The sequence below is a fragment of the Ictidomys tridecemlineatus genome, chromosome 8 (assembly GCF_052094955.1).
Source record: "Ictidomys tridecemlineatus isolate mIctTri1 chromosome 8, mIctTri1.hap1, whole genome shotgun sequence".
Classification (NCBI taxonomy): domain Eukaryota; kingdom Metazoa; phylum Chordata; class Mammalia; order Rodentia; family Sciuridae; genus Ictidomys; species Ictidomys tridecemlineatus.
Genome location: NC_135484.1, coordinates 135,203,257 through 135,275,345, shown reverse-complemented (window position 1 = coordinate 135,275,345; position 72,089 = coordinate 135,203,257). Strand labels below are relative to the sequence as shown.

General features: G+C 42.8%; 1 protein-coding gene, 1 long non-coding RNA gene and 1 pseudogene across 4 annotated transcripts; 1 reads left to right on the top strand and 2 right to left on the bottom strand.

Moving 5' to 3' along the window:
- Positions 1-23,278: 23,278 nt before the first annotated feature.
- LOC101975105 (serpin B6-like) lies at positions 23,279-41,766 on the bottom strand (annotated as a pseudogene). The gene is made up of 4 exons (XR_013424563.1): positions 41,620-41,766; positions 40,982-41,095; positions 24,140-24,295; positions 23,279-23,821 (listed from the first exon to the last, which is right to left on the bottom strand). The product of XR_013424563.1 is annotated as a serpin B6-like (transcript).
- An 8,119-nt stretch (positions 41,767-49,885) lies between these two features.
- Positions 49,886-55,627, bottom strand: LOC144366315 (uncharacterized). The gene is made up of 2 exons (XR_013425332.1): positions 55,398-55,627; positions 49,886-53,547 (listed from the first exon to the last, which is right to left on the bottom strand). It is a non-coding gene; the product is annotated as an uncharacterized LOC144366315 (long non-coding RNA).
- A 119-nt stretch (positions 55,628-55,746) lies between these two features.
- Positions 55,747-71,167, top strand: LOC144366313 (ribosyldihydronicotinamide dehydrogenase [quinone]). Of its 2 annotated transcripts, XM_078020444.1 has the most exons (7): positions 55,749-55,937; positions 59,039-59,134; positions 61,128-61,292; positions 65,930-66,060; positions 67,504-67,617; positions 68,501-68,602; positions 70,773-71,167. In XM_078020444.1, the coding sequence occupies exons 2-7, from the start codon at positions 59,128-59,130 to the stop codon at positions 70,947-70,949; spliced, it is 696 nt and encodes a 231-aa protein (XP_077876570.1). In that variant the 5' UTR covers positions 55,749-55,937; positions 59,039-59,127; the 3' UTR covers positions 70,950-71,167. The 2 variants fall into 2 exon arrangements, with proteins under 2 accessions (XP_077876571.1, XP_077876570.1); XM_078020445.1 differs by lacking the exon at positions 67,504-67,617 and having other exon boundaries at positions 55,747-55,937.
- The last annotated feature ends 922 nt before the right edge of the window (positions 71,168-72,089 follow it).

Sequence of the window (72,089 nt, the reverse complement as noted above, 5' to 3'; positions counted from 1 at the left end):
TCTGAAGAGACACAGGGAGCTCAACCATTAGGAGAAATGAGCTATATGGAAAGGAGGCAGAGAAGAACCACTGTACTGAGGGTGTGTTCTCCTGCAGGGAATGCAAGACACATTTCTCCATGGTACATGTACTCACCAAGGTCTCCAGGCTGGGGAGCTCCCTTCTCCTCTCAGCCCAGACACCCAGAGTGTGAGCACAGAGCCTTGACCACACACAAGAACATCTCAAATAATGAAAAGATTACAAACTGTCAAGTAAATTCAAGGTGTATTAAATCACTAATCTAGACAATCTGGTGTCATGTTCCTGGTGACTTCAAAGCTCAGGGATTTCTCTAGGGGAACTGAAATAATTGAGCTGCATGAAATAACTACACAAGAGACAGAAATACCTTTTTCTTTGGGCGTTCTGGGATGGCTCCTCTGAACTTAGGGGTCCACAGAAAGAGGAAAGAGAGAGTTCACATGTGCTAACCCCTTTTATTGAGGAGAAGCCATTCAAATGAGGCAAGGGGTCAGGATTCAGGGGGCTGAGTCTAGTTTCAGGATGTCCACTGTCAGCAGGTTGACTGACATCTAGGTAGGCCACACCCAAGGGCAGAATAAGCAAGAGGACTCACAAAGGGCATTTTCATAGAACATTCTATCCCAAATAGGGGAAGGGGTAATATCACAAAGGAACAGGTGGGCGTAGCTCCATCCATGGGGCTGCAGGAAGGCACGCGCATACACAAAGACATATTTCCATTTTCTGAACCCTAAAGATTGGGGCTAATATCTTTGTTACCTAAGCAACCAGATCACAGGGTGACCAACAGTGCCACACCTACCAAAAGGGGAGGAAAACACTGGTCACATGCTATGTCGGCCTCCCACAATTCATATCCAGATACTGCTTGTGCCTGGCCATTTTCCTTGGCTGTAAAAATAACTGTACAACCCATTATTGGTTGTGTGATTTTCAGAGTTGATTTTTAAAAACTTGGGCAGCACCTAGACCTTGAAGATGACTGTAAGTAACTCACAGAAGCAAGGGTGCCAGAGTGAAGGATAAAACCACCTGGAGATCACACTTATAGTCAATTTTACTCCTTGTTTGTTAATTACAAAATCTGCATGGGGCTGGGGATGTGGCTCAAGCGATAGCACGCTCGCCTGGCATGCGTGCGGGTGGGTTGATCCTTAGGACCACATATAAACAAAGATGTTGTGTCCGCCAAAAACTGAAAAATAAATATTAAAAAATTCCTCTCTCTTCTCTCTCTCTCTCTCTCTCTCTCTCTCTCTCTCTCTCTCTCTCTCTCTCTCCTCTTATTCTCTCTTTCAAAAAAAATCTGCAGAGTTTAAATAAGCTCCCCTGTCCCATTAGAGGACAAGAACCCATGTTTTCCACCTGATTTACACAACCCAGATTATGGGGTTGGTTTGCTAAGGGCCTTTTAGCTGGGGAAGCCAGGGAGGTTCCATGCCCCATACAACCAGCTGTTTGCTGGATGACAGGGGATGAAGGGTGACCCTGAAAGCAAGGGTGAGAGCTGGTCAGCTGATAACCCTTAGTGGGCCTCACCAATGCCTCTCTGTCATGAAATGGGAAGGATGTCCAAATCTCGGCCTATGCCTCCCAGAAGTAAAGGAGTACTTCACCGGGGGTAAATGCATGACTAGGAGCTTCCTGAGATGGCTCTAGTCCAGGTCTCACCATTTCTGCCAGGAATCTGGACAACAGTTGGCTTTGTGAAACCTCATGATCCAGTAACAAAGCAGCTGCAGCCCAGGGGCACAGCAAGCCAGCCACAGTGATACCACAGAGGAACCAGAGGCAGTGCAATGGGAAGATGGATCAGGCAAGGTCAGTGAGAAAGAGATCAAATTATTCACACCACCTAGCTTGTGACACCCTCTCTCAGGTCATCAGTGTTGCCAGAAAGCAGAGAACCCACAGGGAGACAATGGAGCTCCATGGAGAGAAAACATCTGCACAAGCTTTGGCTCCATGCAGAGCAGAGCTGAGGCATAGGCAGGTGGTCAAGAGGTCAGGAAGAGAAGTAGGGATTCTCCCATGAAGCCTGGGAATTTGGAGTACAGGAAGTTCCCACAAGAGCGAATCAATCATTTGTAAAAACAATTTTTTTTGCATAAGTTGCTTATTGACATGGTTCAAATACAAATGGGGTTCCTCTTGGGCGAATACCAGCAGGTAGGTGGCAGCAGCAGCTCATGCAATCACCATGCTGCTGTTACTCATGCTGTGTCTGCACCTTAAGGACACAAAATATCCCAGGGTCACCCATCCAGAGTCCATGGTGGGAATGGTCCAAGGAGTTCCAGCCCTTCAATGGCTGAATATGCAATTTATGATACCAGCCCTCAAGTAACTTTTGACTAACTTACTTCATAAGTACTGAGTGAGAATTGCCATTGCCATCTCCAGCACACCCTGGGCATGAGACAGCCATGGGGAGACCACGAGGCTAGGTCAAGGTGGGACTGGCCATCCTGTGTCCCACATACCTGCCTTCTGAGGCTTTTCACCTCCTACCTCAGTCCCATATCTCCTTCCACTCATGCAGGGTGCCATATAAGATGGTTGCTCATCAAATCCGAATTTCTGAAAAACTACAAGAATGTTTTCTGGAAGAGGGTGCCCCATGAAATGTATGGGGGTTGTACATTTCATACGGTAAGGCTGCTGTTAGGACAATCTGGAGGGATAGGCTTGGAGTTCAACAGAGATGAACAGGACAACCAAATGTCCAGTTGTATTTTGGACACCCCAAAGCCGTCAGAGCTGTCATGTTACTCCAGCCTTGGCCAGCAGTCTAGATGTGGGCAGCTACCTTCCCTTGCCCATCTTCTGGGTGTCTGCCTTGATTCTGTCCAGGGATGGCAGTGTGGTGCTGAGGGTGCCTGGTGACTTACTGAGTCTGGCCGGGCAGCTTCTCAACTCCTATCCTCTACTTTTAGTTTCCACATTTTCAAGACATCTTATAATGTCTTTAGATCTAATAGGAAGTGATGGGGTTGATGGAAGATAGTCCCTGCTAGCGCTTATGGCCTAGATGTGACACAGTGCCTAGATGGTGACACATGGCACAGAACACACAGATAACTCCATGCAGAAGTCTGTTCAAAATTTTCTATTTCATTTCTGACCCCCACTGTTGACAGCCACAGACAAGTTGGGATGGCGCCTGGCATTTTGCCAGAAGGAGCGGTTGAGAGGTGATGCCAGGGAGCCATTAAGAGGATGATAATTAAGTTAAGCTGTATATAATTGCTGTGACTGGATGATGCTGAATTGAAACAGGCTGTGTATTCAGTTGTATATGGACCCCTGCTGTCCGGCAATAGGGCGACTCTTGCTGCCTCAGGTGCCCGCTACTTTTGAGTTCTCACTGAGTTCCAATTGAGTTTTCGCGGAGCCCGGTGGAGGGCTGAGAGAGTTCCCAGGGAGTGTGAGTGGAGTGCCAGTGAGAGTTCAGGCAATAAAGTAGTTTCTGTTTGAACCTACAAGTGCCTCGTGGTGGCTCAGTTATTTGTGCCCAGCCAGACTGTGGCACCCCACAGGGATTTTCCTACTGGGGTCCAGACAAGATTGTCCCCAGCCCTCTAGGCTGAGGCAGCTAGAGACTATAGACCAAGAAAGCATGTTCATCTAAGCAGGTGTGTGGAGCCTAGAGTGTCAGCACAGAGTAGGCCCCACAATGCACCAACTTACAGAGTAGACCATCAATCTACTCACATAGTGGGGAGATGGTTAAATAGGAAGTAGATGAGTAAATGTGGCTCCTCCTGAAGGCTCTGAGTGCCCATGACACTCCTTGTCCTGGTTTCTTCCCTCTGACATAGGTGAAGCAACCATTTCTCCTGGATCATCGCCCTCTTGCTGTGTTGCCCACTCTCAGCCCACATTGCAGTGCTCTTCTTGATCCCTGGCCTGTGGGCAATGGGGATGTTGTCTGGCTGATGCAGGACAATGGTGAGTACCCAGAGGCCAATGATGTTTAGCCCTGTGGCCCACTGGCCCAGCCCCCCAGGCACTGGCGATAAGCATGTAGCCACTGTCATGGTCACCAGTTCTCAGCCAGCCCCAGCATCAGTCAGTAGGCAGGGGCTTGAATGAGGGAAATGAGAGAGAGACCAGGCTGTGAATACTCTGCAACATGCTCTGGGGCTGAAGTATATTCTCTGAGTGTCTTGTGTTTTTGAGAAACCCAGAAAGAACTTATTTCAACATCTCCAAGAAGGTCTGAGAGAGTTCTAGAATTTTAATGAACATTGCAAATGAATAACCTAGAATATAAACTAACTTCTCAAAACTCATTAGAATTTACCCTTTCATTTCTTTTCTTTCTTTTCTGTTTTTTTTTTTGTTTCCAGGGATTTAATCCAAGGGCACTTAAGCACTGAGCCACATCCACAACCATTTTTTAAAATTTTTATTTTAAGACAGGGTCTCACTAGGTTGTTTACAGTATCTCTAAATTGCTGTGGCTATCTTTGAATCTGTGATCCTCCTGCTTCAGCCTCCTAAACTGCTGGTATTACAGGTGTGCACCACCACACCTGAAATGGGAATCTTCAGAAAAATTTATCTGCTAAAAATAAAGGAAATGTGGTAAATAGCCCTACAATAGTCTGTACAATTCCTCTGTAGATGTTTTACCTGATTGCAATAAGAATGTTTTCTTTCTCCCTGAAACACATGAATAATTACTCTAATTTCTTTCTTTATATTCACATAAAATTATTCTTGGCCAACAAAGTCTTTGTCAAAACTTGTTCATAGATACTGAAGAGCCAATGAATAACAAATACTAAAGTCCAATGAATGACTTGAATGAGGAACCCTGGGATAATAAATAGCTTCAGATGAAATTATTTCTGAAAATTTTACAGGCTGAGTACATTCTTTTTTCCAAAGACAAACATGTTGGAAAACACTCATTCTTATGTGTTTGGTAATTTCTTTTGGAGTGTCTGCTTAGAGTTATTTGCCTTATCCAGAAGTGGTGTTTCAATGCTGGATTCCTGATGCTGGCTTCACTAAGCTTCCTTGAATTTGTACTGCATGACATGGAATATCTCTTATATCTGCTCTGGTGCCCAGCTGTAATCCCAGCAACTTGGGAGGCTGAGGCAGAAGGATTGCAATTCGAAGGCCAGCCTCAGGAATTTAGCAAGACCCTGTCACAGGGCTTGGGTAGACCAAATTCCCCCATGCTGGTGGAAACTCCCCTCTGCTCAGAAATATCAAGAAATGAGGAGGTTCAGAAGGAGAGGGGAGAAGGCTGCAGGAGTGATTAGTATGTTTGTAAGTGATAAGAGGAGACAGATAAGGTAAGGCTCACAAAGTGGCCTCATGCACACTTAGAAGGATCTACAGTGACAGCTTGGGAGGGAAGGGTGGGCATTGTGAAGAAGGTAGAGTGGTAGAAGAAGGAGCAGCCAAGGCAGGGCTGGAACACTGACCAAGGGAACCTAGCTAGGTCCTCCTGAATCTTTCTATGTCTAGTGTCCCAGACACACCTGCCCCTCACTCCTGTCCCAGAGGGGATTCTAGCAGATCTCATCTCCATCTATCAAAAACATCACCACCAGGAACAGGAGGCTAAGTGATGTATTTTCATCTGGAAGCATTATTCAGAGTGCACAAGTTTGAAACAGCTGCCAAACAGATGGCACAGTCAGGTGACTTCAGCATTCACTCACATTTCTGGAGGCCAGAGTCTGACAGCAAGTATGGTCAGGACTGGAGCCCTCTGAGGCTTCTCTTTGAGCTTTCAGACTGCCTCCTTCTTTGTGTCTTCATAGTGGTCCCTCTGGAAGCCTGTGCCATGATTTCCTTAAATATAGGGATGCTGCTCACATCTGATTAGGGCCACTCAGTTGGCCTCATTTAACTTAATAATCCCTGCAAAAACCCTGACTCCAAATATGGACACACTCTGAGCTACTGGATTTAGGACTTCAAAATTAGGACTGAGAGGGTCTAGGAGTTAGCCCATCACACAGACCAGACTCACTCCTCTCCAAATATCAGGCCCCTGTGAGAAGATATGTGATTGCAACCTTGTGAAGACAGCTCAATAATACCAATCTAGTAAGGCCATTGTGACCTATACCAATCTGTGAGGAAAGTTTAATCAATATGTATCCTGTGAGGCCACCTTGTACCAATCCAGTAAGGCCACTCTAATCTATACCATCCTTTGAGGACTTTTTGATCAGCATTAGTCCTGTGAGGACAGTTCCACCCACAGTGGCCCCTTCACCAAGGCAATGGGGAAGGCTTAGACCTTGTGCCTATTGTATAAACTCTTCTGCTCTACATTCTCAGGATAACCCCAACATGTGTCCAATTCCTGTGTGACAATTAAGAATAAAAATGCTATTAGAAGTTAAATAAAAACACTTAAGACATTAAGAAAAAGAAAGTCTTAAGGAAAAACATCCTCCCCAAGATAATAATGAAAATCCCAGAGAGCAGCAGAGGTCTTGACTGCTGCTTCCCTTGGAAAAATCAGTCAGGATCACGGGCCTGCTAAGCTGCCCAGCAGCTCTTCAGATGGTCCCTAAATTCAGGAGCAGGTCTGGATCCACACCCTTGCTGGCTCTTGGCTGGTGGGGGGTGTTTTGCTTGGTCTTGGCTGGCTGGGGCTCCTTCCACAGGGAGTGCTCATCCCATGGTAGTGCCTCCCACCCAGCAGGTCTCCCTGACTTGCTGTCTCCCACAACATGTAATAATTCTCCTCTGCTCTTCCTTCACTCCTCTTCCCTCTATCTTCTTTCACCTCCTCTTTTCTCCTTCTCTATGCACTTCCCCATTCTTTCTTCCTTTTCCTCATCTTCCTCTATTTCATTCCTTCTCTCTTACCAAATAAAATAAGGGGAAGAATCCATTTTGCTGGATTTCTCTGACTGTGGACACCAGGCATCACCCTGGGATGGCTTCTACCAGTTCAGCTCTGGTTTACCTATTTTGATCTGTGGTTGGATCTTACAGGAGCTGTGCCAGCCACACTCAGGAAATTGCACTGAGAATAGCATTTGCTGTCACTGCTCTGTGCTATGGGAGCATCAAGAGAATGGCCTTCTACCTCTGTGCAGAGTGAGGCTTTCCAGCAGCTTTTACTTGTTCTCCTCCAAAGCTCTGAGACTGGTGAGGGTCCCAACCACCACTCTTTCAGGAAGTCCTGCTGTACCTCCCTGCTGCTGAAAGACTGCTGGCTTTAAGCCACTCAGGTGCAGTGTCCTTAGTCCAAGAGTGCCTGTTGGTAGTGGTTGAGGCCCCTCATGGCAGAGCCCTCCTCCACCTGCTTCACAAGACCTTGCCCAGCCATGATGTGAAACAGGCGTGAGTTGCACACCACTGTACTGAGGATCTGAGACTGGCCACGGGAGATCAGTCCTTCAGTTCTCTCAGGAGCCCCACCCAGGGTAAAAAGCTCTGGTCATGCTGCTGCTGTCAGGGTGGATACTCTGCTGCAGCCTGGCCCAGAAACCTGCTCCCCCAGATGGAGCCCACCCTTGTGAAGCTCTGTAGCCAATGCTTCCTGCTCTTTCCCTGAGTGTCATCATCACTGGCTACACACATCCCCACAGGGAAACCACAGTGTCTCAGGTGCCGCTGATGCTCATTCTTGCTGTCCCACCACAGTGAGGGCTCAGTCTGTGCAGCTGGGACAGTGGAGCAGCAGCTCACTGGACATTCAGGCCAGGAGCTAAGGGCAGGAACCCAGGGCACATGCATCCTCAGGGATGCAGGGTTTCTGCACCCCCTTGTGCCCTCAGCTTCCACTGCCTTCCATTTTCTCTGCCTCACCTCTCACCAGCCCAGAAGATGCTGCAAGGCTGATGTCATGAGGTTTGCATCATGAAAACCATCAAACACTGATTGTGTTATGTAATTAAAGTGGGATAACAAGTAGCCAGGGCACGTTCCACGTATGTTTTTCTCTGGGTCTTGAGAGAAAACTGATATGATTCTCTACTTTCCAGACAAGAGGTCTTGACATCAACTCTACAGACAGTGTGCCTTAACATGAGTGTGCCCTGGAGCCCTTGTAAAATACAGCCAGGTCTCTCAAGTTCCTGCCTCAGAAGTTCCACCACCCTCTCCCTGATGCTTCCCTTCAGGTTCCCACATTCTATCACAAGTACTCTCATCTGGGCTGTGTGCTCCTGACTCCACAGAGGCCACCCAGAGGAGCACCTGGACTATTGTGGAGCCAATGACTGCCTGCTGACCATATCACCCAACAACAATATCTACCACCCTTCCCAGGAGCTGATCTACACTCTTCTGTGCATCTGCACTGGAATGTGCCCTTGGCCCCAGGGCAGAGTCCTGAGTAAAGCAAAGCCCAGCCTCTTCCTACATTGAAGAGAAGCATCCATAGATCCCAAGCCAGCTGTATCCTTATAGTTCCCCTGCCCTGTGTAGACCTGTATGGTCTTGAGGGACTTCTCTTAGGAAAACATGTTCCATTGGCCAGGGTATTCAGTGGAGTAGCCATGACACCCGAATCTCCCCACATCCCCAGAGTCCCATGAAGTAGCCATCAGCCAATGTAGTTATTTGCATTCTAACTAATAAAAACCTAAAGTCTGTTTCTAAGTCTCCCTAGCCATGCTCCACATGCTCAATGGCCACTCAGGACTAGCAGCTACCATTAACAGATACTACCCAGGGGACCAGGGCATTGTGGACCAACATGCCCAAGTGACCCTGAAAGGTCAGTTTCTCTGGAAATTATTATTTCCTCTGAGCAAAGCATTTGACCCTAGTGGCACCAAAATGAGCTCTGTGGATCTCCATTGCTGTCACCAAACCACTGAGGGTGCATAGACTTTGAACATTCACAAATAAGTGCTTGCCAAGAAAAATTGTTAAAATGAATCTTATTCTCAGAGATACAACAAAATGAAAAAACTTATATGGAGAGATTTCTTCAAGAATTTATGTATATTCATAGATTCATTACTCATTTAAAGGGGATACATTGAAACGTTTCTAAAAACCATATTGAAAGGTGTTTAAATGTATCCTCTGTCACTCTTGAATTTTGGAAGTCCAAAAGGCCTTGGGATGTGTCCTTAAAGATCAAAGGTCTGAGGCTATTGTGAATGAGGTAGTTTTCATAATTTCTCTTTCAGAGGATTCATCACTGATGAATAGGAATGCATTTGATTTATGGGTATTGATCCTGCTGCTTTGCTGAATTCATTAACTAATTCTAGAAGTTTTCTGATGGAAGTTTTGGATCCTCTAAGTATAGAATCATGTCATTGGAAAAAATGATAGTTTGAGTACTTCTTTTCCTATTTGTATACCATTAATTTTTTTCATCTAATTGTTCTGGCTGGAGTTTCAAGGATTATGTTGAATACGTGTGGTAAAAGAGGGCATCATGTCTTGTTCCAGTTTTTAGAGGAAATGCTTCCAATTTTTCTCCATTTAAAATGATGTTGCCTTGGGTTTAGCATAGATAGATTTTACAATGTTGAAGCATGTTCCTACTATGCATATTTTTTCTGGTGTTTTGAACATGGAAGGTGCTGTATTTTGTCAAATGCTTCTTCTGCATTGTTATATGGTTCTTATCTTTAAGTTTATTGATGTGAAAAATCATGTTTATTGATTTCCATATATTGAACCAAACTTGCACCACTGGAATGAACCCCACTTGATCATGGTGCACTATTTTTTAATATGCTTTTGAATTTGATTTGCCAGAATTTTATTAAGAGTTTTTGCATTAATGTTCATCAGGGATATTGGTCTGAAATTTTCTTTCCTTGATGTGTCTCTGCCTGGTTTTGATATTAGAATGATACTAGGTTCATAGAATGAATTTGGAAGGGTTTCTTCCTTTTCTATTTCATGGAATAACTCGAGGAGCATTGGCATTGATTCTTCTTTGTAGGTCTTGGTGAACTCAACTATGAATGCATCTGGTCCTGGACTTTTCTTGGTTGGTAAGCTTTCAATGGAGACTTCTATTTCCTTCCTTGAAATTGATCTGTATAAATTGTGTATGTCCTCTTAACTCAGGTGAGTTGATCATATGCCTCTAGAAATTTGTCAGTGTGTTCAAGGTTTTCTATTTTACTGGAGTATGAATTTTCAAGATACTTACCAATTGTCTTTTGTATTTCAATAGTGTCTGATGTTATATTTCCTTTTTCATCATAAATTTTATCAATTTGAGTTTTCTCCCTCTTTCTTTTTATTAGGATGGCTAAGGGTTTTTCATTTTATTTATTTTTTCAAAGAATCAGCACTTTTATCAATTTTTTGAATTGTTTCACAAAAGACATGAAAGATGTCTACAGTAAAAACTACAGAACACTAAAGAAAGAAGTAGAAGAAGACCTTAGAAGATGGAATGATCTCCCATGCTCTTGAATAGGCAGAATTAATACACTCAATGGCCATACTACCCAAAGCACTATACAGATTCAATGTGATTCCAATTAAAAATCCCAACACCATTTCTTATAGAAATAAGAGATCCAGAATATCCAAGGCAATCCTTAGCAAGAAGTGTGAAAAAGGAGGCATCACAATACCAGACCTTAAACTATACTACAAAGCTATAATAACAAAAATGGCATGGTATTGGCACCAAAACATAGATGTAGACCAATGGTACAGAATAGAAGATACAGAGACAAACCCACATAAATACAGTTATCTCATACTAAACAAAGGTATCAAAAACATACATTGGAGAAAAGATAGCCTCTTCAATAAATTGTGCTGAGAGAACTGGAAATTCATATGTAACAAAATGAAAATAAACCTCTATCTCTCACCATGCACAAAACTCAACTCAAAGTGGCTCAAGAATCCAGGAATTAGTCCTGAGACCCTGCTCCTAATAGAGGGAAAAGTGGGCCCAAATCTTCATCATGTCAGAGTAGGTTCCAACTTCCTTAACAGGACTCCTAATGCACAAGAAATAAAATCAAGAATTAATAAATGGGATGGACTGAAACTAAAAAACAATCAATGAGGTGAGGAGAGAGCCTACATTTTGTCAGCAAATTTTAATTTTTGCTACAAGAACATCAGATAGAGCACTAATCTCTAGGATATATAAAGAACTCAAAAAAACTTAACACCAAAAAAGAAACAACCCAATAAATTAGTGGGCGAAGAAGCTGAACAGACACTTTTCAGAAGAAAATATACAATCAACCAATATATGTAACATATTCAACATCTCTAGTAATTAGAGAGATGCAAATCAAAACTATTCTAAAGATTTCATCTCACACCAGTCAGAATGTCAGTTATCAAGAATACAGACAACAATAAATGTTGGCAAAAATGTGGGGGAAAAGGTACACTCATACATTGCAAATTGGTGGGATGGCAAATTGGTGCAATGAATGTGGGACGTAGTATGGAAATTTCTTAGAAAACTTGGAATGAAACCACCATTTGACCCTGCTATCCTACTCCTCCATCTATAACCAAAGGACTTAAAATCAGCATACTATAGTAATGTAGCCATATCAATGTCCATAGCAGCTCAATTAACAATAGCTAAACTGTGGAAACAACATAGATGTCCTTCAGTAGATGAATGGATAAAGAAACCATGGTATATATACACAATGGAATATAACTCAGCATTAAAAGAGAATAAAATATGGCATTTGTAAATAAATGGATGGAGTTAGAGAATATCATGCTAGGTGAATTAAGCCAATCCCCCAAAACAAAAGGCCAAATGTCCTCTCTCATAAGTAGATGCTAATCCATAACAGGTGGGGGGCAGACATGGGAAAAATGGAGGAACTTTGATTGGGCAAGAGGGAGGGAGGAGGTGGGGAGAGTGCATGGGGACAGGAAAGATGGTAGACTGAGATGGACATAATTACCCTAGGTGCACGTATGACTGCATATATGGTGTGAAACTACAACATGTACAACCAGAGATAAGAAAAGTTGTGCTGCAGTTGTGTACAAGGAATCAAAATGCATTCTTCTGTCATATATGCATAATTAAAATGAATTAATTAATAAAATAAATAAGGGATTAAAGGTCTGATGTGGAATTGAGTCCTGAACTCTATGGAACTAGACGGTCAGGAAGTTGAGCACATGTGGTTTGAGTGTTGGCTTCATACTGAGACAACACACTCAGGTACCCTTGAGCTGCCCAAGTCAATGGTACTGAGCTCATCAATGAACAATCAATGAACAAAGCCTAGGGGCTCTAGCTTTACAGCTAGTGTAGCTGACAGCTCACAGTGATATGTGCCATGCAAAATTCTAGGCAAAGAAAGCAAGAAGGCACCTTCCAGTCATCTTAGAGCACTAGTCTCTACTAGTGCTCTGTGGAACAGTGCCTAGATGGTAAAACATGGCACAGAATGTACAGAGAACTCCATGCAGAATCTGTCCAACATCTCTTAGAGTGTGGAGGAGGGGTTGAAGTCACATTCTGCTAATCTGAATGTAACAGGACTTGAGCTCCTCAGAGCTGCCAGGTGATGCTCCTGGGATCTGCTCTAGGGAAGCTTCTAAAAAAGGCTGTCCCCACACTTGCTCTTGAAGACTAGACAGAGGTGCTAAGGGCAGAAGTAGAGGGGAGTGAGGTGCAGGGACACCTGTGGCTTGGGGGTAGCATGAGGGGTATCAGAGACAGGTGGTCAGACTGGTCAAGGCTGCTGTGAAAGAGGGCCTGAACAAGGGCCATTATGTTTCCTGGGAAGATTCTCTCATCTGCCTGGTTTGGAGGTGGAGGAAAGCTGGTGGTGGCCATTCATCTTGGAGCCACAACCCAGAGGAGCAACAAGGGGCACTGGCAGCATGGGGATCATGAAAACAAGACCAGGGGGATTGTCTGCAGACACAGTGTGGAGAGAAATGGCTGGGGTCTACCAGCCTGGGAGGCATTTGGCTCGAAGGGGCAGCACTCTTCAGAGTGTACAGTGGACTAGGTGCAGGGTGGGTGTGGAGGCATCTTTAGAGGCCCATCTTTAGAGGAGGAGATGAGTTTTTAGAGAGGAAGAAATAGGAAGGAATTTAGTGAGAACTGGACACAGCCTGGGCACACCAATGTTGATGGGCTGGGCAGAGCATGAGAGTCCTTGAAGAAGACAGAAAATGAAACCAGGAGTCTGGGAGGACCACAGTGGCGGAAGCACTAGGGAGTGGGTATGAGAGGGTCAATAGGGATGAAGACCCTGGAGGTTCAGGAGAGAAGGTGGACAGAGGACCTTTGCCACCAAGAGACTGTGGACACCCTCAAGGGTGCTGATGTTTGAGACCAGAGTGAGGGTTGGAGAACAGACCAGAAGTTGGGGAGGGAGTCAATGAGCAGAGGCCTCATTGGCCTGTTTTCCCGGGGTCCCCTGTTTCCATGGATGTGGTAGGGAGAGGTCAGACAGGGCTATGCTTTCTGCATTTCCTTTTTGTTTCCGTTTCCTTTACACAGAGTGGAGGCCCAACTCATAGAATGCCTCCTGATCGTGTTGCCCATGTACAGTGGACTGCAGCAGGGATTCCTCTCCTGGGAGCACACTGGGTACCCCTGTGTGCAAAACCCTGCTGCATCTGCCCCTTAAGAACACAGTACTCCAGAGCTGCCCATGCAGGGCCCACAAAGTTCAAAGCCCTGTAATAGCTGAGTGTGTGGTCAAGAGAGCAGCCTCCAAGTAACTTCCAACTCACAGGACTTCTTGAGTCCTGTGCAGGAGTCGCCATCCTTGTTCCCAGCACACCCTGGGCACAAGGCAGTCTTGAGGAGGCCACAGAGGCTAGGTCAAGGCTGGACTGGCCAGTCTATGTCCCCTGATCTGCCTCCCTAGGCTTGCCCCGTTCTGCCTCATTCCCATCAACCCTTCCTCCCAGATAACACTGCCAACCGAGCACCATGTAAGGCAGCTGCCCATCAAATCTGAATTTCAGATAAACTCCAAGAATCTTTAAGGGATGAGAATGCCCCATGCAATGTTTGGGAGTTGTACATTTCATATGGCAAGGTTGCTGTTAGGGAAATCTTGAAGGATAGGCTGGAGGTTCAAAAGAAATGAACAGGACAACCAAATGTCTAGGTGGCATTTTGGACACCTCAAACCATCAGAGATGTTATGTGACCTAGCCTTGGCCAGCAGTCTAGATGTGGGCTGCCTCCTGCCCTTGCCCATCTTCTGGGTGTCTGCCTTGATGCCATCCTGGGATGGCAGTGTGGTGCTGAGGGTGCCTGGGGACTTACTGGGACTGGGAGGGCAGCTTCTCAACTCCTAGCCTCTACTTTTAGTTTCCTCATTTTTTTATTGGTTGTTCAAAACATTACAAAGCTCTTGACATATCATGTTTCATACATTAGATTCAAGTTGGTTATGAACTCCCATTTTTACCCCAAATACAGATTGGAGAATCACATCTGTTACACATCCACATTTTTACATAATGCCTTATTAGTAACAGTTGTGGAACCAACCCAGATGCCCTTCAATAGATGAATGGATAAAAAAAATGTGGCATTTATACACCATGGAATATTACGCGGCACTAAAAAATGACAAAATCATGGATTTTGCAGGGAAATGGATGGCACTAGAGCAGATTATGCTTAGTGAAGCTAGCCAATCCCTAAAAAACAAATACCAAATGTCTTCTTTGATATAATGAGAACAACCAAGAACAGAGCAGGGAGGAAGAGCAGGAAGAAAAGATCAACATTAAACAGATACACTAGGTGGGAGGGAAAGGGAGAGAAAAGGGAAATTGCAGAATACAATAGTTTCCTCATTTTTAAGACATTTTTTTCTGTCTTTAGATCTAATAGGAAGTGATCAGCTCAGTAGAAGATAGTCCCTGCTAGTGCTCTGTGGAACAGTGCCTAGATGGTGACACATGGCACAGAACACACAGAGAATTACATGCAGAAGTCTGTCCAACATCTCTTAGTTCTGACCCCAATGGAGATTTTTCTACAAACACTACTGTTGCTCCCCTGTGCTGCCTGGAGAAATGGCTCAGGGCCAAGGAGTGTGCCAGCTGCCACAGGGACAGTTGATCTAAGCATCAGAGCACAGCTTCAGATTTTAGCACAGAGGGTTGTGGGCATGACTTACAGTGTCTTGTGCTTCCCTGCAGTCCTTCTGCACCTGTGTCCTGGGCATCTGTTGGCGACAGGATGATCTTCCTGTGTGCTGCCTCTGCGCTCTGGCGCTGTTGTATGGAAGGGCCCGAGTCCACGTGTAGGACAGCCATCTATATGCTGGGTAGGCAGCCCCGCCCGGGGCTTGTAGTGGAAAGTGGGTGCCAGCTTACAGGGGTGTGAGAACTGACTGGACAGGTGACACCAAGTGACTGTGAGACCATGGAGCCCATAGGAACACTTTATAAGGCCCTAGTCTCACCCTAATGAGAAGCCCTTCTCCAGTCATTGCATCTGGGTCCCCTCAGCTCAGGAGCCTCCTGGGGTCCAGGCAAGTTGGCCTTTGTCCTGCTAGGCTAAGGCGGCTAGAGACCAGGGCAGCAGTTTCACCCAGACAGATGTGTGAGCCCAGCTTGTCACTCAGAGTAGGCCCCACACCATGCCAGCTTCCAGAGTAGACCCCAATCCACTCACACTGTGTGGAGGTGGCTAAGAACTGTGACTCCTCTGCTAGAGGCTCTGGGTGCCCACAGCCACTCCCTGTCCTGGCTTCCTCCCCCTGACACAGGTACCCAGGGACTTTCTCTGCTTGCTTCATCCTTTTTTAACCTTTACCACAGATGCCTTTGTGGCTGTGTCAAGCACCCTGGTGAGAGCCTGGAGGAAGGATGCTCACAGCTTCAGTGGTAAAGGATGGATGCTGGGTCCCAGGCCACCCAGAGCTGCCAGCCCAGCAGAGCTTAGGGAGCATCGAATTGTGATGGACTTATAAGGAAAACTGTTAATTTTTTTAAAATTTGTTGTTGTTGTTGATAATGAATCTTTATTTTATATTCAGTGCTGAGAATCGAACCCAGTGACTCACACAGGCTTGGCAAGTGCTCCACCATGGTGCCCCAGCCTCAGCCTCTAAACCATTTAATTTTTCTCTTGGTTTCCATGTAAAATGAGATCATTCCTAATTTTCAAAGGAGATTTAAAGCCATGGGTTGCTGCAAAGCACCATGAAAAACTAGGCCATGAAGCACCCAGAAACCATTTGCTAGAACAAGGTCTTGGTGAACCTCTTAGCTACACTGCAATTCTTACCAGCTTTGATTTGGCTTGGAGTATCCATCTTAAATGCTCATGGCCCAATTCCCAGGGCTCAGTAAGAAATACAGAACTTGAGCTTGAGTACTTTCTCAGAGCAATTAAGAAAGGCAAGATTTTCAAAAATAAAATGTGTCACAATTTATTACAAAATTTGGTAAATGATGAATTCGTTCCTAGAAATAATGAAGTCAAGAATACACCATAAAAAGAAAAGGCCTGTGTCAACAATTGGGGCCATGGCTAGGGTAGTCTGCAGGTCACTGCCATGTGCTGAGGCTGGCTCTGAGGTCTCTTATGTCCAAGGCTAAGACAGAAGCCTGGGTCCCATGAGAGCTATTACTTGACAAAAGTCAGCATAGCAGCATTTTAAAAGAAGTTGATGTTCAGGTATTACATTGTAAAAGGGTTTCCATGTGGGCCTCAGCAGAGAAGATGAACCAAGCAGAGTGGGCCCTGTCTTGGAGGGGTGCTTGGTTTCTTTCTATGGCAGGGTGATAAAAACCGAGGGCCCTCTCTGGGGATGTGGCTGTGAACAGGTTTGAGCAAGGCAAGCTCCTGGGGCTTGAGCAAAGAGCTTTTGAGTGGGTTGGGCTTGGTCATTTCCTGCTGCCTCTCCAGGAGACTGGAGCCTTCTACTCCTGGGTCTGCACCCCACAGCCTCCATAAAGATGCTCCAACTGGCATTATACACAGCAAGTTAAAGTGCTCAAAGTGTTTTACTGAAGTGAGAGACATGCTAGAAAAATACGTGATGCAAAATAAGAGTGAGAGAAGACTCTTCTAGTTTCATGTCCAAACCAATAAGAAGAGAGGACTTTCCCTCCACCTCCATTTCCAGGCCTGAGTCTAGGTGGCTGCTTGTGGCTGGGCCCCAACTCCAGCCACCACAGAGATCCCTGAGCACCTTGTCCCAGGCCTGTGATACAGAACACCTGAATCTGGGGCTGGAGGTGGCACCTCTCTTCCTCCCCCACTTGGCTCCCTTCCCCTGCTGTCAGCACCCCAGAAGAGGCAGGGAATGCAGGAAGGGGTGCATCTGCTGGAATGTGAGTCTGAAAAGGTGAAAAGTCAAGGGACCAATCCACCCCAGGCCCTGAGGTCTTCTGGCAGACTCTAACATATCACCTCCTGAGGGCTGTGGCTGGTGATGGGTGCCCATAGTGGGCAGAGCTTGAACCACAGGTTAACAGAGGGGCTCAGAGAACCCTGTCCTGCAGGTTCCATCTGGTGGCATGTCTTTTTTGTTTTATTTTTTGTTTTATTATTTTGTTTTCATAGCCAGGACACACTAAACCACTGAACTAAGTCCCCAGGCTTTATTATTTATTCATTTTTAATTTTAAGACACTGTCTCCTATGTCGATTAGGGCTTCACTACATTGCTAAGGCTGGCTTTGAATTTGCCGTCCTTCTGCTTCAACCTCCTGATCTGCTAAGATAGGACGAGTGTACCAACAAGCCCAGCTCAGCCAGGTGTCTTAAGAGCATACCTCTTGTCCTAATTTGTAAATGTTTCCAGGCCACATGTCCTTCAGCTTGTCCCTATGGGTCATCTCTTTAACTAGGGAAGACTGCCAACACAGTGCACCCTCACCTCTCTTCTCTACTTCCTCCCTTTTTCTTGATCATTCTGTTTTTGGACATTAGGTCAAATGAAAACCTACCAGGGCTTTCCTACCAGTTGCTTTGCAAAGCAAGAATTTTCACTCAGGAATTCACAAGCCTACTCTTGTCCACTGCGCTTTGTTGACATCTGCCTACCCAACACTTCAGGCAGAATGAGCCCTCCTAGGAATACGGTCCTTTCTTTCCAACTCAAGGCAGAGCTGGGTTCTGTGCCTCTCTAGCTCTGGACCTGAAATATGACCAGTGACAGGGGTGGAGACTTTGAAAATGTGACATTACATCCATAAGAACTCACATGCACATGAATCCAGAGTACACATGTGGTTCCCACGTGTTCAAGTGCATGACAGCTCCATGCACGCAAAAAGGAGGAAAACATGACACCTTGGAAGTAAATTCAGGATGTGCCCATTGGATATGGATAGAGACCAGGGCCTCATGCACAGTTCCCTGCTGAGCAATGCCTTTGGCCATGCTGTCCTCCATCCAGAGCTCTTCACCACCCCTCCCTGCTCTGTCCACCTTCCTCTGGCTCCATTTCAAGGGGCTCAGTGAACATATTGATTCAGCCTCCCAGCAACTTTTCCTGAGACTCAATCCTGTAAGTTTAGCTTCCCATCCTAAGCCCACAGAAGCCAAGTAGGCTTATCTTGCCCCAGATGAATCTTGTCACACAAGAAATATATCTACTTAACAAACTAAGAAACACAAGTATTTATCATGAAAAGCCAAGCATTGTCCTGGATACGGCTGAAGAAACAGTGCCCAGAAGAGCAGAACTTTGCTCTTGAGAAGGTTCTATTCTTCTCCCTACTGTGCAAAGAGTCCATGGTGGTCAGCTGTGGTCAAGGATACAAGATAGAATCATGCACTGTTGTATGTGGGGAGGAAGCACCCAGCTTCCCTGGCAAGGAGAAACTTGCAGGAGGAACTCAGCCTGTTATAACAAAAGAGTTGACCACTGCAGATGCAGCCTGGGAACCCAGGGCAGCATGTGGCCCTGGGGTAGATCATTGCTGCACAGACACCAAGTTAAGGACAGTGGGTTTCCTCTAAGCAACACAGGACCCTGCGCTAGTTTCCTAGGTGGTGATTTGAAGCAAAGGACCACAAAAGTGGGTGTCTGAAAGGCGGTAATCTGGTTCCATATGGTGGATTGACATCACATCTCCTGAAACACCGTGCAATCCCTGTCCAGTACCTTTCACTATTATGAGATGATTTGGGGTGAGGGGCTGTGTGGCAGGGAGTAAGGCACCCACCACTGCTCCTGGCAGGCTGCCCCTGCCCACTGTCCAGCTCTTCCTTCCCTACACACAGTACCATGAAGTTGATGTAGGAGGACACTGAGATGTCCCCCGCCTTCTTGTATGTGACTTCTCCAGCAGTACCCACTAAGTACACAACCCACAAGGAGGGGTTTTGGTCAAGGTCACAGCTAAAAGTCATGTCTACACTGACCCAAGGGGAGACTTCATCCACCCAGGTCAGGGGGAGTGAGCCTGTCTGCCCTAACTCAAAGCAAGTGAATGTTCTCCACTGGCTCAAGGCAAGTGAGTTCCATCTGCACTGGCTCAGGTGTGTGAGTCTCTCTACACTGCAGAAGGAGGCACAGTGCTCTAGGCCTTGGAGAGGATGGAGGTGGGCCCCTGCCCTCATCCTGAGGCCCCACTTTTCTTTAAATCAGCCAATATTTTAATCTTTGGAACAAGAATTTTATGATACAATTGGTTTGAAACAAATTTATTCAGAAACATCTCAGAAGAATGGGGAAAAGGACCGAGGGCAGGGCAAAGTGTCTCAGGCAGAACAGTCTGACATCTTCCACAGGTGGAGGCAGAGGAGACTCAGGCCCTGGGCTGGCTTCTCCTGGCTCAGCTCTGCACTCCTTGAAGCCTCGCTGTTTATGGATGTGGCACATTTCTTCTGTCTTTGGAGCCACTTGATTGCTGACATGGTCTGCAGCAGCAGAGGCTTCAGGTACAGGTAGTGCTCCTCCTTTTCACCCACTTCCAGGCATTTCTGTGGCCATGGCCTGGGCCTGTGGGTGTATTTTTGGAGGAGTGGCTGCTGCCTTTCCTGGCCCACCTAGGGAACATCATCCAGGGATTGGATGTCTAGGACCCAGAGTCATACTGGGAGGCTCCCCTGGGAGTGAGGGCCTTGCAGGCAGGAAGTGGAGAGGAATGGCATGGAGGCTGGCACATCTGATGCCCTTTTGGACTGGCTCTTGGGCTTCCTAAGGCAGTTGAGTGTCAGGGGGCAAGGGGCAGGTGCTCAGAGCAGGCTCGCTGGTGCTCCTCTCCAGGAGGACAGGGCCATGGGAGAGATCCTCAGGGCATGGATGAGGCACGACCCTGGGAGGCACAGGCTTCCCCTGGAACATGAACACTCCCCTCTTGTCTTTCTGGTGCTGGAGGATCAGGTAGGTGGCCATGACCACTTCAAATTTTCTCTTGGCCAGAGACACCCAGGTTTTGTATGTATCAAAGCCCATGTCAAACAGGATGGTCATGATTGTGGTGGGATCTGGGTGTTTGTGTTTGGGGAGTGTCTTGCTACAGTGATGAGGTACACATGGTTCACTCTGCCTCAGCCATGGGTGCTGTAAGATTTTCTTGACAATGGGCCACTTCTTGGGGTTCACATTCAGTATTTTGTGGATGAGCTTTCCTGCTTTGATGGGAACAGAGTAGGGGACAAGGTACCTTGCAAAATGTGCATCATTAGAAGTCCTTTCATCTGCCTCATCACTAATAAAGTCTTCCCAAATGCTTAATTCAAATCACTTGATTTTCTTGAACTGGACCTCAACATTCATACCCAAAGTCTGCCATGTAGATGGTGGGAATGAGGCTAAGCACACAAGCAGTTACCAATGCTGTTCTGGCATTCAGACTGCTCACCTTAACCTCTTGCTCCACCAGATTCACCCTTCAGCTCAGACCACAGCACCCTACCTTCCTCACACCTCCACTTATGTTCTTTCCTGAAGAGCTTGCCCCCCATATAACAGGAAAAGGAACTTTTGACTCAGAAATGGTAGGAACAAAACTGAGCCAAGGTTTGGGAGCACATACAGGGAGGGCTTTAATTGTGGAATAAGTAGGACTTCCACTGAAGGGAAACAGCACTGATGGAGGAACCAGACAGCTTCCCTAACAAAGGGAGATGGAGGTTTTAATTGACATGCTGGGGTGGGCTAGAGTCTGGTAGTTTAGCACTGGCCCAGGGCATAGTTCTCGAAACTATTTTTTGTATGAGACTCAGACACCAGGTAGTACCAGTAGAGTTGTACCAGGATTGGCTGAGCTACTCTTGAAGCTGCCACCATCATCCTGTGCAAATGTCCTGTCTTTGTGGCTTGATCTGGGTCTTAGAATAGCACAGAAGGACCTTGGATGCTTGTGCTGCTGCAGCTGGTGGAAAAGCACCAGGGTGGCAGAGTAGAAGAAAACACATAGCAGCTCCCACATCCAATCAGTATGTCTACAAGCAGAGCTGAGTGGAATTGACCCAAATGCAAAGGCAGCAAAGGGGGCAGAGATTAGTATGAAGACAAAGATAACCAGCCTCTTCATTCCATCCCAGTCACCTATCAGACACCTACTGCAGGCCCAATGAAGTCAGTGTTTTCAACAGAAGTGGCCCTCACGTCCCTGAAAAGTAACCTAGGCCACCATTATCATTATAACCCACATCACCGGTGTTATCTACAGTAAAGCTACTAGGAAACCAATAACGAATCCACTCAGCTGTGTGACCTCCAAAATTAGTGATTTTTAAGTTGACTAGGAACAGGCAAAGCTAGAGGGTTTTCTTATGTTATTTCCTAGTAATAATTTCATCTTGTTAAAATATTCAACTTCTGTTTTCATCAGAGCCTTGATGATAGATCTGTGTCAAAAGCACACAAGAGTAGAGAAAAATATGCTATGCTACAAAGGGTGACAGTTTATTGTACCCAGGAGTTTGTCATTGTCTCATGTTTTGTCTCCCCAAGTTCTCAAAATCATCATATAAACTGATCACACTCCCCCCTGAAATCCTTGTTCCAGTGCCGTTATTTCTTCAGAAAATACCCAGAGTGTCATACAGAGGAGGGAGAAGGATGATATTATTTGATGAGATTTATCACCACAAAGGTTCCTGTAATGGAGGCGTGGTCCTCAGTGTGGAGATGTTGAGATGGAGGGAAGCTTTAAGAGGTGGGGCCTCACAGGAGGCAATCAGGTCATGAGGGAACCACCCTTGAAAAAGATTAACACAGGTCTCAGGCAACTGGGTTAGTTCCTGTGAGAATGGGCTGTTACACGGGAATCTGGCACCTCCACCCTCCACTTGGCACTTATGCACATGCTCCTAATGCTATGATCTCAGTCACCATAAGTCCCTGGCCAGAGCCAAGCACAAGCCAGCACCTTGCTCTTGGCCTGCAAAGATGTGAGCTAAAACCCCTCTTTTTTAAAAAAAATCAAGTTTCTAGTCTCAGGCATTTCATTATAGCAACAGAAAACTAAGACAATGTTATGAGTGCAAAAACAGCAGGCCCTTGCTTCCCACCCAACTTCCTTTCCTCACCTCAGTCCTAATTTTCATGTTCCCTGATGCTCACCAATTCCATTCTGTCATCACAGCTTGGGCATCACAGGGAAAGAGGACCAGGTGCAGAATGAGCATGAGACTAGTAGCAGTGAAGTCAGAGGGCAACAGTGGAAGTCCTCCCCACCATGCCCATCAGTTTCTCTGCTGAATGCTACAACTGCATTGCCAGCAAGTATCACAACTGGCTGCATAAACTTAGCCACTTTTAAAACATAATATGTGCCATGAAGAAATCCACCTGGTATGTAACCACACAGTTGTTGTAAACCACCTTACTGTGAATGGTTAGGTATACCTCTGACCCCTGGGAGCAATTTCACTTTACAAGGCAGGGTGGTATGTGTGTGTGAATATAGCCATTCCCCATCACAACACAGGAAAGTAGAGAGGCACGTGAAAAAGGGAGTGATTTCTCACTGGCCCAAGTTACCCATTCTACCACCTCCATGGAGTCTTCTAGAGAGCTCACAGAAATTTTAGAATTTTTGAGCTCCCCACAGGAGGTTCCTGAGATGAGCCCTCACCCCTCACCCCTCCTCACAGCTCTGCACTCTATTCTAGATTCCCACTAAAAATGGGATGAGATTTTCATGCCACAGTGGAGAAGAGAGAGGCATCACTTATCTTCTTTTGCCTGGAGAAGGACCAACGGTGATGGCAGTTATCTGCCCACAGTGAAGCCACAGGGTCCTTCCCAGCTGCAATGGAGTAGGTGACAGCTGATCCCCGACAAGGTTGAATGAACCCAGCAGCCAACATGACCACAGACCCACAGAGAGGGGCAATTTCTGATCCTGGAAAAACACCTCACATGCAAACAGTAGTGAACATGGGACTCCAAAATGGACCCTTTATTTCTGAATTGTTACACTACACTGATAAGGTCACTTGGGTCACAGGTACATGGTGGAGTGTCAGAAGAAAAGTGGGTCAGAGGGTGAAAGCAGAGGACTGCACCCAGGGATGACTGTTTCCTCACGGAGAAGAAACTCGGCCGCAGAACAGAATCCCTCTGGTCCTGCTGTGCTGGATGAAGAAGAGGAAGGGATGGTCTGCGCAGAAGCACGGAGTTAAACTTTTGCACAGCACCATGAATCTACAGGCTGTGGCTGCTGCAGCTTCAGTACCCTCCTCATTGACCTCCACAAAGGACTTGTGCAGATGCAGGTCTCTCCTGGATGACATTCCAGAAAAGTCTGCCCTGGCCTCATCGAAGGCATCAGTCATGCCCAGGCTGCGAAGGACTTCCTCCAAATCATAATTTTCCTGTAGCTTAAACCGAGGGAGGAAAACCTCCACCTCCTCTTCGTCCATCAGGTCTGGCTGGTCCACTCTATGTATTTCTCATAAGTAAGTTCCTTCTCCACCTAGAAGGGAGTTGAACATGTCAAGACCGAGCTCATGCTGTCATACAGGGCCACGTGCGATAATGGAGATGCTCCATGTTGTGAGTGGGAGCCTCACCTTGGCCAGAGGTGGTGCTAGCGGTAACCAAGGTAACTAGACAGAGCTCAGGGAGAGCTCAGCAGGAGACCTAGCATCTGCAAGGCCCTGGGTTCCATCCCAGCACAGACACAAAAAAAATAAAATAAAAGGCTAACTGGGAACTGGGGAAAGCAGCTACACCAGAAACCCAATGCCCTTCCCCTGCCATCATGGCCTCGTTATGGCTTAGTGCTCCTTACCGTTTTCAAGTCAATGTGTTCGTCGGGCAGCATGATGATCATATTCAGCTCCTGGCTGACTTAGGGAAGGACCAGAATCTTGGTGCATATTTCCCCTATATAGGACATTTTAAAAGTAGACTTCTTAAACATCATTTGCACAGGCTTCTCCTCATTCTGGAAGGAAATGGACAACTGTTAAGTAGAAACATGACCCAGCTGGCACAGTGAACTAACTCCACAGAGGCGGCCCCTGTGGGCCCCAGGAACACTCTTGACCCAGCTTCTAGGACAGGCCATGAGGTTCCTCCTGAACCTTGTTATGGTTAGACACCAACTGTCCCCAGAGGCCAGTGTATTAAGGTTTTATCTACAGTGTGGAGCTACTGGGAGGCGGTGGAACCTTTCAAAGGCAGGGCCTAGTAGAAGTTGGGGCAAGGCCTTGCAGGGGACTCTGAGACCCAAGCCCTTCCTCTCTCCTTCATTTCCTGACTCAGGTGATCAGTTTTGTTTGATCAACTGCTCCCAACTCTTCCATCCACCACCCCCATGCCTAAGAGCAAAGGGTCTGCCTCATCATGGATGGAAAACTTAAATTTTGAGCTCAGATGAATGTGTTCCTTTTTAGGTAGATTATCTCATTATTTGGCACACTGAGAGAATGCTGACTAACAAACTGCCCAACACCAAGGTGCCCAGACTCACACCCAACATATTTCTTGGTGACTTCACCTAGTCTTACTACTTTGAACTTAATCCACCAAATTACAGTTCTAGCCGCGTCCTCTCCCCTGGACTCCAGCTCACGTGTTATACTAGCTGCTTGACACCCACACTTAGACCAAAAGAAAGTCCTAATGTCACACATGACTGTGGGCTCCTTATATCCCCTTCCTGCTCCACCTACACCTCTGCCCATCACAGTTGGCAGTGACACCATGCATCCAGTTGTCAAAAGCCATGGTGTGTCCTTGCTCATGTCTTTCTCTTACACTCTGCATCTCACTCCTTAGCAAATTATGGTGGCTCTACCTATGAAGTAGAACCAAAAACTCATCTATTGTTCTTTCTTCCACTGCCATCACCCTATCCCTGGAATACAGAGATGACCTCAGAGGGATCCCAGTGAAACATAAGTCAGATCACACCCCTCTGACTGGACACCCTGCCATGACACCCCCTCTCCTAGGAGCAAGATCTGAAGTGCTCAGTACATCCTATAATCACAACAGCTCATCTCCCATTCCTTGTCTCTCCTCACCTCCTACTACTCTCCCTCTGCTGGTTCCTACACTCACAGGGGTCCCTATGGAAAATCAGGGTCATTCTATCTTTCCCTTGTCCACTCATCCCTAAAACCTAGAGAGTGTAGCCTTTGTCTCTTACTGGTCTTTACTCAAGTATCACCCTCTCAGTGAATGCTTCCTTGATAGACCTGACCTGCAACTGTACCCCCCAACCAGAGCTTCCTGTCTGCTTCCTTTGTGACTCTGCAGCACTTAGCACTGCCTAATAACTACTAATGTCTGATTTAAGCTTCTGATCTCTCCCTCAAGAAAATGTAAGTTTCATGAGGCAGACATGTTCAGCTAGTCAATACCTGGCACATCTTAGGCACTCAATAAACATCAGCTGAATAAATGAATAAACAAACTGATGAGCAGAAGTAGCAAAGGGCCATCCTCAGAACATGAGAAAAAGATAGAGCACAGTGATCACATCCTACCCTACAATACTGCTTAGTTAATGAGTACTCCACAGTTTGATACCAGTAGATACTCTGAAATTTTTCTAATTTCATGCAACAGGCACAGCTGAGGGAGCTCCCTAGTTCTCTGGCACAGCACACCATTCTGGATCAAATGGAGTAACCAAAGACATGTCTGCTGTCACTTTCTTTCTCCGCCTTGTCAAGCTTGCCTGAACTAGACCTCAGCCACAACAGTCTCCTGCCCTTAGCTCCTCAGCCATGTCCTTGGCCAGAACTTGGCACACTTTTGCAATAAATGAGCGGACAGTAAATATTTTGGGGTTTGTGCTACAGAGAGTTTCTATCATAACTACTGGATTCTACTGTTGTGATATGTATAAACAAGTAAGTATGTGTGTGCACCAACAAAACTTTATATGATAAACTTGATATGGGCCAGCTTTGGCCCACAGGCCTCAGGGTGCTGACCCCACCTTATTCAATTTCTCTGCATTCCCCTCCAGGACCCAAGGTCTCCAATCTTATAATAAAAAAGAATCCAATCTTGGTAATTTAATGACTCACTAAATACATAATTATGTTAGTAAGCTTAATCTCATTTAGAAATGAGGAATCCAAATGAAAATCCTTATCAACTCAAAATCCATGCCCCTGGAGACACCCCTGCCACACACTCTGTGGGCTGGTACAGTCAACCCCTGCTGCAGCTCCACCCTCTCCCTCTACTGCAGAAAGCAAGGTAAACTGCTTCACTGCTCTGTATCCAGCAGAAGCCACGTGAGAGCAGTTCTGGTTTCCCTCTGAATACAATGGCAGAACCTCCAAAGAAGGCCTTTTGCTCTCCATCTTCTGTCCTTCCTGCTCCATCCTGCCTGGACAGTGGAGGCTGTATCTGAGCCCTCCTGTGAGCATGAGAAAGAGGCACAGGCTGAGTGGGAGAGCAGGGAGAGCTGATTCCCAAGAGCCTCACCCCAGTGCCACATCAGCCCTGGGTTCTCCTCTCCTCTGGGCCTCCAGGGTGGTGAGATGAGCTGTGAGCTAAACTGCAGAGATCTGGGGTTTCTGTTGTTTAGAGTTGAATGAAGCCCTAACACACATATTGTTAAAAATGAATTTCAAGGAGAAAAAAATCATATCTGGGGGAAAACAGGACAGTTCATTTTAGAATAAATCTCAATATAAAATGTATGTCTTGGAAAACTGAAGGTTCAGATCCAAGTGGACAAGGAAGATCTAACTTATGGTCAGTGATCAAGAACACATTAGTCCATCCTGTCGGCTTTGCAGCGTGTCAAAAAAAGTCTCTATAATTAAAAAGACTTAAAAAAATGGACTCTGTGAGAGAAAGATACCAGGCCATCTGCAAACACCTTCCAAGCTGAAGGTGGTCAAACTCAAGAGTCTAATTCTGTGTATGTTTCCCTTTGCTTGTTTTTAAACAAAAATATGTACTGGTGTTATCCTTATAAATAAAAGAAGATTGAAGATCAGCGACTGGTTCAGTATTTCCCGAGCACCAGCTATCATAACTACTTGATAACTTCCAACTGCCTACAGATCAAGCACTTATATGACAGCCATCTGCCCTGGGATGGTTTTTCAACAAAAGTGAAAAGTCCTTCAACCACTGCTAGGTCTAGTAGAGACCAGCAGGGGGCACAGTGACAGCTTAGATAAAGGGGCAGATGCCTGGTGGGGCTTCCAGTGGGGATACAGCAGTTAAGAAAGGAGTGTGAAGGTACTAAAGCGAATGGGAAGGATCCAGGTCCACGAGGACCCTCAGATACCAAATTTGGAGTTTGAACTTTACCTCAAAAGTTATGAAAATCCAAGAAAGACTTAAAGTTAGCCTGAGAGCTACACCATCAGATTTGCCTAGTAGATTAACACACCAGAGAAAGTATGGCAGGTGATAGTAAGGGGGGGGGGGGGGCTCCAAAGCAGAAACTCAATAACGTGCTGATTTAGAGAGGTAATTTACAAATTAATACATAGAATGAACCTAAAATCCACCTTCTCAGTTTTGAGCCATCTTTAATGTCCCTAATATCAAATAAATTTCATGAATGGCTGGATCTTTATGGGAGTTGCTGAGCCTCAAGAGGTAACTGGGAGGAAGCTGAGCTGCAATAACTGTGGAGAGAAAGTTAACCCAGCAAGAGCTAGCACTCCTCTGCACTCTGAATCAAGGGACACTGAACACAGAAAGTAGACCATTGGAAAATGAGCCATTCTGCACCACCCTGCCACCATAACTTCCTGTGATAACAGAAAAATGAGCACCATCAAAAATGGTGTCCCAGATGACTACAGAGCACCTGAGATCAGGTCAGTGCAGCTGCAGAACTGAATATTCTCTTCTATTTTATTTTGATTAATTACATGTGTCTAGAGATTGCCAGTGCTGCTGAACATCTCAGTTTGGGGTAATAAGCAATTCTCAAAAAATGAGCAGGGCTATGATTCGGCTCAGTGGTAAAGCATTTGCCCAGCATGGGAAAAGCCCTTGGTTGTATCCTCAGCATCACAAAAAAAAAAAAAAAAAAAAAAAAAGAAAGGAAAAAGAAGTTCAAAGTGTTTTACTAACGTATCCTATGAAATGGTAATGACATTGATGAACACATACATTCTACCATGTTAAAATAGAAAATTTGTGTAATATAAGAGTGATTACAACCCATTACAATGGCAATGCATTATGAAATTATTTCCTAATCTTCCTTTTGAACAGTTTATGGCTCCACATTTGATTTCTATTTATTTATAAGGCAAGATTTCACATTTCTCCTTCAGTATTGCATAGGCACAGGTGTTAGGAACACAAGTTCTTTGATTTATTAGCTGGGTGGCCTTAAAAAGGTTAATTAGTGTCTCTTCCTCTTTGTTTGCCCAATAAATGGGATGGCACTGGCTGTATGAAGCTCCCAGAGTTACTTTGAGGCCCAGCTGAATTACTTTCATTATTACTACTTTATCCAATGTTACTGAATTCTCAACATATTGTGGGCATTTAAAAGGAGAACTTCCTGTATCATTCCATTTCATTCTCACAGATTTCTTGCTTTACCAATTTCACTGTTCTGTTTTTTAAAAATTTGAAATCTTTCAATCTAAGAAAATAGTCTGAAAGCAAACTGGTCACTCAAATATTGATAACTTGCCACACTTGTGGGTGATTTTTACAACTTTTAAACACCCTAGGAAATAATTACTTGCTATTCAAGTTACTATTATAAAAACAATGAATAATCAAACTCAAGGAATATGTAATTTTACATCATGGTTGGTATTCAATTTTGGGAAGTTTAAAAGAATGAATGACAAATATTTCTAATTTCCTTATTTTGTATACTAATATAAATTTTTAAGTATCAATAGTTTTCTTAAAACATCCACCCAAAAAATGAAAGAAAATTAAATCAGCCAATCATGTGAGTATGCTGGAATTTCTGTTAATATAAAAGGCTTAAAGAGGGTGATGATACCTATAAAGTAGCTAAGACTAATTAAATAAGTAAAACAGATTATAAAAAATCATACTGTGATATATAATTATGAATATTTGAACCTATGCTTGTTTATGTTCATTTTATATCACTTCCTTTTAAAACAATTAATGCAGTTTAAAATAGGTTTGAAAAATGAGAAAAAGTCATAGAAAACATTGAAATCTCACACATACAAAAACTCTTATAAATCAATAAGAAAAGGGAATACAGATCAAGAGAAAAATGTGCACAGAATATGTAAATAAACAACATACAGAAAACATCTACAGGTTGAATATTCCAAAATGTACATGTGCAGAAATATTTTACATTTTGGCATTTTCTAATTGTGGATTTTGGGATTATTCTCCAGAAGCCTTTGGTCTCAAGACTAGGGTAGCATTGTTGATCCCTCTTGTTCTGGGGCTTCAGCCTCTTGGACTGTGCAGCTATTGGTTCTTTTAGCTCTCTAGCCTGCACATGGCTTTTGTGGACTATCCAGCTTCTGGTCCTGTAAGCCAATCTAATAAGTCCCCCTTTTATAATTATACTTCCTGTTGATTCTGTTCCTCTAGAGAACCCTCATACAGGGGGGAAACAGTGTCTACACTGAGCATATGTGGTATAACAATTATCTACCAAATATTTACTTTGTATTGGGTATTAAAAGTGATCTTGAAATGACCTAAATATATGGGAAGATGTATAGATTCTGCAAAATACTATTCCATTTTATATAAGGGACTCAAGCACATGTAGATTTTGATGTCTGCAAGAGCGCTATCTTAAATCCATGAAGGATTTGTTCTAGAACTATTTCAAATTTGAAGGATTTGTTCTAGTACTATTTCAAATTTGAAGGATTGATTCTAATTATTTAAACTAAAGAAATGTTTACAAGTCACATAGGTTAATAACACGAAGCTCAGCAGCCTTCTAAAAACCTTTTTCAGCATAAAGTTGCTTAACACATCTTTCCCCCTTTTTATAACACAATCTTAACAGGCTCATGATGAAAAATAGAATCAAAATAAAAAATATCAGGTTTTTCAATCATATATGATAGGAATACACAATTGGAGAACTATTCTAGTGAGTTAGTAGTTCTGGTGTTCATGTGACCAAGGCCTGGGGTTTGATTTGTCTATGATCCAACAAGAAAATCAGTTTGAACTGGCACTACCTGAAATGCTTATAGGGCCTTTCTTCCTCTTTTTAGCCATTTACTACAGAGGGCAGAAACAGGTGCTGGAAATCTGTTTTTGTTGTTGTTGTTGTTGTTGTTTTTCTATTTTGGTTCCTTTTTGTTTATTTGTTTGTTGTTGTTGTTGTTGTTTTCATGCTAGGATTGAAGCCAGGGTCTCCTGAATGTTAAGCACAGCATGTGCTCTACCACCAAGCTGCACCTGCACAGTGGCTGTGATGGTGATCTTTAATATTACTCTTGGCAATCAGTTTCCAGATAAAGGATAAAGGTTACCACTCATGATAAAGAGTAAAGGTGGGGCTATGATTGTGGCTCAGTGGCAGAGTGCTTACCTCGTGCATTTGTGACACTGGGTCTAATCCTCAGCACCACATAAAAATAAATATAAAATAAAATAAAGGTAACTTTTACTCTTCTATTTAAAAAAATAGAAGAGTAAAGGTTATCACTTGCTACCTTGGAACTTTTCTTCTTTCCTCTCTTCCTCATTTAATGAGGAACTGAATAATTGGTAAATATATTCTTCTCCCTAGGTGGGGTCAAGAAAGAGGAAGGAATGATAAGCAGGAACAAATCCATGAATGCTGAGTATCATCTGCAACTTAGTGTTCCTTAAGATTTTTATGTCTGTATCTTCCCCCATGGATGTCCCCAGGTGTCCTGGAAGCTGAGTTTGGAGGGCCAGTAAGCCATTTCAGTGCCAGGCAATAGCTGGAGAAGGAGTGCCAGTATCAGAGGAGGATAAGCAGTGGAATACAAGGGTGCCCAGTCATTTGCAGAAGATTACTCAGCTGTTACTCAGAGGTACCAGTGATTCATTGGTGTCTAATACTTAAAAAAATTCACTATAAAACTAGTCATGACAACAGAAAGATATGATCCCAAAAAAGGTCTCTTAACCCAGCTTTAATTGGTCCCTGATGCTAACAATGATAGGCAACCACTCTTACATGGTAACAACTTGACATTTCTTTTCCCAAACATCCCTGGATGGTTTTGAAAGGACTTCAGTACTCCATGCAAAATAAAAGCTTTCTTGGCAGCTAGACAGCAATCTGAATTTACAATCAATAAACTGAAAATAAAGATGTACCAGGAATCTGGTCATAAGTACTAACACAGCTTGTTTTACTTCCGTATTTGGAATTGTTTCAATTAAATTTTTTTTCTGTTTTGTGTTCTGTTTATTTTTCTTTTATATTATTAAACCCAGGGCCTCAAGCATGCTGAACATGTGCTTTACCACTAGGTCTATATATATTGTATATTTGTAAGCAAATATTAGATTGTTAGATATAATACATTGACAAAGACACCTTGGAAAAGAATGTTGCCTCCCATCTAGCTTATTGAATTCAAAGTGCATTTGGTATCAGAGCATCAGACTGGAACTCACATGTGAATGGATCAAACAATAGAAACTAGCCAGGCATGGTGGCAGGTACCTGTAGGCCCAGCCACCTGGGGAGCCAAGGTTGTATGATCACTTGATCCAGGAGTTTGAGACCTACCTGGGCAACACAGCAAGACCTCATCTCAAAAGAAAGAGAGAGAGAGAGAGAGAGAGAGAGAGAGAGAGAGAGAGAGAGAGAGAGAGAGAGAGAGAGAGAGAAAGAAAGAAAGAAAAGAGAGAAAAAAGAAAAATTATATTTGTCTATAAAGAACGGCCATTATTTTAAAAAATAAAGGGGGTGGAATTGTGGCTCAGTAGCAAAGCACTTCACATTTGTGACCCACTGGATTCAATCGTCAGCACCACATAAAAATAATAAAGGTATTGTGTCCATCTACAACTAAAAAAAATTCAAATAAAGGGCTTGGAATGCGGCTCAGTGGTTAAGTGCCCCTGGGTTCAATCCCTGGTACCAAAAAATTACAGCAATTATTACCAATTTTGACCCCAAACTGGGTCTTTTTTCCTTCTTGGAAATACAGAGCCAATAAATAAGACCCATATCCAACTCAGGAGCAAGGAAAGGTTTATTGTTGGTCAAAGAATAGAAGAAACAGAAGACAAGGCCTTGAAAATCAGTTTTTGGCTCATTTGAGTATGGAAAATCCTAGATAGAGGATAAAATAAATGAGATAAGAATATTCCTTTTTTTACTAGTCTATCCCTCCCCCTCTAGAAATTTGAGCACCACCTCTTTCTGCTCCTTTTATATTTCTTTCTGGTCATCATCATGGCAACTGTCAACCTTCATGGCACTGGAGAGTGTCATTTACCACGAAGATGGAATCATAATGAATTTGGGTTATCAGGTGGTCACTGGGGCAGCCATCCTAGATCCAACCCATTTTTGCCAGCCCACTTGAGGAGGACTTGTGGTCTTCAGGCTTCTGACCTTAAAGATGAACAAGATTAGGGTGGAGTCAAAATTCAGCAAGGTTGTGTAGGCATCAACCCCTCACCACATCACCTGCCTAGTCCCCCTCCCCAACCACTGGTACACACAGTGATTCAGGACCTTGAGGCAGGAGGGTCACAGTTTCAATGTCAGCCTCAATAACTTAGCAAGGCCCTATCTCAAAATAAAAAATAAAAAGAGGGTGAATTTGGCTCCATGGTTAAGTGCACCTGAGATCAATCCCTGGTACCAAAACAAACAATTATAAAAAACCTAGAGTCTGGTTTTAAATTTAGTGGATTAAATTTTTATTTTTGAAAGCCCTGCAGACATTTTTTCTTAATTACAACCAGCATAATTACATGTACATTTCATTTATAACATTTGTCCTTCAGAAACCTGTAACCTGCTTAGACAATCTGCAATTTGTTTACACCTTTATCCTTTGGGCTTTTGTCCTATTTTTCTTCCCATTTGAACCAATCCAGTCATTTTTACATTAGGGCAAAAATCATACTTTATTATACAGAATCCTGCTTCATTCAAAAACATTCTCTAAAAGACATATCCTCATCCTGGTAACTTTCTTTGTACCTTTTTCCTTTACATTTTGTTTGAAGTAAAAAGTTGTTCTGACTTGTTTCTCTCTTACATGTAAATTTACATTTTGAAACAATCCATTTAAGATTTAGACAAATTACTCCTTTCCAACAAGATAAAATACTACACTTTCCAGTATTTTCATCAAAATGCATCTTAAAGTCTTTGTCTTTTTTCTTTCTGTATAGAATTGCATTTTAACAGACTTTTTCTTTTTAATATTTATCTTTTAGGTGTAGATGGACACAACACAATGCCTTTATTTTTATTATGGTGCTGAGGATGGAACCCGGGTCTCGCCTGTGCTAGGGGAGCACTTTACCGCTGAACCACAATCCCAGTCCTAGAATTGCACTTTAATACATGTTAATTAGAACGTAAACTCTTAGAAATCTTTTTGTTGGTTTCGGTACCAGGGATTGAACCCAGGGATTTTCAACCACTGAGCCAAACATCCCCAACCCTTTTTTATATTTTATTTAGAGACAGTGTCTCACTAAATTGTTTAGGGCCTAACTGAATTGCTGAGGCTGGCTTTGTACTTGAGATCCTCCTGGCTCAGCTTTCTGAGCTGTTGGGATTACAGGTGGGCACCATTGCCAGTAGAGAAACCTTATTTTTAAGTAAAGATCCAGGGAAAAGCAATAGTAAGTTATTTTCCTTTATACCAACAGTTTTTTAAAATACATTTAATTAATAGATAGATAGAATCTTGTTTTAACTTTAGGAATCCAAGACTGCTTGATTTTATATTTAGCAACTGATTTGTCAGCATTGTAATATATAAATAACTCAGATGTTTTATCTCCATCTACATAAACATTTATCCCCTATATTTACCTAATTCATCCATTTTTAGATTACCCATGAAAACCAAGAGATCAGACAAGCATAATCAAACCTTATTTATTTGTTAAACCTAAACCTTGATAGTGTATTTAAAACAGAAAGCAATGGACATTGAATCTTAAACACCTAACAGATCAATATAATCCTGAATGGCCAGCAACCTAGGCAAAAAAAAAAATATTTACAATTTTAGACATCTTTAATTTTATCTTACCAACAAATTTAAATTAGTTCATTTGTGAGATATATTACATTAAATTTTACTTATGAGAAAGAGTAATATGGTAATATTAACTTACAAAATGAGAGTTGAATACAAACTATATTCATGAAAAACTGAACCAAGCCAAAGTCATCTGTTTATATGACTGTTGTTGTTTGGATCTGGAATGTCCCCCAAAAGCTCATGTGTTGAGGGCTTGGTCCCCCGTGAGCAATGTCCAGAGCTCAGATTTTGGAGAAGTGATTGGATCATAGTGGTTCTGATCTTATCAGTGGATTAATCCATTTTGAAGGATTAATGGCATGAATTAACTACTAGGAGGAGGTAGAAACTATAGGCAGGTGGGGCAAGGTTAGAGTTCACTGAGGATGTGCCTCTTATCCCTGATTCCCTTCAACCCCACCTCCAACTCTGTCCTTCCTGGCTGCCATGAGTGAGATCTTTCTTCTCCCATGCCTTTCTTTCTTTTTGTTCTAATTAGTTATACATGACAGCAGAATGTATTTCAACTCATAGTACACAAATGGAGCACAACTTCTCATATCTCCAGCTGTACATGATGCAGGGTCACACAATTTGTGCAATAATACATGTACATAAGATAATAATGATCATTTCATTTCACCATCCTTCCTACCCTCAAATGCCCCCCTTCCCTGCCCCCCAATCCAAATTCCTCCATTCTTCCCTAGCACCCCCGACACATCCTAGCCAACACTTATTGTAGCTTGTATTCTTGAAAATTGCCATTCTGACTGGAGTGAGATGAAATCTTAGAGTAGTTTTGATTGCATTTCTCTAATTGCTAGTGATGTTGAACATTTTTTCATATATTTATTGATCGATTGTGTAAAATCTGTGAAGTGTCTGTTGAGTTCCTTAGCCCATTTATTTATTGGATTATTTGGATTTTAGGTGTTAAGTTTTTAAGTTCTTTATATGTCCTGGAGATTAGTGCTCTGATGTGTGTGTGGAAAAGATTTTCTCCCATTCTGTAGGCTCTGCCTTCTTGTTATTGTGTTCTTTGCTATGAAGAAGCTTTTTAGTTTGAGTCTATCCCATTTATTGATTCTTGATTTTACTTCTTGAGCTTTAGGAGTCTTGTGAAGAAAGTCAGTTCCTAAGCCAACATGGTGAGATTTGGGCCTACTTTTCCTTCTATTACATGCTGCGTTTCTGTTCTATTTTGAGTTGATTTTTGTGCAGGGTGAGAGATGGAGGTTTGGGGGATTTTTTTAATTGCTTTTATTTTTTAAATACATGACAGTGGAATATACCAAAATTCTTATTACACATATAGAACACAATTTTTTATATCTCTGTTTGTATATAAAGTATGTTCACACCAATTCATGTCTTCATACATGTACTTTGAATAATGATGTCCATCACATTCCACCATCATTGCTAACCCCCTGCCCCCTCCCTTCCCCTCCCACCCCTCTGCCCTATCTACACAGATAGAGATTTTATTTAATTTTTCTACATATGAAATTCCAGTTTCCCAGAACCATTTGTTGAAATGTTTTAATTTAGGCATGCTGGTCAAACAAAAATATCTACTTAAGAGACTGGGGATATAGCTCAGTTGGTAGAGTGCATACCTTGCATCTTGCATGCATAAGGCCCTGGGATCAATCCCCAGCACCACACACTCACACACACACACACACACACACACACACACACACAAAGAATACCTACTTAAGTGCACATAACACAAAAGTGAATTTATCTAAGAAGTGCCATAAGATATGAAGGTAAACTCAATAAAAAATAATTACAAAATTTTTGCCAAAAATGAATATAAAAATTTCTGCCAATAAATACAAAAAATTTTGCCCCAAATGAAGCAGCTAGGGAAATCCTAGCCCTAAGAATTCCAGGGGCATTACGTTGGTGAATGCTGGATTCGGATGTGTTCAATGTTATCTCCAGAACTCATTTTGTGAGAGGGTTTTCTGATGACTGGAGCAAGAGTCAGTGAAATAATAATAGGACTGTCCCCGCAGTCATTAAATTCATATTTTAGCCCCTATCAAAAACACAGAACAAAACTAATATACAAAAAAAAAACCACATAAAACAATTACATTAAGCCAGAATGCACCTCCTGATCATATCAAGGCCAGACAAGATATCCCAATATCCCAAAGAGTGTGACAGCCCATAAGGTAGGGTGTGGCCTGGATCTTTAGTCCTAAGACCCCCAAAAGAACTTCTTCTGCCCAGGTACTTAATGTGGGCTCTGATCTCACAGATACCCACTCAGAGACAGCCTTCTGTCTGCCTTTATTTTATCAAAAAAGGGTTAAGACAAAGAGACCTAGAACTTGAGAACTGTCTGCCCAGAGTGTGAGGGAAGAAAACAACAGAAGAGAATGTTCTTAGAAGACCATGGCCAAGGGCCAGAGGGAGCCAGTGTTGGGCTCAGAAGAGTGCACAGGAAGAGAGGCTCTGAAGAAAGTAAATGGACATGAACCACCACTTACCAGAAGCTGCAGTTAAGACAGAGACCAGGAGATGAAGGTGAACGGGTCTCCCCAGCTGGTTCCCCTGAGGGAAGGAAGATCTTTAATGAAAGGGACAAAGTTTGGGGAGCAAAAGGAGAGAGTAGAGTCAGTAAAAGGGAGGGATGACTTTACTGGTTTAGGAGCCAGTTGCTGAGAAGAGTAAAAGGAAAAGACAGAGCCCAGGGACTAGGGTGTTAGGTAGCTAGTCAGCCATGATGGGTGAGCAGGGCAGGGACAAGGAAGGGAGACTGAAAGTCACAGGAGCCTTATCTGACAGACAGGCACCTGGAAGATGGAGGCTTGGTAAGTTACAGGATGGTGGCACATGCCTGTAATCCCAGTAGCTCAGGAGTCTGAAGCAGGGGGATCCCAGATTCAAGGCCAGTCTCAGCAACTTAGCAAAACCCCGACTCAAGAGCTGTGGACGTGGCTCAGTGATAAAGTGCCCCTGGGTACGAGCCCCAGGATCTCCCCTGCCAACAAAACCCCTTCCACAACCATAATTCATTACATCCCCTTAAAGAAAAACTTGCTTCAAGATCATGTCACACCCTACAAGTGACCTGGACCCTCCCTTTTCACCAAAACTACCTCCACCACTTCTTGTGACCTGGACAACCCAGGTTTGCTGAGAGCTCTTCAAAGGGTAATAAACAGATAAAAGAAGCATGAGAAATGGAGTCAAGGAAAATGGGACTCAAAAATTCTTAAAACCCCCCTTTCTGAGAGGACCCACTCTCTCCCTCCACAGTGTCTTTTTTTCCCTTTTCCTGTCTCTTCAATAAACTTAGCCTGCAACTCTGAGTGGGATGTCTGGGATCTTTCTGGCGTGATCATATGAACTGGTGAGAAAAATGGCTGCCTCAGCTCCAAGGCAGGTGTTTGCCCTGTAATCAACAGCACCAGCAGCTGGCACAGAGGAAGAGGAGCATTTGAATTGAAGCTGGTAGACCTCAGTGAAGGTCACCTCTTATTGCCATGTCAACAGTCACCCAGTGGCAGTGGAAGGCATAGACACCAAAGTGAGTGGGATGCAGGCATGGGAAGAGACACATGGAGGCAGCCTCTTAGAAATCCCAGGAAACAGCTGTGAAGAATGAGAGCCAGACTGCCACCCAGAGCTGGAGGTGGGCTGGAAAGGACACAACAGAGTTGAGCATGTCATTTGTCTTGTCAATACTGACAATCAGAAATAACTAGCAGAATACTGGGAAATGAGGAAGTTGTCTGATTCAAAGGAGAACCTACTGAAAATAGTTGCTTTATCAAGAGTACAATAGTGAAGCAAAGCAATGCTGCTTATTTCTATCCTGACAAGTTTTTATTATTATAGTTTTATTTTGCAGATAGTATGCTAGGCAAGTGCTGTACCTCTGAGTTACACCTCCAGCCCCCTCACCTTCAACTTATTTTATATCACCTTTAATCCAATGGCTTCAATCACCTTTCTCCACACCTTAACTCATCTTGCTTTTTCATCTCACAATAAAAACCATCCTCAGGGAAGCATATTTGAGGCTTGGTCTTCTGGTCTATGCTCAGTCACTTTGGGAATAAAGTCTGTTTCTTTTGCAAAACTCATTTTGCCAGTGACCAGGCATTCTGTGCTGCAGACCAAACAGGCCTGGTTCCACAGCAGGCCCTCAGTGCCCTACCCCTACCTTCTCTCTCTCTATCTTTTTTTTTTCATAACAAGAGATGCTCATCTTCTTATCTGGGCTAGAATTACTGGGTGATCCATTTCAAAATGCAAGTAGAGACCAAAGTGAGCCAGTGCCCACTATGTCAGGATAGAACAGGGCAGCTTTGCTGAAGGGAACTGGAAAAATTTGCTAAGGAGCTCAAGAATACTGCTTATAAATACCAATTTAGAGAGACCTCACATGAGCTGGGAATGGTGGCACATACCTGTAATCCCAGCCACTCAGGAAGCTGAGGCAGGAGGATTGCAAGTTCAAGGTCAGCCTCAGCAATTTAGCGTGGCCCTAAGTATTTAGCAAGATCCCCTCTCAAAACTATAAATAAAAAGGGCTGGGAGTGTATCTGAGTGATAGAGTGCCTCTGGAATCAACTCCGAGAACTAAAAGACAGTAGACTGAGAGTGAGAGAGAAACTTAGCATGTTTGACCAGAATAGTCCTGACCAGGGCCCTGTGACAATCAAATTCCTAAAACTAAAGATAAAGGAAACAAAACCTGTTGAGAATAGGTTCAATGACGATGAGGCTAATTTCAGTTTTCCTGTGGTTGGAGCCATGGAGCACCAAGCCCCTCTAGACTCTGCTACCCTGGCACTGAGGGTACTCTGGGAGACAGAGGCTAATATTGAAACTTGCATTACAGTAAGGAGGTCTTGGTCAAACTAGGTGGCCCAGTAGGATCCTCCTTGGATCAAACTCAATGCTGCCCTTGACAGAATCTCCTTAAAGATGGTGTTTGGATTTGACACAAAGGGCAAACAGTTTAATTTCAAATTGCAGGCTTGGGCATTCCAATGACAACAGAATGAGGCACAAGATAAACATGTTCATTATTCCTCCTTGGTGAAAGATGGTCAGAAAATTTGCATCCTTTTAAAAAAAATGGGCAGGTCACTTTTTTGATATCTACCTGTTTTAGTCCATTTTCTGGTTATTTGAACTGAATAGCTGAGTCAGGGAATTTTATAAAGAATAGGAGTTTACTTAGCTCATGGTTCTAGAGCCTGAGAGGTACAAGGTAGAAGGGCTGTATCCAGTGATGGTCTTCTTGCTCATGGGGACTCTCTGCAGAATCCTGATGAGGATGTGTAGGGGCACATACAAGAGACACAGCCAAACTGGCTTTTATAACAGATCCATTAATCCATGAATGGATTAATCCATTTATGGCAGACACCTCATGACCCAATCACCTCTTTTTTTTTTTTAAGAGAGAGAGAATTTTTTTAATACTTATTTTTCAGTTTTCAGCGGACACAACATCTTTGTTTGTATGTGGTGCTGAGGGTTGAACCAGGGCCGCACGTATGCCAGGCGAGCACATTACCACTTGAGCCACATCCCCAGCCCCACAATCACCTCTTGAGGGTCCCACCTCTTCATATCTGACACTGGGGATGAAGTTCAGCATGCGTTTTGGTAGGGACAATCAAAGCACAGCAACACCCCACCCTGATGTAGTAGAACCCCAGTCCCCCAGCTCCTGTGACAACAATAGCTTGGGTCCAGTGAGGGTTCTATTGTCCAGTAGCCACTGTGGCTTCCACTCTGATCTCCCAGTACACTGTCCCTTTTGTTTCCCAGGGCTATGGTCACTTCCAAAAGCAACCTAAGATTAGAAGGACTGGGGGAATTCTTATCCTCTGAGTTATCAAGTAATCTGAGACACAGTCCTTTAGTTCACTTGCAATGTTGTTCTTTGGATAACTTGATGTTTTTTCAATGACTTTTATAACTTTATTATATAAATGAGTTTGAATTGCTGAAGTGATATCTGTGACTCATTGAGTGTGGTGTGACTGTTTCATTCATTCCACAGACTTTTATTGAGCATTTAATATATAGATCAGGAGCTACAGTTAGGGGCTGGCCCTAGGAAGGGGGAAGACACAGTCGCTGACCTGAAAACATCAGACAGATGTGCAAACAGATGAAACAGAACTACCATAATGGTGCTGAGTGTAGGGGCAAGAACAAATTAAAGGAGCAACAATGATGCCAATTGGGGGGAACCAGAGACCTTAACCAGAGTTGAGAACTGAAAAATGAGGATGAGCTGATCAGGTAACACAGAGGAGGGAGTATTACAATATCTAGGAGACTGGAAAATAGTCCAACATACCTTGTATTTGAGGACACAAATAACTTATTGCATCATTAAATGTGAAGTGGTTTAAACCTACATCTACAAAGGGCCTTATATTCAATAAGTCATACCAATGCACCTGTGGATGTTCTTGCAGGAACAGCTGAATCAGATGCTGAAATCCTCCAGTAATGGACTTGAAATGACCAGGTTTGGGGGGCAATGAGGGTGGAGGTTGCTGTTGCTTGGTGGCCTGGGAGAGGCCCAAGAGCAGGGAAGAGGACTCAGACCTCCCCAACCCTGTATTGGAGGGAACAGAATGTGGGACTTCTGCTGAGTGACTTTTGCAGGGGAAATGGGATTCCAGAGAGAGGATATAGTACTCCAGGAAAACCAGGGGCAGTTACAGGGTGAGTTAAAGGGCTGACTAAGAGCTGAGTCACAGGACAAGGGCCTGGGAAGGGCTTATGTAGCCCTGGGTTGCCGGGTCAGACCCAGAGAGAACAGGGCTTCGACCCACTGAAAGCCACAGACACCTCCCAATGGGTCTAAGCCCTGCAGGAACCCAGGTCAACTCCTGACACACACACACACACACACACACACACACACACACACACACACACACACGCCTACCCAGGGTGCAGGAGCTGGGAAGAGACCCCAGGGTCCTTTGGCCACAGCCCAATCCTGGAGGACTCTACCTCCGCTTTGTGTCCAGGGACCAGCTGCGTGCCCTTGCCCAGCCTGGCAGGAGCCCGACCCTCAGCGCCCTACCTTCGGCATCTCGGGTGCGCTCAGGAGCAGAAGCGTGCCACCGAGTCCTCCTCCAGTGCGTCTGAATCCCAGCTCCTCATGCTGGGAAGAGCCAGGGAGGACCCGGCTGGGGATCAAGGCGGACAGAGCTGGGGATTTGGGGATCATAGGGCTAAGGCCCTGGTGCTGGGGCTAAGGGGTGGAGACAGGGGCACGGGTGGCGAGGGTGTATGAGGCTGGGCCCTAAGGGTAGGATTGGGGCCAGGAAGGATGGCCAGAGGCACAAAAGGTCTGAGGCCCTGTGGGATGGGCCCAGGAGCTCTTGGGGTTGAGGCTCAGAGGAACGTGGCTGGGGACAGGGTCAGGAAGAGCTGGAGTCCAGGGAGCCAGGAGCTGTGGGGAGATGGCCTGAGAGAAGGATCGCTTGGGAGGATGAATCACCTGGGGCCCAGGGTGGGCATAGAAGAGGGTCAAGTGAGACACTGTGTGTTTGTACCCTGTGGTGGCCCATCTGCTAATTTCTGTCTCAGCGCCGTTTCCTTCAAAGCACCAGCCGCCTAGGCAGTTTTATCTGTCCATTCTCAGGTTCTACTAGACGGTGATTTCCAGGACAAGGTGCCAAGTTTGCTAGCGTCCCCCACCACCGCAGCAGTGCCAGAGGCACCAAGTATCTAGAAAGCTGGGGGAAAGGTCAAGTTCAGGAAGCTGGAAAGCCCCTGGAAAATCCGGGCCTGGCCTTCAGGGTGGGAAGCCTATGCACAGGGTCCCCCACCCCAGCCCTCCTTGGGCCAAGGTCAGCATCAGGTGCTGGCATTGGCTGTGCCCGAGGTCCCACAGGAAGAGAAACTTTACATCGCATCTGAACTGCTGGTCTACTCCAATTTGCCCTTTCAGACCATTGCTAAGAACCCCTGATTTTGCTAAGGCACTACCCGTAGATCAGTCAGAGCCACAAGTCAAACTAAGATTGGGTATCATGTTTAGTCTGTGCTCCCAGAAGGCCTTCTTAAAACAGGCTCTCAATCGTTACTCCAATTTTTTTTAAGAGAGAGGAGGGAGGGAGAGAGAGAGAGAGAGAGAGAGAGAGAGAGAGAGAGAGAGAGAGAGAGAATTTTTAATATTTATCTTTTAGTTCTTGGCGGACACAACATCTTTGTTGGTATGTGGTGCTGAGGATCGAACCCAGGCCGCACGCATGCCAGGCGAGCGCGCTACCGCGTGAGCCACATCCCCAGCCCCAATTTTTTATTAGGTAATTGAGATCTTCCCTCCACCTTAGACCATTTTTACAGCAGTTTCCAAAATAACACAAGATAAAAATAATCAAACTTCAACAGAAAAGTTTCCAGTATCAGATGCAGATCTTTAAAATGCTGTATGCATTTTGCAGTTTTGCTAGTATACACTTTAGTATACTCTTCTCAAAGTGTGCCAAATAAATATGGCAAAGCTTTGCTCTTCACCTTGGTTGGAGAAACAGAACTCACATTTCTGATCTTCCTGTCTGGCTGCTGAGGTCTCTACCTGGTGAAGGTGTTCCTGCACCTGCTGTCTGACAGGGTCACAGCGTGGGGGATGCTGTGGCAAGGCCTCACCATCTGGAAACTGGAACCATTAGGAATGTTAAGTGTTTTGTTCGTGATACTCATGATATGGATAACAGGGCATATGTCAATCATTAATAAAAGTACGATTGCCTGAGATTGCAGGAAAATTCCCAGAATGAGACTAAGGATACAATTGAGATATGCCATGAGGTGCATTTCAGTGTCTCTCAGGATACAAACAATGGTGTTATTCCTCAAGCCTAAGCAACAAGAAATATTTATCTCATGGTTAACAATTTACACTAGCCCCCCCCCAACCCCATCCTAAAGCCACGACATTTACAATAGCCTAGCTACATAAAAACAATTGCTGTGCCAACAGTACAAGGACCACCCTATGTAGCTTATGGTATCCCCTCGAGGACAAGAGGCTAATAAAAATACATTCCCCAACCAATAGACCCTCCTTTGCTTTATGCAGAAACTTATGATGAAAATGGAAAACACACAGTTGATATAAATGACAAATGGGTTGAGGTGTAAAGCCTGCCTTTAGTTAAAGATTACAAAGACATAAGAATGGTGTGCTTTGACCAAGGATCAAGGAAGTTCTTTTAGAAAGCAGTTGAATAGATTATATGAAAAAAGGAAATTACCTTGGAAATTAAAATAGAATATTGTAAAATCAACATAGATATATTTTAGAGGCACTTCAGAGGCTTTTAAATAATAGACTTTCACTACTTTAAGTGTATTTAGTTTAGAAGTAAGAAAGCTTACCAATAATCATAAGTATGCTTTAAAGTTAAAGGTTAATGAAATAATTATAGGTATGCTTTAAAGTTAGAAGTGAATAATAAGAGTCATGTAGACTAGTTGCATTGCCTAGCACCTAGTGATGGAAGTGAAAACCTAAAAGCTTAATCATGATTGACTAAGGTTACAGAAAAATATTTTGAACAATGTACTCAAAATCTTAGGTAATCAATGTATGTCAGAAAAGTTGTAATTCTTGAAAACAATGTAAATCAAAAAAGTTTCAGGCTTTGAAGTTATCCATTAACTACCTGAAAAAACACCTGTAAAACAGGTATAAAAATAAAGGTCCCTCCAGGGACAGGGAGATGTCTTCTAATTTGCAACCTGTCATCCGGACTCTTCTTCTTTCGCCAGATGCCACTCCTCCTTCAGGACCGCCCTGGACCCTCACTCCCCCCACCAGGGCTGGACCTGGGCATCTACCTAAGCACTCTGGGTGATTACACGAGCTGAGGGCCCCAGGGAATGATGGAACTAGCCCAGGGTTTTCCTGGAGCTCTCTCCATCTTTTATAGCAGTATTCTGTGAATGTTTGGATCAGTCATACAGTTGAATTGATCCCAGCTTTCCATTTAAGACAGACAGACAGATAAACCTCTTTATTTATTTATTTATTTTGAGCACTGTTAGGTCAACAGCAAAATTGAGAAGGTAGAAATTTCCCATATCCCTTTTGTCTCTCCCCCACTGCCAACATCCCCCACCCCAGAGTGGTATATCATTGTTAAAGTGGATGAACCCACATTTCATTGTCAGCCACAGTTCATAGCAGCTCTCTGTCTTTTTCGTTCTTGCTGGGAGGTTTTCTGGCCCACCAGAGCTTCCCTTCTTTTTCCAGTGGGATTAGCTTTCATATATGTTTTGAAATGTTTTGTTTCAAGGGATGTGGATGGGCTTCACACAAGTTCTATCACCATCTTGCAACAGAATGTTTCCACAAGGTTCGTAATTCCATAAATGTGAGCCTCTCCTCTTCCACACGGATCTCAGCACAGGGACTGCTCTACATACACTTTAAAAGTGTTGCAAACACAATATGTGTCCTTGTAACAAAGTCAAGAAATCCAGACTTCCAGAAAGAGTGAAATTTCCCTCTCCTTTCTCCCCCAGACACCCGAGTGTATGTTAAGATGTTAAGATATGTATTTGTAGAAACATCTACATCTGTATAAATATTTTACAATCCAGAAAGAGTGAAATTTCCCTCTCCTTTCTCCCCCAAACACCCGAGTGTATGTTAAGATGTTAAGATATGTATTTGTAGAAACATCTACATCTGTTTAAATATTTTACAAAATATAAAACTAGACTATTTTTAAAAAAGAGTTGGAAACAAAAACAAAAACAAACAAAAAAACAACCCCAGTAGCAAGGAGATTCCTTCTGACACAACCCTGAAATAGTTTTTATTTTCCACTGGCAACAAATGAGTTTACAAGAGAATGATTATCATCCACTGTGACGCTCAAAAAAAAAAAAAAAAAATTGAACATAAAGCCAATAGGAAAGAAAAAATAAAACATGCACATAACAACAACAACAACAACAAAAAGACAGGCTATATACATTTGTACTAAAGGAGGAGAAAATGTAACACCAACAAAATGCCCCCATTTAAGCCTCTTGGTTTGAAAACTTTTTAAATAAAAATTAAAATATGTATGTACATAAACACATGTATTCATATATGTATACATTCATATACACAAAACATATAAATAAGTATATATACATATGAATGCACATGCACATAGCCTCAGGAAGACTGCAATTTATTTTGCAGTCTTTTTTTTTTTTTTTTTGCAGCTCCTTGTTAGAATCTGTTTCCCTCATTTCTTTGTAAGCTCTGAGACTCCAAGAGAACCGGTGGCTAGGGTGCTTTTGTTAGGCAGTGACTTCCCTGTGCCCCAAACAGTGACTGACACAGTAAATGACTGACTGAATGAATCTTACTGATCAAAGGCTTCTAGGGTCTTTTTTTTTTAAATTTGTTAAATTTAATGTAGCATGTCTAAAATCTTATAATTGTCGGCCTCTGAGATAGTGCTATGGTGGTCTTCCTTCATTCCAGCTTTGTTTGCATGGTCTTAATTCATTAGTTACTTGCTTCTCTTTGGGTTTCACAATGATATACAACTTTTAATTTGTTAGAACACAAACATAAAAGACTTTTTTTAGTAATACTAAATGTGACATAATGATAGATGCCAAATGTTTCTTAAAGATATTGTAAAATAATTATTGCAATTTTCTATTCTGGGTGTTAAGGACAGAACCATTCTTTAGTTCTAAAATACAGGAACAATTTGGTCCAGAAAATAGTCTATCTTGTATTAATTTATACATTGTCCATGTCAGGTCCAATCTTTCATTTTATTACAAGGATATGGGAAAAGAATCTAAAATAATGCAATCTATCTAAAATTAGAATAAGAGCTGATGGGCTTGCCAAAAAGAAATTGTGTATTAGGATTTTTTTAAGAAATTGCAAAAACAATTTTGAGAGAGAGCTTCGAATTACTAAGAATATTTTCTGAAAACCAACAGCATATATAGTTACATAAAATAATAGAAATTTGCCCACTGCAGTGGCATACGCCTGTAATCCCAGCAGTTCCAGAGACTGAGGAAGGAGTATGGAAAGTTCAAAGCCAGCTTCAGAGGAACTTAGCCAGTCCCTGACTCCAAAAAAAAAAAAAAAAAGAGGGGGTGGTGGTTGAATGTGGTTCAATGATTGAGCGCCCCCTGGGTTCAATCCCTGGTACTACTACTTCTACTGCTACTAATTTCACCAGAAATGTATTCTTTTAGCTCATCATTTGTTTGGTACTGGGGATTGAACCCAGAGGTTCTTTACCACGGATCTACAACCCCAGCCCTTTTTATTTTTTTTATTTTGAGTCATGGTCTTACTAAGTTGTTGAGGCTGGCTGGCTTTAGACTTGCAATCTTCCTACCTCAGCCTCCCAAATTGGTGGGATTAAAGGCATGTATCCCCATGCCCCACTAGCTCATAAGATTTTTTAAAAGCAGGGATATTCATATAATTCAAAATTTATATATAACAGTTATTTTAATACAATTTTTATTTTGAAATAATTTTGGATTCCTCAAAAAATTGGAAGAATAATTCAGGGAGTCCTCTTATTCTCCCAGTACAGTTTCCCCTGATGGTCATCTTATATGATACATTTGCCAAACCGAAGATGCTAACATTTATTTCTTGCTATTGACTAAATGTCTGACTTCATTTGGACGTCACTAGTTTTTCCATGAGTGTCAGCATAAATCTTTTAAAAGTCATCAGCAGAAAAGAGGAATTTAATTTTTCAGTGAAAACACAAATGATATTCTTGAGAAGCTTCATGATTATCAGTAACATATCACTTTTACCTTTATATTATATAATACACCTGAGACATCAGGCCTTAGAGAAGACATTTCTTCACTAATTGATGTATATAAGTGTTAGAAATGACAATGAAAATGCAGTGACCTCAAGAATTATTAGTCATTCAACTGAATCACATAGTATTTCTGAAATGTAAAAAGATAAATCTTGGTCTGGGGATGTGGCTCAAGCGATAGCGCGCTTGCCTGGCATGCACGGGGTGCTAGGTTCGATCCTCAGCACCACATAAAATAAAGATGTTGTATTCACCGAAAACTAAAAAATAAATATTAAAAATTTCTCTCTCTTTCTTAAAAAAAAAGATAAGTCTAAAAAAAGTCACATAAAGAGAAAATTTGTTTATGTGATTAAAATAACATTTTAGGATTCCACCTTTTGGGTCCCCTTCTTCCTCCGGGGAGAAGTCTTTTCTGCTGTCCTCTAATAAAGCTTCTACTTTCCACTCTACACTTGCCTCAGCGTGCTTCTCTGGTGTTATACTTCAGCATTCAGGGAAGCAAGGACTTGTCACTGGTATATAGCAGTAACAAATTGGAGGTTCCCCACTGAGATCTACACCAAGGTAAGAGCCTCTGCACACACCCCACTTCTATCTGAGGTGCATCTTTCTTTCTGGAGGGTGATGTGGGAACCCGATGGCTGCTACTTAAACGCAGTAGTGCAGCTGCCACTCTTCAAGACTCAGGTGAGAGGTTTCCCGGCCTAGGCAGCTCTCAATCACCTGTTCCATATAGAGCAGGCATGTTGGGTTCTGCCAAAACCACTTCCCACTTTTCTGTCTGGGCCTGGAGAGCAATTGGTGTGAGTACACAGTGTCCCTAATCCCGATCTGCCTAGGATGCGTGGAAGTGGAGGAAGAAGTTTGAAACAACTGCAGAATTCTGGTCTGGGCTACACTCAGGTGTATTCCTAAGGTTCCTTTCTCTTGAACCCCCTCACGACAACCCTAAGGGGTATCTAAGGTGATCGGTAGATGAAAGGCAATGAGGGAAAGCCCCAATCACATTTGCCTCCATGTGAGCTGCGCAACACTCCCAAACCCACATCCATTCCCTCCTGGATGCTCCCCTTCCTTCGATGGGTCAGAAACGCTAGCAATTCAGGTTGTAGGACTAAGAAAGACATGGGATGATTAGTGAAAGGTGCCCAGGTTCCCCACATGTGCATAGGAACTTTCACTAGTCTGTTTTAAAACTTCCCATTACTGCTCCGATGTTTAGAATGTGCTGTGTTCTCTTTAAGCTGCTAGAGGGAGGCATTTTTAGAATCAACTCTTCCAGTAGTCTCTCTGATAGAAAGCGCTATATGCCTTATAACCTGTAGATATCCCTCACCCCCAAGAGATTCCTTTAGTCTAGGGAGTAAAAAGGCAACAAGAAGAGTGCACAATTCTCTTTTGCTGTGGATTTTTAGTGGCGGGGAGGAAAGCAGTAAGGCCCTTAAGTCTGAATCCTCCCAGGGTCTCTGGGACTCCAAAACTGCTTGCTCAATACCGCCCCCTTGCAGCTCAAAGAAGACAGAACGGTCCTGGCCCTCTTTCCTTACAGCAGTAAGGAGTTCCCAAAATTAGAGGGGGGAATGAAGCCAGATTTACAGATAGGTAGTTAGGTAAATCAGGTCTAATATCGAGTAAAATCAAGAATGGAGGCCATTATAGAAAATGGAGTCCAGGAAACCAGAGAAGCACTTGGGAAAATTGAAATGTTAATGTCCCCAAGGCCCCCCAGCCCATCCCAAGGAAATGATAATGAAGCAGCTCCCAGCAAACTTGGAGATGCTAATCCAAAGGCCTCCCCAGGCCCTCCCTGCCCAGATTACTCCTTCAGCTCACCTGTCCCCCACCTTTTGGGCCTTCCCACCTACATTCCATCACTGCAAGACAACAGAGAACAAAGGACAGGAATACAACAGGAATGCAGGAAAGCTGAAAGTAGACCTTAGCTATAAAAGAGGGAAGACCTCCCCCGTCCTTGGATTCCATCTTTTAGGTCCCCTTCTTCCTCTAGGGAGAAGTCTTTTCTGCTGACTTTAATAATGCTTCTACTTTCCACTCTAAAATAAATAAATACATAAATAAAAATAAAATAACATTTTACATTTTACCTGTATTGATATACTAGTATCTCCAAAGTACATTATTTCAAGACTCACTTACTTTAAAAAAAAATTAATGACACATTTGTTTCAAAGCATATTCTTTTGCAGTTTGAGACTGTTCTAGACCTGATTATTAACTGTTAACAACATCTGTAAATGTTGTGCATCAATAATGTGACAATAGCTACAGGTCAGAAAATGCACTGTTTGAAAGAAGCCTGTATGTTACAAGAGTTGAATCTAATATTTTATTATCTACAGTTGTATTTACCATTCTCTTCAATTTCACATGTTTTACTAAATAATCTGAACATCTTTTCTGTAAAATAGTAATGTTACCGCTGTTGACCGGTGACGAGTTCTTGTTCCCCGATGTTGAAGAATAACACCAAAGAAGCACACCGAGGCAAGGTCAGAGTAGAAATTAGAAATTTATTAAAGGACAGCAGAAAAGACTTCTCCTGGAGGAAGAAGGGGACCCAGAAGGTGGAATCCGTGGAAGTGCGTTGTTTCCCCTTTTTATAGTTCTTTCAGTGATGGAATGTAGGTTGGAAGGCCTGAGGGGTGGGACACAGGTGGGCCAAAGAAGTAGTCTGAGCAGGAAGGACTTCATTATCACTTCTTTGTGATGGGCTATCTTCAAATATGCTGGGGGCTATTCATTAATACTTCTTCCAGGTGGACTTTGGCCTAGGGCCTTTTCAGGACTTCATTAACATTCTATGAGTTGTCCTGTGTTTTCCCTGAGTCATTCCCAGCATGGCCTCCATTTTAGATTTCACTCGGTATTAGACCCGATTTACCTAACTACACTGACTACCTAACTTTAAATCTGGCTTCAGTAAGGCCATGAGAACTTACATTTATGTAATATCTAGTATATATGAAAATTGGACACCACACACACACACACACACACACACACACACACACACACACATACACAAAGGCAGATTATGTACTGCATGAGAAACCAATGCTCAGTTTAAGTATTCAAAATGTTCAGAATCATGTGATTAAGTCATGTCAGTCCTATTAGAAACCTGGCTGATAAGCAAATTAATTAAAGTTGGTACAAAGCCATATTATTGTTGTGGTTTAGATATGAAGTGTCCCCCAAAGGCTTACTTGGAAGACAATGCATGACTTTTCAGAGGGTTATAAGAGATGTAACCTAATCTTTGGATTAATTAACTGAGTGGTAACGGTAGGCAGATATGCAGTATGTAGAGGAAGTATATCACAAGCACATGACTTTGGCGTTTATATTTTGTCCCTGGTGAGCAGAACTGTCTCTCTCTGATTCCTGTTTGCCTTGTACTGATCTGTTTCTCTCCACCACATCCTTCTCTGTGATGTTCTGCTTCACTCAGGGCCCAGAGCTTTGGAGTCAGCCAAAGTGGACTGAACCTCTGAAACTGTGCAAACTAAAATAAACTGATTATAAGACAAAAGAGAATATTAAAAACAGCAAGAGAGATGTAATACTTGATACACCAGGGATCCTCAAAAAAACCCATATGTTTATGGCCAATTGACTTTTTATAAATAACAATGCCATTCATTGGGGGAAAGAACAGTTTTTCAATGTATCATGCTGGAACAACTGGATTTCCACACCCAAGAGTAAGGTTGGACCCTACTTCATACTCTATAAAAAAAATAAGACAAACCAATGACCTAAATATAAGGGTTAAAAAACATAAAACTCTAAGAAGAAACCTTAGGAGTTTCTTGAAACTCATCACCTTGAGTTTGGCAATGGGTTCTTAGATATGAACAGAAAGTCCAAGTAGAACAACAACAAAAAAATTTGATAAATTGGATTTAATTAAAATTAAACACTTATATGAGTCAAAGGCTATTGATATAGTTTGAATTTTAAATGCCCCACCAAAACCCATGTGTAAAAGGCTTGGTCCTCAGAACAGTGCTACTAGGAGATGGTAGAAGATTAAGAGGTGTGACCAATGGAGAATGTTCAGGTCACTGAGGGTGTACCACAGAAAGGGACTGAGGGATCCCAGTCTCTTATCATTGCTCTTCACTTATCAGCCACAAGGTGAACAGTTTTGCTCTACCACACATTTCCACCATGATGTGCTTACTCACCCAAAGCAACAGGTCAACTAATTATGGACTAAAACCTCTAAATAAAACTCTTAGCCAAAATCAAACTTTCCTTTTTGTAAATTGGTAATATCCAGAATACATAAGGAAGTCCTACAAATGAACAACTTATAGACAACCAACCCGATTCAACAATGAGCCAGGGACTTGAATAGATATTTCTCCAAAGAAGGAATATGAATAGTCAATAAACACAAGAAAAGATATTCAATATCATTAGTTATTAGGAAAGTGTAAATCAAAAACACAATGAGGGGTTGAGGATGCAGCTCAGTGGTAGAATCCAGGCATGAGGCTCTGGATTCAATCCCCAGCACTAAACAACAAAAACAAAAATACAACCATAATGAGATACCTCTTCTCTCACCTTTTAGGATGGCTATATTTGGAAAAAAGAGGAACGTAAAATTGTTGATGAAGATGCGGAAAAATCAGAACCCTTGTATACTGCTGGCGGAAACCTAAAGTGGTGTAGTCACTCATTGCTCCTCAAAAAGCTATATGCTGGATTAACCATATGACCCTATTCTACTCTTATTTATATACCCCAAAGGCCCAAACACAGAGACTCAACCAGATACTTGTATAAAAATTATCTTTGAAGCACTATTCACAATACTCAAACAACCTAAGTGTCTGTCAACGGATGAATGGATAAATAAAATGTGGTATGCGCTTTTTATATTATTCATCCAGAGAAAAGAATGAAGCTCTGGTATATGCTACAACATGGGTGAAGCCTGACAACACGGTTTTCAAGGGAAGTAAGCTAAGTGAAAAGAACCCCTATTATATGAAATATATAGAATAGACAAATTTATTAAGTTTCCAGTGGATGGGTGCTGCGCCCCTCCCCTGACTCAGGCAATGGCAGGCCCTACTGAGGTGGATGGTGCAAGGAGTCCATCCTCTGGAGGAGCGCAGTATGCTTCTAGGAATGGGCTGGTTTGTTTTTGTATTCTTTTAATAAGTATAGTTGCGACTTCTCATATGACCATTAAGTATGAAGAAAAAAAACGTGACTTTCCCAATTAATGCACCTACTTCTAAAGAATAAATCTGTTTAATCTAAATGCAATGATTCAGCTGTGAAACGTGAATTGTTAATGTTTAATGAGAAACTCCCTGTAGGAAAAACAGTCAAGGAAGTTTTTGAGAAATTAAATTAAATCTAGAGAAGAAGAATTAATATTAAGAAGTCAGATTAGTGCTTAGTACTAGGCAACTTGTTCTTGTTCCTGTGCACAATGGTTTGGTGCTCTTACTCTTGTTTGATTAAAATTAGTAGCCTCTCTTTTCAAGTGAACCACTTGCCATAACCGCGGCACCGGTTCTAGTCAGTACGTCAAGAAAGAATAGTCAAGGTATAGGCCAATAGTCTGGGACATTTCTAACTATTATTAAAAGCTAACTAAGCAGAAACAGCTCAAAGCAAAAAAGAACTGAAAGTAAAAATGCTTGCTTATGCATAAGCCAAGATACATTCTTCTTATCTAATTGTAGCTACATAATATTTTGTTTCTTTGAATAATGATTCCTGTTTTGTAACCACAAAATACTGTGAGCCTGCCAAAACCCAAAGTATATATGATTAACTTCACAAGTAAAGATTGGGACTCAGCACCTTCACTTTTGTGTCTGTGTTGTTTCTTCACCCCCTTTCGGTGACTCCTCACCATCCATTTGTCTCCTGAGACCCCCTGCCAGAGCTGGACTCCTACAGATGGGAGGGGGGAGAGTGAGAAGTTATTGTTAAATAGTGTGTTAGTGTTCTATCACTGTGACAAAATACCTGAGATAAATCAACTTGAAGAAGGAAATGTTTATTTTGGCTCATGGTTTCAGAAGTCTCAGTCCACAGTTGATTGGCTTTCTTACTTTTGGGCCTATGTCAAGGCAGCATATCATGGCAGTGAGCAGGAGGGGGAGTGGCTGTTCACCTCACTGAAGTGGAGAAACAGAGAGAGAGGAAGGAGATGGGATCAGGGTACTAATATCCCTTCAAGGGCACGCCTCCAATACCTAACTTCCTTCACCTAGACCCAATCTCCTAAAGACTCTACCACCTCCCAGTACACCATGGGCTGGGGACTAAGCCTTCAACATATGTGCCTTTGGAGAACATTCAAGATCCCAACGATAGCAAATGGAAACACAGTTTTTGTTAGGTGTGATGGAAAGTTTTTGGAAATAAATGGCCATAATGGTTGTACAATACTGTGCACATAATCAGTGCCACTGAATTGCACACTTTAAAACGGTAAATGGCAAATAACATTGCGCACACACAGAGACACACACACACACACACACATACAAATGCTATTAAAAAAAAAAAAAAGTTTCCCAAAGGAAAGTGGATGCTGTTAACAGGAGGGCAAGAGCTATTATAAAATGAAATCCAAAATTACCAGCTCTTTGATAGCTTAGCTAAATTGCTTTGGCTTAAGGTAGTTTTACTATGTTCCATTTTATTCTTAAATAAAATATGGGGAGTTGAGAAGAGGAAATGTATAATTGGATTATCAGCCTCCTTGCCTAAAATACCTAATCCTATTTTTGCATTTCTTCAACTTAAAGATGAAATGAAAAAATGGAAATCTTCAAGCCCCTAGAGGTGATGCTTGTCATTGATGCTAACTCTAATCTCATTTTGAGAGCATAGACATCCTCTTAAAACTCAGAATACAAAAAGGTCACATCTCACATGTTGGCAATAATTGCAACGATACCAGATTAGCAGGAAGTTATTTTCTTTCCTTTTTAAAATGGCCTTCTACTAAATTGTCCTAGCATCAGCCACCATTCAATTTACAAAGTTCAGAAAACCCAAGGATTGTAGGCATTCCAGCTTCCAGTCCCAAGCAGAAAGCGGCTTGCTCAGTCCACATCTGTGATTCCTCCTTTCTACCACAAGGTGGCAGTGCTGTACCACAGTCATGCATGAGCAAGGACCGGGTACTAAAGCTCCCTACACTTGCTTTTCTATTCCAAAATGAAGATGACCTCTAGGATTTGGGCTCACAAGACAAGGATGTCCGGTTTTCTGGCTGGCGAGCACAGAGTTATGAGGGCATCTCAGGCCATATTCCCACCTCTGAATACCAGGAATTCACAGCAGCAGCACAAGACCAACCTGACTCAACACTGTGAGGTGCCACTGTAGGTAAAAAGTCAAAAGAAATCTAAAACCCAAAACCTTAAATCTAAGCAGGAAAGAACCAAGAACTGACATGGAGTACAATCAACAGCAAGTTTCACTAGGGACATTATAAATGCAGGCACAAGCTTCTCTGCTCTAAGCATGAATAGACCATCCCAGGACACCAAAAAACAAGCTTGGAGAGGGCCAGGGCCCTTGGGAGGGGCCACAATGGCAGGTGGGCTACCAAATAAGGTGGCACCAGAAAAAGGCTGAAAAAAGTGACAATTAACCCAAACTGCTCACCAGTACCCTCTAAACTCCCTCCCACCAACTAATAGGCTCTTTCCACTTTCTTGGGGGTGTCCTTTAGCCCTAAATGTAATTGTGTCAATTAAATTTCTTTTTCTTTTTTTTTTTAACCCATACACCTTTTATCTAGCTTTCCCCAACACCTAGCAAAACTACCCCACCCACCAAAACAGACAATCCACACAGATACAGCCAGAGAGATCATTTACATCACCGCAGATCCTTCTTATAGCCACAGCCACTTCCCAGCCACTTCCCTCCCTAACTCCTGGCAACCACTAATCTGCTCTTCATTTATATAATTCGACCTTTCAAGAAATGGAATCATACAGTACGTAACCTTTTGGGATTGGCTTTTTTCTCTCAGTGTAATTCCATGGAGATTCAAGCCGAGTGGATCCACAGCTCATTCCTTTTTACTGCTAAGCAGCATGTTACAGATCCTCCTTTGTTTTAACCTGGATACACACCAGTCTTGTGGGAGAAGGGCTCCTCCACTGCTCGGTGGAGCACCGCCTCCAAGTCCAGCCTCCGACAGCGCAGAGCCAAGGCGCGCCTCCAATTACCAGAGGGGCGGGGCGGCGTGCAGGGTGGTGCTTGTTTGGGGGGCGGGGCGGCGCGCGGGGTGGGGTGGAGCTTGTGGGAGGGCGAGGGGCGTGCGGGGTGGAGCTCGTTCTTGGGGCGGGGCTTCAGGGAGAAGGCCTGGCGCCTCTGTAGGCAGGGGGCTCGGGTGCTCCAGAGCGCAGCCGCGGCGGTACAGCGAGTGGAGTGTGCGAGTGGAAGGTTGGGTAGCTGGAAGCTGGCGCGGATACGGAGTGTCCTTTCACGGACACACATGTGCTAGCCCTTCCGCCGCTTACCAGGGCACGCTGGCCAGAGAGTGAGTGCCCACCGGCCAGGGCCCTGGGGGCTGGGGAGGGACTGCAGGCCAGAGAGGTCTCTGGCTTACAACTTGCCAGTTAGACTGTGGAGTGTGTCCCCGTGGTTCCTGGCACTCCGGGTCCTGGAACGGCTGGAAAATATGATCTCTTACCTCTCCCTGGGCGCCACCACATGCCAGGCACAGTGCTTCACACGAATGATCTCGTTTAATGTGCCCGCAGCCCTGTGAAATAGGTGACCACACTATCCTCATATTACTAATAAGGGAGCAGGGAACCCCAGAGCACCCTTCCTGAAGGGGCCATTGTTTACCGAAGCGCCACGGAGCCCCTGTAGTTTGGCTGTGCTTTCAAAAACATTGTGGTAATCTGGGGGGCTGGGGGGCGGGATCTTCCTAACCAGTAATCTCTGAAAATAACAATTTATGTGAACTTTAATCTCTGGAAACCTCAGCCAAAGAAAAGACATGAAAAGAAACGTGTATAAATCATACAGACTTCTAATAGTGCGAGGTATAGTTCTGGGGTGGGGAGAGGAGAGTAACCTAAATGAGCACAAAAGGGCAGCAGACAATGGCATAGCTACACAAAGAAATGTCTAGTTGTTCCTGTGACCATTATGGAGCTGACTGTGGAAAGAGGCTTAGGAAATAATAAAGTGAAAACTTTATAAAATAGCATTTGGATGCATTAAGATGAAATGTTTGTCAAAAATAGAACACATTTGGTGTGGTATGTATGGTTTAAAAGCACATGACTCTTCCTGTGGACTTGGGTAAGTACATGGTTTCCAACAAAGGTGAGCTGTTCTTGCTGTGGATAGGGTGCCTGAGGGTGAAGAGCCTGTGTTGGAGATTCATTTGTGGGCCTCAGTTTCTTATTCTTAACCTCTAGAAGAAGTGGATGATTTGGAATTGGGAACCCAGATTACTAAAGTGGCTATTGAATGGCCAAGACATGTGATAGAAATATTTCACCTGAGCCAAGCAATACATAGGGAGTGGAGGGGCCTGGGAATGCTGAAAAATGCATAGGGCGCCAAGAAGCATTTAAATGGAAGCATTTGATCTAAATCAAGATGTCTCTGGTCCCTCAATTTGGCAATCTCAGGATGAGCATCTCTGAGTCTGCAGTAACACTGGGAACCTTTCAGTACTATTCTACTTAAGAGGCTCCAGTGGCTTTTTGCTAGGTTTAGGATAAAAGTTTTGCCCCTTCCCTATAAGGTCAGCTTGGTTGGGCCCCACTCAACTCTGACTGTATCCCCTATCACCTCTTAAACAAACCAACAAACGAAACAAGCTAAAAACCATAGTCCAGCCAAATAGCCTTTCTAGTTCCTCAAACCTTTCAGCAGAGTCCCCACTTGAGCACTTATTTGCTATTCTGTCTGCCTGGACCCCATATTTTTGCATGGCAAACTGCATATTCACTGTCCGTTTGGAGACCACTTCTTGAGCTCCCTACCTAAAATAGCAAACATACTCCTGCCGTTTTATCTACTAAGGTTTTTTATTTTCTTAGCACTATCACTATTACTTATCATCATCACTAGTACATATCTCTGTCTGGAATTCTGTGCCTTCCTTGTCTTCTTGTTTATTGTCTCTCCCCCCACCCACCAAAGAGTAAGGGTTCTATTTTCATCTATTTTGTTCATCTCTGTAGCCTTAGCACCTGGGTGCAGTATCCCGCCAGAGGGTCACTTCCACCTTTTTGGCTGCTATGAATAATGCTGCTGTAAATGTGGGTGCACAAGTGATCTCACCCTGCTTTCAATTTTTTGAAGTTATACCCAGAAGTGGAATTGCAGGGTACATGGTAACTTCATTTTTAATCTTTTGAGGCACCTCTGTACCATTTTTCCATAGCTGATGCACTTTTTACATCCACACCAACAGTCCATAGGGGTTCTAAATCCTTCCACTTCCCACCAACCTTGTGGATTGTTGACTTTTTTGATCATAGCCATTTTAATGTGTGTGAGGTGATATCTCATTGTAATTTTGATTGATTAATCCCAGTGACCAATGACACCAAGCACCTTTTTATTTGCTTAGTCCTCATTTATATACCTCATTTAGAGAAAGGTCTATTCCATTCCTGTTCTCATTTTTAATTGGGTTGTTTGTTTTTTGTTGTTGAATTTTATCTGAGCCCCCCCCCACACACACACACACAGTGGGAGTAGGTTTATTGGCAGTACCTTTGCTCTCTCAGCATGAAGCTAGTTTTTCTGGAGATGGCTAGCCAGGGGTGAGGACTCGGCCTCTTCTTAGGGAGAACTAACATCTTTCTTTCTTTCTTTTTTTGGTGTTTGGGATTGAACCCAGAGCTTTGTACATGCTAAGCACATGCTCTACTACTGTACTCCACCCTGGCCCTCCGGAATCATATTGTGTGCTAGCCACTACACACACATATATGTATATATGTGCATGTGAGTGTGTGCATGTATATATATATTATATATCTCCTGAACCATTCTGTGGCTTTGTAGTTGAGAAGGCTGAGGCACAGAAAGGTACAGGGACTTGCTGCAGGTCACATAATTAGACATAGCAAAACTGGAATCTGGATAAAATTCATCTCATATGGAAATCTCCACTGGCCTAGGCTACCTCCCTAGAGAAACTTTTGAGATCTCTATCTAAAACAAGAACTGAACCAACTCCTTATTTACAGATAGGAAAAGCACCCAGTGACACCCAGTACTATCTCCTGGACTTCCCCAACACCAGCTGGGTATTCAGGTGCCCTGCGTGCATGTCAACTTGTTAATGTGCCTGCCCTTTGCCTCTTCACCCTCTTGTATTACCTAAAGGCTGAGAAGGTACAGTGCCTGCTTCCTGCCTGTGACTCATTTCTCAGGTCCTTTTCTCTATGGCTGGTTCCAAGTCGTCTGAGAAAAAAGAAGTGTTGGTTTTGGTATTTGGCATGATTTGCCCTTGGAGGCCTGTCTCCAAAGGAAGCCTTGCCTCTCCCAAGAGCCTTTTTTTCTGATGCAGGCGCATGTCCTCCTGCAGCAGAGAGCCTAGACTTTGTACTTGCACCTAACCTCTGCATTCCCCACCTCCCTTGAGTGGACTTTCTCTTTCAGATTATTGGGATCACCAAAGAGAGTGACTGCACCTGAAAGCCTGGGGCCACCACACCAAATCAGAGAAAAAAAATCCCTCTTCCTCGGGCATGGCAGGTAATGGCTCATTATGGGGGAGTTAGACTTTTAATCCAAGATTGAATAAATCATTTGATATTTAAAAAAATCTAAACCCAAACAACACAGCAGTGTGTACAGCCTATTTACACCGTGGATCACTCTCTCGAATTATCTTGTTTTGAGTATTTTTAGTTTTCTTGTCCATTTTTACCCATTCCGGAAGGCAAGTTCCTCAAGAATGGGGGCCATACCTACCTTGTCTTTACCCTGCCTCCAGTTCCAGAAATCATCCTGTGACATAGTAGGTCCTCAAAAAATAGTTATTCAGTGAGTGAGTGAGCCCAATTTTAAACTACACTTCAAGTCCCAATTTTAAAATTATTTCTTTACTTTTTTTTTAAATAATTCCATTTTTACTTATTTGTTTGTTCCTTGTTCTTTTTCTCCCCCCCCCCCCAGTTCTGGAGATTAAACGTAAGGCCTCCTGCATGGTAAGCAGAATCTCTGCCACTGAGCTCACCCCCGGCCCCATCTGTACTTATCTGTACTTTTGTGTTTGTTTATTATGCATGCAAGCACAGACACCTGCACACCTATACGGTGAATTTTGGAACTTATTTTTTCACTCAACAATATAACATGGAAATGCTTTCATTTTAGAATATACATATTCACTTTATTCTGTACATTCTACTATAGATTTGGATGTTTCGGATTTGGCACTGCTGATGTCTGGGGCCACATAATCCTTTGTTGTGGGGAGATCCCTGTGCCTTGTAGAATGTTTAGCAGAGTCCAGTGACTCTGCCTACCCCCACTAGTTGTGACAATCAGAAATGGCTCTGGAATTGGGAAATATCCTCTGACAGGCAACACTGCCCCTAGTTGAGAAACATTGGTGCAGGATTTCATTCACACCCATTCTTCTGGTAAGCCCCCAAGTAGAATTCCTTTATAACATTGGAGTCGGAGAAAGCCAAGATTAATAATTTACTTAACTCATGGAATTCAGCCTTTTACATTCAACCGAATACCCTGAAATTGTCTGCTTCAAGTTAATATATGTATTTTCTCTTCAAGATCCTAGACTGCAAAATTTAAGTCAAGCTTTTAACATTTTAGTCTTAGATGTTGCCAGAGCAAATCACCAAGTTACCTTCTAGAAGAATTCAGTACATAATCCCTCCGACTCTCATGAATGTGGACGATACTGTGTTCAGAAGCCTCTGCTGTTCATGATACAGCTAGCACCTATAAAACCTGTTCTTAGAGTCCTCTTTGCTTTAGCATTGCCACCAAGATATGGCTTTCACCTAGTCCTGCCTTCCTCAAGGGACGAGGGGACAGTTCCTTGTGTTTTGTTTAAGTGCCCCGTTGCCATGAACCTGGAAGATGGAAGCAGAATGTGCCAGCCAGAAAGGGGCCATAGCTGTAGGGTTGGCACAAAGATGAGTTCTGATAGCTTTTTATTTTGGTGTTGGGGAGTCAGGCTAAAACTTCTCATAGAGCTAACCAGATTACATCAGGCTTTTAAAGATTTAATTGTGTAGTTTCGCTTTGAGAAGACATTAATTTGGCCTGCTGTGTTTGTATGTACAGGTTGAGCATCCCTAAAGCTCCAAAACATTTTTCAGCTCATGTCTCTAAAATACTCTAAAATCCAAAATTCTCTGAACACAAAATTTCAGATTTTAGAGTATTTCTGATTTTGGATTTTCATATCATGGATGCTTTACCTAGAAAGTCTACACAAATATTCCAAAATTTGAAAAATATGAATTCCAAAATACTTCTGGCATTTCAGATAAGGAATACTCAACCTATATTTGCACACTCAAGTAAAGATGAACTATGATATAACTGAATTTAAAAATGTTAATTTTAAAACTGTCATTCAATAAGATCCTTGGTATTGCTTAGCTTCAATGGCAGTGATGAGTCTAAGCATGTAATTTTCATCTTAGTCTTCATGGCATTTTGACAAAGGAGAATGGCTGTTCAGTAGGAAATGTTCCTTCTCCTGATGTAGGTAAGAAAGTGCTCATTGTGTATGCACACCAAGAACCCAAGTCTTTCAATGGCTCCTTGAAGAAAGTGGCAGTGGATGAATTGAGCCAGCAGGGATGCACCGTCACTGTGTCTGATTTGTATGCCATGAACTTTGAGCCAAGGGCCACAAGGAAAGATATCACTGGTGAGTCACGGCATAAATGCTTGGTTATTTTTTAACTTTCTTCTTTGTATTCTTTAATTTTAACATGTCTTAAAAAGCTAATCATTGCACAAAATATGTAAATCTCAGGTCAGGAAGGAGTCCAAAGTGCCAGGCTCTTTTCCCTCCTATCCCCCAGCAACCCAGTTTCTCTGTTCCCAGGGTAGTAAGGATGTAGTTTTCTCTGTGTCCTTTCTGAGATAGTCCTTGCTATATAAGCAGTCATGAGAGTATTCTTCATTTTTCCTCTACATTTTACAAAACCGGAAGCATATTATGGTCAGCATTTTACAGGTGGCTTTTATTTTTTTTTATTGTAGAAAGTATTCCATTGTATGGCCAAGTCATGGTATCTCCCTACTAAAGGACACTTTAGGTTGTTTCTGATCTTTTGCTATCAAAAACAATGTTGCAGTGAACAGTCAGAGTCATATGTGTTTCCCCACGTCTGCAAGTTTGTCTAGAAGTGGAATTACTGGTGAAAAGGAATGTGCATTTTGATTTTCCTAGATAATGCCAAGTTGCTCTCCATAAATCTCACACCAGTTTACACAATTGTCAGCAATGTTTACAAATATTATTTCCTGACTGTCACCAATAGTGTTGCCAACTTTTTTTTTAATAATTGCCAGTCTAGCAGGTGAAAAGATAGTGTTCCAAATAGTTCTAATTTGCCTTCTCTTATTGTGAGGCTTAATAGCTTAATATTTATATTCTATTTATTAATACTTATTTGTATTAACATTTTATTTTTATTTTTAACTAACATTTAATAAAATATTAAATATTCTCTTTTCGGTGAATTATCTGTTCGTATCATCTGTTCATTTTTCTATTGAGTTGTTAGTCTTTTTATTATTGATTTTTAAAAGTTCTTATATATTAAAAAACCTATAGTATGGAATATGAATTGTAAATCCTTTTTTTAAAATAATCTTTTTTTAGTTGTTGATGGACCTTTATTTATTTACCCAGTCCCTCACACTGCGAGGCAAGCACTCTACCACTAAGCCACAACCCCAGCCCGAAAATACTTTTACCTAATTTGTTTTTGTTTTTGTTTATTTGACTTTGCTTATGGTGACTTCTTCCTTTTAGCTTCCATTTACTTTCATTTAGTTAATATTTGATCAGTCTTTTTCATTTATGACTTCAGGAATTTGTTATATTTACATGAACTCCAAGCTTGTAAGAAAACGTGTTTTATAGTTTTTTCTAATATTCTATAGGTGCTACTTCTAATTTTAAGTATTTTATGTATTTCAAATTTATTTTGGCATATGATTTGAAATATGGGCCCAATTTCTTCTCCAATGCCTACCTAGTTGTCATATTACTACTTACTGCATGATTCAGCTATTTGCCCTTGATTTAAATGCCACCTTCATTGTGATCCAAATTCCCACTTCTTAAATTCTATTCTACTTGTTTTAATATTTTTTATTTTTATTTATTGTGGTTCTGGGGATTAGGCAAGCACTTTTCAACTAACTACATTCCAGTGTATTAGTTCTACTCCTATTGTTTTTTTCTACGTCCACATGGTTTAAATTATTTTGGCAAATAATACAATTTAATATCAGCTAGAATAGGTCACTTACATTTATCTTATTTTCTAATTTTTCTAACTATTTTACTTTACCTTTCCATAAAAGCTTTTTTTAATATATTTATTTTTTAGTTTTTGGCGAACACAACATCTTTGTTTGTATGTGGTGCTGAGGATCGAACCCAGGCCACATGCATGAAGGCGAGCGCGCTACCGCTTGAGCCACATCCCCGGCCCTCCATAAAAGCTTTTGAATCAGCCATCTAGAATCAAAAAGAAGCCTGATGGTATTTTCATCCAGGTCCCATTAAATGTGTATATGAACTTGGGATGAACTGACCTTTCATGTTGATTTTCTCTAAGAGAATGGTGTGACTTTCTATCAGGTCTATTTTTCTAATGAGTGTATTTGTATATTTTCATCATACAGATCTTGTTTAATTCTTATCAACCGACAGTAGCTTTTTGATGTGAAGAGGAGTGTGTGTGCGTAGCCCACTCCTAGTTTCCTTCTTGTTTGTAATACTTTTCAGGTGATTCTTTGGGACTTTCCAGACATGCAGCCAAATCATCTACAAATAATGACAGTTGTACCTCTTCTTTTCCAGTATTTAATATCTCAGATTTCTTTGTAGTTCTGTTAACTACATCTCCAGATACAATATTCAGTACTCATCCTGTGTGTTTTTTGGCTTTCTATTTTTTTTTTTTGTAATAAATCAACTGGGACTGGGGTTTGCCTTGTATGCATAAAGTTCTGGGTTTGACCCTTAGCACTGCAAAATCATTATCATTATCATAAAGTATTTTCTCTTAGCAAACAGCAACAAAGTTTCTATTTCTCTAGAAATATAGAGAACAGTGGGATAAGGAGCTACTTATCTGTTTTTGTTTGTTTGCCACTGTTTTTTTTTTTGGGGGGGGGGTGTTGTTTGTTTTGTTTTTTAAATCTGTACCAGGGATAGAACCCAGGAGCATGTATAACCCCTGAGCTGCATCCGTAGCCCTTTTTATGTTCTATTTGAGACAGGTTCTTACTAAGTTGCTTAGGACCTGGCTAAGTTACTGAGGCTGGTCTTGAACTTGTGATCCTCCTGTCTCAGCCTTCTGAGCTGCTGGGATTACAGGTATGAGCCTCCACACCCAGCTTGCCACTAATTTTTAAGTGAAAAAGCCAACTCAAATTTAATGTCTATTTTGGGGGGTAAATTGGGGGTTGAACCCAGGAGTGCTTTACAACTGAGCTACATTCCAAGCCCTTTCTGTTTTTCATTTTGAAAAAGGGTCTTGTTAAGTTGCTGGGGCTGGCTTCAAACTTGAGATCCCCTGCCTCAGCCTCCCAGATTGCTGAGGTTAAAGGCATAAGCCACCATGCCTGCTTACTGTAAAAAGTATTTTAAAATATAGGCAAACAAAGGCTAAAAAGTGCAAGCCCCTTTTACATATCCTCCATGTCTGCACCACAGCCCTGAGGCAAGCATACTTAACCTTCTGGAGTGGGTTGTTGTAGATCTTATTCTAGATATTAACCCACTACATACCATGTGTAATTTTGAGACTCTATAGATATATAGTGAACCTTCCGTATCTGTGGATTTCTCATCCACAGATTCAACTAACCCTGAAAATATTTGGAGCTGGGCGTAGTGGCATACATTTGTAATCCCAGCAGCTCAGGAGGCTGAAGCAGGAGGATCACAAGTTCAAGACCAGCCTCAGCAACTTAGCAAAGCTCTGTCTCAAAATTAAAAATTAAAAAGGTTTGGAATGTAGCTTAGTGGTTAAATACCCCTGGGTTCAATCCCCAGTGTCAATTTAAAAGGAAGGAAGGGCTGGAATTGTGGCTTAGTGGTAGAATGCTTGCCTGGCACGTATGAGGCACTAAGTTTGATCCTCAGCGCCACATAAAAATAAATTAATTAATTAAATAAAAAGCTTAAAAAGGATGCTATAAAAAAAATAATAAAAGGGAGGTTGGGGCTGGGCTCAGCAGAAGCGCACTTGCCCGGCATTTATGAGGCACTGAGTTTGATTCTTAGCACTGCATACAAATAAATAAAATAAAGGTCTGCCAACAACTAAAAAAAAATTTTAAAAAATAAAAGGAAGGAAGGATGGAAAGAGAGAAAAAAGAAAATATCTAGGAAAAATTGCACTTGTAGTGAATATAAAAACATTTTTTCTTGTCATTATTCTGTAAACAATACAATATAACAACTGCCTACATAGGTTTACCTTCTGTGAGATATTAGAAGTCATCTAGAGATGATTTAAAGTCTACAGGAGGATGTTTGTAGGTTCTATGCAAATCCTATACAATTTTATGTAAGGGACTTGGGCTTCCATGGATTTTGGTGACCTGGAAAGTCCTGGAACCAAACGCCTGTGGATACTGAGGGACAACTATAGGTTTAAAGGGCCCAGAGGGGTCTCAGGCTTGATGTAATATGTCAGCTGTGACCCCATCTGATTACCTCCCTGCTGCCACACAGCCTCTGGCCTACAGTAGTTACTCTCTTCGGTTTTCTTGAAAAGACAAGATTTATACCTAGAAGCACTGGGTGTGTATTCTTTGAATGAAAATCAAATACAAATAGGTTAAAAGAGGAAGCAAAGAACATTCTTTTTTTTTAATTACAAATCGATGGCTAGTTCACTTCCCTTTGTGGCTTTCCTCAAAGTGACTTCAGTTTTGCACATGGAACAGTGGAGGAAGTCACACTTGCTCCTCTAGTCATCCCACCTCTGCGCCTGCCTCTGCTACTTAGGAATCGGGTGTCACCAAACAAACTACTAAGCTCTGTAAAGTTCGGCTTTCTCACTGGTAGAGAACTAGTATGAAGTCATCAGTTGTTAGGAGCATAAGAAGGGTGATGGGTGCACAGCACAGCATCTGGTGGGTGGGAAATGCTCACTGAGTGGCCCTGGTAGGTTCCTTCTCGTACCCTAACTGGGTTGGGTCACAGCAAATGTCACCTTGAGGAGTCCAGACGCACACAGCATTAGTGAAATTGTTGGGACAGGCTGTGACCTCTCACCTGGAAGTGAGAGCACTTGGCTCTTTCCTTAGGTGACCTTTCTAATCCTGAGGTCTTCAGTTATGGGGTGGAAGCCTATGAAGCCTACAAGAAAAACTGTCTAACCAGTGACATCACTGAGGAGCAGAAAAAGGTGCAGGAAGCTGATCTCGTGATATTCCAGGTGTGTTTTTCCTTTAATTAATGTATTGAATGAGATTCGTCCTACATAAGACTCTTTGCAAATACTACATTCTGCACTCCTAGAAGTGGCAACAGTGTCTTCTTAGCACATTTTCACACACTTACTGGGTGAGTGTTGTACCACAGTACTTAGTTACAACACTTAGTTGTAACACTTACCTAGTTACAACGCTTTACTTAGTTTAGTAGAGAGATTCATGCAGCCATTATAGAGTTCCGACCTCCTGTGTAAACAGGAGTGAATTTTTCTGTTAGCCCAGTGGTCCACAAACAGTAGAATCATGCAGGTCTTGTTGCGTTCATTCTCTTTAAGTCCCCACCCTGTACATGCTGGGCCACTTGAAGGCCAGTTTTCTCTACCCAACTGTTTATCAAGGATGTGGGTCAAAGGCCTCAAATGTTTATCAAGGCAATATCAGTCAAAGGCCTGATTACTACGGGGGAAAAACTTTGTTTCCATCTTCTCACTAGTTGAAACACACACATACACACATACACACACACACACACACACACACACACACACACACACAACCAGGCACTTTACCTGTATTTGTCCCAAGGAGAATATAGGCTCCTTTCTGCCACTACAGAAGAAGCAGTCAAGTAAACACATGTGTTTAGGGTAATTTGTGGGTTAACAGAAATCCAAGTCACACTGGAAAGAAAGGGGAGTTCATACCAAGGGCTTTGGCCACTTGAGTCTCCAAGCAGCACAGAGCTGTGGCTGGGCTACAGGGACACAGGACCCAAGCTGGAACATCTCTGATGTCTTCTTCACCAGATTCCATCCACATCTCCCTGCACCTTGGCTCTGTTCTCTTTTTTTTTTAACTTTTTTTTTAGTTATAGTTGAACACAACACCTTTATTTTATTTACTTATTCTTTAATGTGGTGCTGAGCATCACACCCAGCTTCTCGCACATGCTAGGCAAGCACTCTACTGCTCAGTCACAACCCCAGCCCCTGGTTCTGTTTCTCTTGCTGCATGCCAAGGCCTTGATTCCCTAGATCCAGAATTTCTAAGCAAGGGATCTGATTAGTCCCAGTTGACACCAGATTTTGACAACTCACCCCAGGTGTGGGAAGTGTATGATCGTTCCACAGCATCTTCTTCTCAGTCGTTGATTGGTCAGTCACAGGACTGCCGCCCCAAAGCCAGGGTCAAGTTTTCATCTCTTCCCTGTGCATGGGGATCAGCATCAGCAGGGTGCAGAGCCAACATAAGAGCAACAGGACCATTTTTCCACTACGCCCCTTCCCACTATCACCACACCTCAGAGCTGGCCATGTTTATTACCCTTATCCACCCAGCCACCAGGGAGGAGGAGAGTGCAATTTGTTCTGTATCACCAAACAGACTAACTTAGGAATCCTGAGACAAGCCACAGTATTTCTTCTTCCTTAATATGCTGTCCCCAGTTTCCGCTGTACTGGTTCAGCGTGCCGGCTATCCTGAAGGGCTGGATGGACAGGGTGCTGTGCCAAGGGTTCGCCTTCGACATCCCAGGGTTCTACGATTCTGGTTTTCTCAAGGTATGTGCTGTAGGGACAAGGATCACTGGACTATTAGAGAGGGAGGAAGGAGGAGGCAGCTATCAAGTTATAGTTTGCTGCTGTTTTTTTTGTTTAAGTAAGTGCTGATTGAGCATCTGCTATGTGCACAGCATTGAGTGCTGGACACAGATGAGAAAACCATCATTTCTGAACTTGTGGATCTTTCCGTCTAGTGGATGTGGGGGCTGAGTATTGGGCTAGGGATGAAGTGGGCAAGTTAATAGGGGCAACAAAGTGGTCAGCCCTGGCTCCAGAGGTCATCTACTCCATGATGGAGAGACCATCCCTGGCCTTATGAGTTCATCCCTCTGGACTTCCCATGTGGGCCTGATGAAACAAGAGAATGCAACACCCACACTGCACAGTGAGCAATGCATGGAATCTGGTAGATGCACAATGTTAGCAGCTATGAATTTCTTACTAAAAGAATTTCCTGCTAAAATTAGAGACTCAAATTCTGAGAGCCTCAGAAAATGAGTGTATGTGAGGAAAGCAAATCTCATCAACAAGATCTGTCTTGGGCCACGAGTGACACCGTCATTTACTGAGTGGCCACTGAGTGCTGGGCTCCACTCATCTCCTCAGCTCTGTAGACAGCACCTAAGTAGTGACCACTCACATGGTGTCTCTGGAAGCTGGCTTCTGCTGGAAGTGGGCATGTGAGAGCTTTTGCGTTCACTTGGTCCCTTTGTTTCATTCTGCTTCCTGTTGGGATATAGCTGTCACCTGTGGATGGGCCTGTGGGAGATGTGAGTGACCCCTATATTCCCCTGGTCATCCTAAACCTTTTTGCCAGGATCACAGTAGCACTCACATCCTCTTCTGGCATCCACATTAAATGCATTTGCTCTCTCTCCTGCAGGATAAACTAGCCCTCCTTTCCTTAACCACGGGAGGCACAGCCGAGATGTACTCAAAAGCAGGGGTCAGTGGAGATGTTCGATACTTTCTGTGGCCACTCCAGGTAAACAGATGACAAAAGGCTTCCATGCCATGCTAGCCTGTTGTACATCCCCACCTCTCCAAGGTGTGAAATGACATGTGATGTGAGCCTGCCACCCCACACCATTCTCGCTGTATTTGGATACAGAGGGTAACATTTTGCCCTTTTGAATTCTGACTTGGGAGCATTGAAAAGGCTGATCAGTAGGGAATATGTATTATAATTGTAGCCTCTGATATTTGGCCCAAAGCTAAGCCAAACCTGGTGAGCTTGTTGTCTGCTTTGTGGAGACCAGAATGGCTCTGAGGTAGTTCCAGGTGTGTGTGTGTGTGTGTGTGTGTGTGTATGTGTGTGTGTGTGTGTGTGTGTGTGTGTGTGATGAGCATGTGGGAGGCCCAAGAGAGCCTTTCATGCAGACCCTCAGCCCTGGCGAGAGGTGCCCCAGGCCCTGTGTTCCATGTAGCCTCTCAGGATCCTCTGCTGGCTGAGTTCCCTGTGGAGATAGCCCACACTCCAGGTACCCAAGACTCTGAGCTTCCCCACTCTGACCTGCTCTCCGAGGTGGACTCTTGATGCCTGTGTGAACACCCTGGGCCTAATGAGTAGCCAAGGAGTGGGCATCTGCCAAGGGGAAGGCAGTAGGCAGAGTGAGTTCTAGCAGTCTCAGTTGTCCATGTACAAATTGTCCCCAGTGAGGGGACAGAGCAGGGGGCAAGGATGCAGAGAAAGAGACTCTAGGTGAGGGACTCTGAGGAGACCTGAAGCTTCCAGGTTGTCATGAGGGATTTCTACCAGAGGAGAGCAGATATAGAGAAGAGCACAGCCTGTGAGCTTATAAAAGATATAGATGTTGTGGCAGTAGAGAGTATAGCTCAATGGTAGAGCACACACTTAGCATGCATGAGGTGCTGGCTTTGATTCTCAGCACCACAAAAAAAAAAAAAAAAAAGAAAATCAAAAGAAGAAGTAGGAATTGCCTTTTTTCTGTGAACTCTAGATTTACATGCTTTGCCCATGGGTCTGTTTTTTTTAATTGATTTATCAGCATTCTAGATGTTAGCAAAATTAATCCTATTGTGTGTCTTTTCAAACCATGAAAACCTTCCTTTCAGGTAGTTCACATTTATTTTTAAGTGAATTCATTTTCTTTGTTGCCGATTTTGTCAACTTTTTCATTGTGTCTTCTAAAACTTAGTTCTGTATTTATGGAGGCTGTTGATTTCCAAGTACTACTTTTTCACCCAGACCACTTCTGATTTCTTCTGTTGATCATAATGGTGCTTCTGAAAAGCTGACTTCTGGAAATAATGTTGTGTGAGAAAAAATACTGTAGTAAGAGGTGTGTGAGCCTCTCCCACTCCACCTACCCCCCCTGATGGGGCAGGCCTGGACCAGGATGTGGGTTTTAAAGAAAGCAGTGCACAGGACTGAGTGTGAGATTTCTAGGAAAACAAGTGATCCTTTTTGAAAGGAGAAAGAATAGTGATTCCAACTAGTGACACTCCGCTGAAGTACGAGAGGACAGTTAACAAATCTGAGCTTGCTTCTGCACAGGCCCACTTAAATTCTTTCTTTTTAAAAAAATCTCTACTTTTTTTTTCAATTTGCAAAAATACATGTTACAGGACAAAGGGAGATAATGTAAAAAAATAATAATAAAAAGTCCCCTCAATCTATTACCCCACAAAATCATTACTTTTAATAACTTGGTTTATTTTCTTAAGACCCATATATATTCTTGTACACATAACTTTTATTAATAGGTTAGTTATGTTTATTGCTCTTTTATATAAATGGCATACAACAAGTACTGCTTAAAATTTGTAGTTTTCATTTAACAAATAACTTCAACTATAGTGACATACTATATCTAAAAAACCTTAGTCTAGAATGATCCATCCTACGAAGGTACCATAATTTGTCTAGTCCATCAAAACAGTGACATTTAGGGTTGGAAACAGCAGTAATAATTACAGGTGAAAATCTGTAAATTCTAGTTGTTCCATGTTCTTCTGCTCATTTATTCCCCACATCCTGAGGTTAAAAGGAAGTCACAGGTTTCCAGATCTCAGAGCTTTAGAACTGTTTTATTTTTTGAAGGTTTATTTTTTATCATTCTCCCTTTGATCATTTCACTGAATCATTCATCAAGGATGTGGTTTCTGATCAGTTCTTTTCTTTATGTCTTCAGCATGGCGCTTTGCACTTCTGTGGATTTAAAATTCTTGCCCCTCAGATCAGTTTTGCTCCTGAACTTTCATCAGAAGAAGAAAGAAAAGCAATGGTGGCATCTTGGGCCCAACGATTAAAGAGCATCTGGGAGGAAGAGCCCATCCGCTGCACACCCCCTTGGTATTTTGGGGAATAACACTGTGTGTCCCATGTACATCATGTGTGCGATGCAGTTAAGAATACATGCAAGGAGATGGTACTGTCAAAATAAAATTAGGGGCTGGGGATGTGGCTCAAGCGATAGCGCGCTTGCCTGGCACGCGCGGGTCGCTGGGTTCGATCCTCAGCACCACATAAAAATAAAATAAAGATGTTGTGTCTGCCAAGAACTAAAAAATAAATATTGAAAAATTCTCTCTCTCTCTCTGTCTCTCTCTCTCTCTTTAAAAAAATAAATAAATAAAATTAGAACAAAGTGAACTGGATAGAGTTAATAATCACTATGAAGTCACTATGAAGGAGTGATCTCAAGAGTTTTATACAGCTGTTATAGTTAAAGCTTCGTCCCAGGGTTTCATAAACTGACTTCCGGACCACTCAGTATAATCGAATCAAGCCTTTATTGAAGCACACTGGTGGTGACTGACCGGAACATAAAGCTGTTCCCCTGATCAGCCCCGAACAATAAGCCTGAAAACTGCAAAAGAGATGTTCTGGAGGTCTAGCCAATGCAAGCAAGCCAGGTTACAGAAGTGGGACAGTGCAGTCAAGCAGAGGGAAGCCTAACCAATCACAGTTAGCCTAATTGTCCCAGTTACAGAAACAGAGCCCCGTTACCCTAGTTAAAGAAACAATACCCCATAAGGTAGTTTTGTGTTCTTAAAGGTTTCTATAGCAAAAGGAAAAGAACATCTTTTCCCAGTCATGACTCTTCTACTTGGCATGGTTGTTTTACAGGATGAAGTCCTAAAACAAAATGGAGTCACATTTGCTCCTACTATATAACACAGCCAGATCAGATATTGCAATCATCAGTTTACTGTATTGAATTCTGCTGACTGGAAATTATTTACTTAAGCTTTTATTTCTTTAATGTGTGTTTAATATCTATCTTGCTATGTTCAACCTTCATGATAATTTTAATTTTCAGATAGTTCTCTGGCATGGAGCTTGATTTATATTTTTCTGTTTGTTTTTATTTCATAACTCAGCTGGAATAACTCAACTAGAGAATTTTTGCTTTTTCCCCAGGAAGTTGAATCCATTCATAGCTAATGTTTTAGTTCTTTATTGGGATATATCTCCCCTATTTTCTTTTCACTTGCATTATTACTAT

Bases quoted from the DNA above. Each gene is read 5' to 3' on its own strand.
- LOC144366313 (XM_078020444.1), top strand. The intron at 66,061-67,503 runs GTGTGTTTTTCC...TGCTGTCCCCAG, and splicing joins CTGATCTCGTGATATTCCAG to TTTCCGCTGTACTGGTTCAG. The intron at 67,618-68,500 runs GTATGTGCTGTA...TCTCTCCTGCAG, and splicing joins ACGATTCTGGTTTTCTCAAG to GATAAACTAGCCCTCCTTTC.